Source organism: Eucalyptus grandis, chromosome 6 (assembly GCF_016545825.1).
Source record: "Eucalyptus grandis isolate ANBG69807.140 chromosome 6, ASM1654582v1, whole genome shotgun sequence".
Lineage (NCBI taxonomy): Eukaryota > Viridiplantae > Streptophyta > Magnoliopsida > Myrtales > Myrtaceae > Eucalyptus > Eucalyptus grandis.
The window spans coordinates 56044385-56114895 of record NC_052617.1 but is presented as its reverse complement, the minus strand read 5'-3'; the positions used below and the strand labels follow the sequence as shown (position 1 = coordinate 56114895).

At 39.9% G+C, this 70511-nt stretch overlaps 8 protein-coding genes and 1 pseudogene across 17 annotated transcripts; 4 read left to right on the top strand and 5 right to left on the bottom strand.

Moving 5' to 3' along the window:
• The first annotated feature begins 6016 nt into the window (after positions 1-6016).
• Positions 6017-8112, top strand: LOC104431927 (protein NODULATION SIGNALING PATHWAY 2). Its single transcript, XM_010044448.3, has 2 exons — positions 6017-6660; positions 6900-8112. The coding sequence occupies exons 1-2, from the start codon at positions 6209-6211 to the stop codon at positions 7936-7938; spliced, it is 1491 nt and encodes a 496-aa protein (XP_010042750.2). The 5' UTR covers positions 6017-6208; the 3' UTR covers positions 7939-8112.
• A 6973-nt stretch (positions 8113-15085) lies between these two features.
• On the bottom strand, positions 15086-17139 carry LOC104452375 (annotated as a pseudogene).
• A 3738-nt stretch (positions 17140-20877) lies between these two features.
• Positions 20878-26676, top strand: LOC104450956. Of its 10 annotated transcripts, none has more exons than XM_039315059.1 (7): positions 20878-21563; positions 22187-22616; positions 22940-23061; positions 23253-23364; positions 23687-23808; positions 24432-24537; positions 25640-26676. In XM_039315059.1, exons 2-7 carry the CDS (start codon positions 22496-22498, stop codon positions 25642-25644), a joined length of 588 nt encoding a protein of 195 aa, XP_039170993.1. In that variant the 5' UTR covers positions 20878-21563; positions 22187-22495; the 3' UTR covers positions 25645-26676. The 10 variants fall into 10 exon arrangements, 5 of the variants coding, with proteins under 5 accessions (XP_039170993.1, XP_039170990.1, XP_039170994.1 ...); XM_039315056.1 differs by having other exon boundaries at positions 24432-24553; XM_039315057.1 differs by lacking the exon at positions 20878-21563 and adding an exon at positions 21811-21864 and having other exon boundaries at positions 24432-24553.
• A 763-nt stretch (positions 26677-27439) lies between these two features.
• Positions 27440-29304, bottom strand: LOC104450955 (organic cation/carnitine transporter 3). Its single transcript, XM_010065691.3, has one exon. The coding sequence runs from the start codon at positions 29156-29158 to the stop codon at positions 27584-27586; it is 1575 nt and encodes a 524-aa protein (XP_010063993.1). The 5' UTR covers positions 29159-29304; the 3' UTR covers positions 27440-27583.
• A 7225-nt stretch (positions 29305-36529) lies between these two features.
• On the bottom strand, positions 36530-38321 carry LOC104450952 (organic cation/carnitine transporter 3). Its single transcript, XM_010065690.3, has one exon. It carries the CDS (start codon positions 38255-38257, stop codon positions 36683-36685), a length of 1575 nt encoding a protein of 524 aa, XP_010063992.1. The 5' UTR covers positions 38258-38321; the 3' UTR covers positions 36530-36682.
• Positions 38322-41046: 2725 nt separating this feature from the next.
• LOC104450951 (E3 ubiquitin-protein ligase RING1) lies at positions 41047-42624 on the top strand. Its single transcript, XM_010065689.3, has 2 exons — positions 41047-42095; positions 42483-42624. Exons 1-2 carry the CDS (start codon positions 41084-41086, stop codon positions 42515-42517), a joined length of 1047 nt encoding a protein of 348 aa, XP_010063991.3. The 5' UTR covers positions 41047-41083; the 3' UTR covers positions 42518-42624.
• Positions 42625-48800: 6176 nt separating this feature from the next.
• On the bottom strand, positions 48801-49918 carry LOC104450950 (ethylene-responsive transcription factor ERF014). Its single transcript, XM_010065688.3, has one exon. The coding sequence runs from the start codon at positions 49752-49754 to the stop codon at positions 49101-49103; it is 654 nt and encodes a 217-aa protein (XP_010063990.1). The 5' UTR covers positions 49755-49918; the 3' UTR covers positions 48801-49100.
• A 9019-nt stretch (positions 49919-58937) lies between these two features.
• Positions 58938-63539, bottom strand: LOC104450949 (aminoacylase-1). The gene is made up of 5 exons (XM_010065686.3): positions 63386-63539; positions 62027-63059; positions 61791-61928; positions 59538-59777; positions 58938-59448 (listed from the first exon to the last, which is right to left on the bottom strand). The coding sequence occupies exons 2-5, from the start codon at positions 62897-62899 to the stop codon at positions 59347-59349; spliced, it is 1353 nt and encodes a 450-aa protein (XP_010063988.2). The 5' UTR covers positions 62900-63059; positions 63386-63539; the 3' UTR covers positions 58938-59346.
• Positions 63540-63672: 133 nt separating this feature from the next.
• LOC104450948 (transmembrane emp24 domain-containing protein p24delta5) lies at positions 63673-67444 on the top strand. Its single transcript, XM_010065682.3, has 4 exons — positions 63673-64040; positions 66264-66476; positions 66572-66648; positions 66900-67444. Exons 1-4 carry the CDS (start codon positions 63816-63818, stop codon positions 67042-67044), a joined length of 660 nt encoding a protein of 219 aa, XP_010063984.1. The 5' UTR covers positions 63673-63815; the 3' UTR covers positions 67045-67444.
• The last annotated feature ends 3067 nt before the right edge of the window (positions 67445-70511 follow it).

Sequence of the window (70511 nt, the reverse complement as noted above, 5' to 3'; positions counted from 1 at the left end):
TATGATTTTCTTTTTCTTTCAAGAACTTCAGCCATTCGTTTCTTTACATATGAAACTGGTCATCTTCATTAACAACTAAACTGGGTGGCCAGTATTGCACCGTTACTCATTAGGAGTAACAGTACCGTCACGCTAGTACTGCCCATATTTATATATCAACCATCGCCAGAGAAGTCCAATAGAATTGGTCAAAGGAGTAACAAAGTCAGAACCTGAAACAAAGTGGGATTTTCCTTCTGTACATTCCTTCGCCGACCCCAATTCCGAATAGAAAGTTAACGTTTCTTTTTTACTTCGCTCAATTTCAGACATCCACAGGAAATCCAAATTTTTTGACTTTCCTTTTAATCAATCCCGGTTTTCTTATAATTTATCTTGGACCGGTTTTTGTTCGTGGGCTTAAACTCTAAATATATTTTAACAGTTTGGACTTATAGATGAGACCACTAACAAAGTTTGGTGTTGTGATGTAATAGAGCATCCTTACTTTGGCATGTGATCACTAGTCGATTCAAGAGGGCGTATATGTTTGGAAGCTGGAGATTCCAGATGATTTATGTGGGTACGTTGACATACATCCGGCGGGTTTTAGGTTATTTTCAACAGATTAAACTTTAACACAAAAGTGGATCCGACCGGATACATTAACGCGTGCAATCTCGACAATCACTTCTGACAGTATTTGGACTTTTCTGGCGGGACCTGACGCTCGATAGAAAAGAATAAGATGAAGGAGGGTGGAAAAGAACAACTTGTCACTATTTTACCGTTCTTGGCTTCTAGAGTTACCGTCCTCGTCGACAGGCTGTTACGTTTGTTTTTGACCGAGTAGCAGTGCGACCTCTTCCGCTGCCGACCGGATTAGGATTTTGATCTGATTAACCCATCGAGTTGACTTTCTCCCTTTTTCATCCCCGTCTTTCGTGGACTTTCCTAAGAACGAAGAATAAGAAATTACCAAGACAATCTCAGTTTCCCCTCTATTTTTCTATTATTTTTTGGGCCGTCGTCCCGCCACACGCGCAAGGCACGACTGATCAACCCAGTAGGAATTAGGATGTACCGTGAGACCTGATCAACATCGGAAGGTCAACAGAATCAAAATTCATCCTTAACAAACACGACTTAGTACTTTCGTCCTCTCCTATAGCTAGTCCCACGCACCGTGGAATCGGAAACCAAGACTACTGCAGCGAATGTGTATGTAGTGGCGATTGAGTAAGCCAATTTCCCCAACACTTAACTAAAGAATCATTCGGGGAACTTATGTTTGCGATGTTTTCATTGTATCAATATAGCGTCAAAGATTGACGCGAGTGGTGTTTTTGCATGTGAAACCATCGAACCTGTTACGTTAGACTCGCATGAACCGAGTGGGCGCAAGAAGTGGTGACATTGGTTATGGAAACCCCGTTTGGGCGAACATACCATCTCCTGGGGCATGCCATTTGCTTAACTTGTGAAATATATATTTAAGTATGTTTCGTCGCGGACTCGATTCCTATGAAAATTGGGTCATGTTTAGAGAAATTAACAACAAAGTCTTAAACTTATTATATTTGTGCTATTTGAGTCATAAACCTTTTAATTTCATCAATTTAATATTAAACCTTTTGAAAATTTGCCAATATAGTCTATTCATCAAATTTTGACTGGAAAATTACTGACATAAACACTGATTATCATATGTGGCATGGTGGCATTGATGTTGACAATTTTTGTTATTTTGTTAATTTTCTTATTTTTATATTCATATATATATATTTCATTCTTCCTCAATCAATCACTTGGCCTTAGCGATGGCTGGCCAAAGGCAATGACCGGTGAGGAGCAATTTTGCCGAATTGGGTGAGGACGAGCTGAATCTAGTTGTTGTCAATCGTCGGCCATTGCTAAGGCTCGGCGATCGGTGGAGGAAGAATGAAATGAAAGAAAAATAAATAAAAAATTGCAATTTTTTTTCTTTTTATCTTTTTTTTTTTCATTCTTCCTCCACCAATCACCTGACCTTGGCGATGGCCGGCCAAAAGCAATGACCGATGAAGGGTGATTTTGCCAGATTTGGCAAGAGTAAGCCAAATTCAGTCATTGTCAGTCATTGGCCATTGTTGAGGCTTGGTAACTAGTGGAGGAAGAATGAAAAGAAAGAAAGAAAGAAAACACAATAAAAATAAAGAAAAATTGCAAAAATTGTCCACATTAATGCTAATCATACCATGTAGGACGGTCAGTGACCACATCAACAATTTCCGATTAAAATTGATTGGATGTACCATATTAAATATCGTCAAAAATTTTACAACTAATTTGATCAAATTGAAAGGTTTAGGACTTGTTTGCTAATTTGTCCGGTCATGTTTTGTAGGCCATGTGGATAAGAATATTCAATCTTCGTAGGCAACTAATGAAGCTGTCAAGAACATTGTCTAACCATCATATTTTCCGACACTTTTCCTTTCATATAAGCTAGACTCTCCGTATGTAACACAGATCAAGGACATAACCCCACAAAGCAGACAAACTCCGTACAGCGATACAATGACAAGAGGACAATTCAACTCTAGATGATTCCGAATTCATACAATGAAAGTTGCACATTGGCGTAGTGGACAGACAAGAAAAACCTCTAATGAATTTCCGGCTCACTAAAAGAGGCATATTTTACATGTTTGATGATAACTATGTATGACCTAAAGGAACAAACATATCAGTTTTAAATCATAAATAAATTTGGCTCCACTAATGAATATGATGAGGAAAAATCAGAAAAAGTGGCATGAAACAAGAAGAAATTATGACTTTTATTAGGGTGGAAATTATCTGAAGCGATTTGTCGACTGAGGATATTGTTGGGCTCAAAATGAGATCGCCAACGGCATAATATAGACCTGTTAACTTCAACCAAGATAAAAACTAGCAGGTAAACGTAATTTTTAATTATGTCTATTCTCCTTTTTGTCATCGTTGTCAATAATTTTTACATGTATAGTATCCGGGTTCTTTATCCATTGATAGTAGAAAAAAACGAAGTAAAAACAGTAGTCAAATCGAACATGTAAAATATGGCCTGAAAATTTCAACTTGAAATTAACTGAAACCGATGTACTATTGATAGTTTAGAAAAGATTAGCTTGAATATTATTTGTTTCTTCACAAATTCGACTCTTTTTTCATTTCAGAGCATGTGGATTGCAGTATTATATTCTCTAAATGACATTTTAATTCAATCTCAAATGTTAAGTTAAAACTTAAGATTATTTGTCCTCATCCATTATTTAAATTCTCTCATATACCCATTTATTTATGAAGCATTTTATATAATTCTCTTTGTGATGATGCATTTTTGTTATTTATTTATTTATTTATTGATCCACCAATATTGTTGTTTTGTCAAATATGAGATTGATCCTTTAATGTCATTATTTGTGAAACACGAATTCAAAATTCTTTATTTGTAAAAAATAAGCACAATATGAGATTGATCTTTTAATATTATTATTTTATAAATATGAATCAAATAAGAGATAGGTAACCCTAAATTGTATTTTCTTAAATCTCGTCAGAAACAATTACTTTTAACCATATAATATATAGGTATTTTAAAATAGAATCATACAAAAAAAAAACAATTATTTTGGAATATTTATTACCAAAATATGCATGATTCTGTTATTTCATGTACATTAATTAGAGATTTATTACCAAATTATGTACAAAAATTAGAGATGCATAAGTATGGATTTGCAAAGATTAGAGATTTACTAAAGAAACCATCAAAAGCAAATTACTTCATAAATCTTGTTTGTTATCAAAATATTTGTGAAAATTAGATATGCAAATTAGATACGGAATTATGTATAAGAATTATAGATGTTGAATTATAGATCTGACGATCAAAAGCATATTCATGGGTAAGTTCGCACATGAGCATGCCAAGTGGCTCAGCCTACATTTATAAGGCATGTTCCATAATTTTTCTATGACGGCGATCTTTAAATTTTATTTATTAATCAAATATGAGATTGATCTTTTAACATCACTATTTATGAAATATCAGTTTAGTATAATTTACTTGTTAAGTGTGAGTACAATACGAGATTCATCGTTTAATGTTGTTATTTGTCGAATATGAGTTAAATATGAGATGGGTATCCCTAAAATGTTTAATAATTTAAAGCCTCATCATACACGGTTATTTTAGACATGGAATATATAAGTATTTCAAAGTAAAATCTTTTTTTTTAGATGTTTATTACCAAAATATGCATAATTCTATTACTTCTTATACCCATTAGAGAATTATGTATAAGAATTAACGATTCCTAATTAGATACCAAAAGATATATGAGAATTAGAGATGCAAAACTAGATATGCGAGAAGTAAAGAGTTATTAAAATGACTATCAAAAGCAAATTACTGAAAATAGCTCGCACGAAAGCGTGTCTCGTTACTCAATATCGCATAAACTTTATGAAAAATTAGGGTGACATAGGCCAAGATGTAATCTAGAGTTGACCGCCCAAGGTTGACGTAGATGATCGGGGGTGTTGGAGAATTTCTAATTTGGGAATTGGAGTTTACTCGTTCACGTACCGCCAATTTTGTGCTAATACTTCTAGGCACAACCATCTATGCCCATAGGACAAAATTTTGGACTTAATCAATTCGTGGGATTGTAGGGTGTTCGATGATTTCTAAGAAATCGAGCTTCTACAATGTGCCACTAAATTATCAAATATGTATTGTTTTCTCAAATCTAAGTTTTGATATGATGACTCCAGCCTAGGAGAGCCGTGGTGCAGATGTTTGAAATGACTAGATTCACAATTGCACAACCCCATTGTCGCAAATCTAACGTTATTCAAAATGTGAATGGAGATTTAGGCTAACTGATTATATAATTTGTGGTAGGGCCCCTGATGTGATGATATCTCTACAGGAGCAGACATTCTTGTGTAATCCGAAAGGGAAAGAAAGCGAACTTAGTGGGTGGTGACTAATGAAGAGGTCGAGGTGAGCCGGTTGGGCCGGCCAGATCGAAGAAGTGGTCGTAAGATCGAAGTTGGAGGTGAGCGAGCCAATTTTGGGGGCTTTTCTTCAACTCTTTGTGAAGCTGGATCGTATGTGACATGGAGGTCGAGCTCATTCTCATGGGAAGTGAGGTTAAAAAGCTTGCCTTTTTCCCCCGACTGAGCTTTCGTTTTGATGATTTCTACGCGAGATGATTGGCTGGTCGCTCTCGTTCTTTAATCCCACTGAAGTTTTTACGTTGATACTCTGCGATGATAGGTCCATCTGCGATTGATTTAGTTTGATCATTCGTTTCTAATCGTTTGCCATTTAGAACATCAATGGTAGGTCGACCCAGTCATTAGCTTTACAAGTAATTCTTTCAGGATCTGCCGTTCCTTTGATGTTGTGAAACTCCACGCGTTTGTCGTATACTTTATCCTTGAGAATTTGCCTCTTGTAATATCTAGTGTCTAATTCTTTTAAACCACTTGAATAATTTCAGGGAAGTTCTTGAGAAAATCACAAGCGGATAGTTAGTACACAAGAGGTTTGGCTTAAGGAAAGTTGCTTTCACGCACTAATGAGTAGGTTAAGAGTGCCTGGTGAATGATCATATTAGGTTTGAATTGAGGCAATATTCCAAAGCATTTCTTTTGGTAAATAAAATTCGAAAACTATTCATTTTCCTTATTTTTTAGAAAGTTACAATTTTTACAAAACTCTCATCCCGTGGGAAACATATGATAAAGCTAAAACATAGTATGAATAAAAAGGACACATTCGTGCACTTGGTCTTAGTTCTAATTTTCCTCTCTCAACGCGTCTCGGACCCAAGAAAAGATTTTCGCCTTTGCCTCCTTACGTAAGACAGAGGGAATATGAATTTGACCCAAATAACCCAAAATGCAAGGGCATAACTGCAAAAGCACGGTCAGGGCATTATTGAGAGGAATGATTAAGACCCTTCTCGAGTGGCTATAAATATACAGCCAAAGCCCATCTTATGGTCCAGCGTTACATCGTAGCTCCTTAATTATAACATCTAACCTCGAGCCCTTCCAACAAACACTGTCCCATGCTTTATCTCCATCCTCTCTCCACACCCTTTTGTGTCTATTAATACACTGCCACAAGCACACCACCACAAGCACCTGACAACCCTTTTATCAGCAACGTCTCCCATAAATTTCCTTAATGGCGATGGCTATGGCCATTGATGATGCCACCGAGCTCGACTTCTCGGCTTATAGCACCTCCACCACCACCACCACCACCACTGCCACCACAGATGATGAATATGGCTGCAACTGGAATGATTGGTCGCCGGTGGTTGATTGGAACACTCTCTCCGGTGGCCAAGATGATTTTCAGGACCTAATTGAGTCCATGATAGATGAGAGTGGGCTTCAACCAGCTCTATCTGCGGTGAATTACCAGGAGGGATGCAACTCTCCATCCACTGACACGACCATGTTCACCGACGAGGAACCCAGCGGAGATGACTTGAAAGGGTTGAGGCTGGTTCACCTGTTGATGGCTGCTGCGGAGGCCCTGACTGGAGTGAACAAATGCCATGAACTGGCTCGGGTGATATTGGTTCGGCTCAAGGAGTTGGTGTCCCCAACTGATGGAACTAACATGGAGAGGTAAACAGTTTAACTAGCTAAAATGAGTATCTGATTCAGATTGATATGTAATTATGTACAGTCGTCTTCCAAGCAATCACCCTCCCATGAGATTTATTCTCTGTTTCTAATCTGCGGTGGTCCAGTTAATTTTTTAAGAAAAAAAAAAAACATTATACTTGTCAGAGATGAAATAATGTGGCTTTATAATAATAAAAGACCATAGAATTGACGTAAAGGCCTTGTTGTTTAATCAACAGATTGGCAGCTTATTTCACGGAGGCCCTACAAGGATTGCTAGAAGGTGCCGGTGGCGGTCACGGCAAGCACCTAATAAGCGGTGGTCCCCAACGCGACGACCACCACCACCACCAAACGGATGTTCTAGCTGCTTTTCAGCTAATGCAAGACATGTCGCCGTACGTCAAGTTCGGGCACTTCACTGCGAATCAGGCCATCTTAGAAGCCGTCACTCAGCACCGGCGAGTTCATATCGTGGACTATGATATCATGGAGGGGATCCAATGGGCGTCGCTCATGCAAGCTCTGGTCTCTAGGAAGAATGGCCCACCGGCCCCGCATCTCAGGATCACGGCCTTGTCAAGAGGCGGAAACGGTCGCCGCTCAATTGGCACCATCCAAGAGATGGGCCGACGCCTGACCGCATTTGCCACATCAATTGGTCAGCCATTTTCGTTTCACCAATGTAGGTTGGACTCGGACGAAACATTTCGTCCGTCCTCCCTGAAGTTAGTGAGAGGTGAGGCATTGATATTCAACTGCATGCTGCACCTCCCTCACTTCAGTTACCGGGCACCCGAGTCCGTGGCTTCCTTCTTATCCGGAGCCAAGACACTGAACCCTAGACTCGTGACTCTGGTGGAGGAAGAATTGGGGCCTATTGGAGACCAAGGGTTCGTGAGTCGATTCATAGACTCCCTGCATCACTACTCCGCCCTGTACGACTCCCTTGAGGCGGGTTTCCCGATGCAGCGCCGGGCTCGAGCGCTGGTGGAGAGGGTTTTCCTGGGGCCCCGGATAGTTGGGTCGTTGGGTCGGATATACCGGACGCGTGGCGACGAGGAGGGCGGTTCGTGGCGGGAGTGGTTGGGTGCAACGGGGTTTAGGCCTGTGGACATAAGCTTTGCCAATCATTGCCAAGCCAAGCTCTTGTTGGGGCTATTCAATGATGGGTACAGGGTGGAGGAGTTAGCCAGCAATAGGCTCGTCTTGGGATGGAAATCTCGTCGTCTACTCTCGGCCTCCATTTGGAGTTCGCCCTTTGATTCTGATTCGTAGATCTCTTAATTTTACTCAGTTTCAAGTGTTTTTCAGATTAACAATCCCTTGTGAGACCAATTGATGTGATTGACCAAGTTTTTTTTTTAATAATGCGGCTCTACTTTCAGCTTCTTGATTTTCATCCATATATTATTAGTGTTGCCACCGGTTAATTTTGTCAACGATGTGGTTTATTACCATCCATTGTAACTCCATCGACATACAACTTAATATGACCGTACCTCTTACATTGGTTTGGTTCGATTGGTCTTGAACTTCACCAAACTACACTTGAAGATCTTCCAGATTTGGGATTATAAGTACGAGTCGGCCGACTGAATAGTCAAGAGATCCTACAGTCAACGAGGAGAACACATAAATCCGCTCTTATGTCTGAATGCGTGCAAGATTCCGGATTACGGTAATCTCTTATGTTGTAGAGAACAAAACTAGGTTCTCTAGCTCTCAAATCAAGAAGAACTTGAGGTGTATTATATGGAAAAATGGGTTAGGCTTTGTGAACGTTTGTCGTGAAGAGCCACTATATCATTTACCGTACTTGAAGATGAAAGATCAATGTCAGATTTCGTATTACTCATGAATCACGTTCCCCACACACTTCTGACAATGATCTATAGTAAACTAATTTCCTTTCTTTTTTCCTAGGAAAAGAATCATCCGAGAATCGCTTATGAACTTGTTGATACAAATCTTCGAATTCTAAACTAGCCAAATAATATGGATCGGTTCGGATGAGGCTCAATTTGGATATCTTTTTCTTAATGGAGCCAGGTATGCTTCCAACTCTTGTCACAACTAACCCTAACCCAATGAGGTTTTCGATATTTTAAACCGCTCTTCAACTTGAACATATCCTTCGAATTCAATCATAAATGAAAAGAGAGAGAGAGAGAGAACTTGCTGTCGTTGGCAAATCACAGTCGTCTTCCATGTGAAGGTCTTATTTCTTGAAGGGCGAATCACCAAGAACATTGGGAGATTCCTCACAATGTTCTTCCCAATCCTATAAACTAACTCGGGCTTTTCCAAAAAAAATGCCCAAATTGAAACTTGGGTCTTATCAACTTGAGGACCACCCCTTGGTACAATGTATTTGGTCCATCTTTATTTTAAAGCTCGAGATGTCACTGTTTCTAGACGGTCCTCTCCGTAAAGATGCTCTTTCGTTTATTAAACTATATCATGTGTGCAATAAATTACACGAAGCGTGCCTTAATCGCTCCAAAAATGACCATGTTGGTGGACATTTGTTTATGTGTACCTTCAGTAGTATTATATGCACAGGCACGTCATAACTCTTCCGCATGTTGGGCTTACGATTACAGAAATTATCTACGGTAGAGGAAAAAACCTGAAGCACGTCATACACCTGAAGAAACTCGTTAAAAGGATCAAGAGATATCGCTTTTTCTCTGTATTATTTTACGCTGATTTGTGATCAGCTTTTTCAGTATGTCGCTTATTTTATTGGCTCCGGTTTGTATCCCTTCAGATGAGGCCTAGCATTTTGACGAGTCCACAGTTGGAGCAGAAATTGTCTGAGGCTACAGCGATGCTCTCTTCTTGTCATTGGGTAATTTCCGGAATTGGTTAAGTGAATATGAATGGGGAGAACGGGGGAGCACCAAGCAACCGGGTTGGTTTTGGATCTTCAAGACTTGTTCGGTAGGTGTTGGCGCTAAATCGACCCGAGGCAAATTTGAGAGTCGCGCGATTGGAAGAACAAACGAAAATCTGCTTTTGTGGTTATAACTCTTCTTGTATTCATGCATGTCGAAGTTCCTTCTTTTATTCCTCTAATCAAAGCGACTCTTAGTAGGCATCAAGTTGAGCTTGAACCGAATATGACTTGGTACATCTTTACTTTGACCTATCTCTTTGGTGCTCATTTGTGTCAATGTCGATTTTACATCTGGACCATGATTTTATGCCACCAACAGTAAAATAGGGTAAATTTTAGTTCTAATGGAATAAATGAAACAATGGAATGAAAAATGAAATAAAATGAAATGGACATTTTAATTCCTTTGTATGATTGTGGCAAGGAAATAATCTAGGTAAGAGAGATATGACTAGATATGACTAGATATGATTGATTGAGACATGATTTCAATGATGTACTAAAGTGAACTGATTTGATTCCATAGAGATCAAATCTAATGGCATGATTTCATATAATTTTTCAAATCTCATGACATGATTTCACGATGTTTTTGGGTGTACATGCGTGAGGCGCGAACACCAAGTGTCTATTCATCTTGTATTTTGTACTTTTTCCCCTCCTGTTCCTGTAGTTCGATTGTGGAGGATCGTGGCTTGCTGGTTTAAAATCATAGGATTAAACCGCGATAAAATCTGTTCCACCGTTGGCCGGTTGAACTTCTACCTTGGCCGTTCAATCAGATTATGCCGGCCCCTGTTTTATAGGGCTTGCCCTTCTTTTACAATGCAACACGAATCAATTAAACCCTAAGTGCATTCTCTTAGAGGTCACATCCACTCATGCAAAACAGCAATTGACTGATGTGTGCTGCATGGGCGACTAATTGAGTGCTCGAAGAGTCTTATGCTTTCACATTATTTATAAGAAAAAGTTACAAATAGTAAGTCATTTTTATGTGTTCCTATGAGATTGTTGATGATTGAATTTATTTATTTTGAGCATGCTAGGCCACAAGCCCTCTCTGGTCAAACACGCTTAACTTTTTGTTTTACGGATTTCAAACGAAAGTCTATTATAAAGTTTGACAAAAAAAAGTGTAATATATATATTTGAGTCTTGTTAGAGCATGCTCACAAGGCATTTGTTAAGTATGCTAATTAAGATATAAATAATTTTTTCAATAATAATTAGTGAATATTTCAAATAAGGATATAAAATAGAGCCTTTCTCTTAAATGAAGGTTGACAATGGACATCATTTCAAATAAAATCATAAAATGGCCTATTTAATTACATGACTACAGATAAGGCAATTTTTGTCCTGGTCATTTTTCTTTATTTTTTATTTTTGGTCAAAATCCTTTTTCATTATTTTCTTTCTTTCTTTTCTCTCTTTTTTTCTTCTTTCTTTTACACTAACCTCCTTTACGCCCAAACAAGCTAGAATGATGGAGATGGGATGAACTTAGGGAGATTTTGATGGGGGATTTCAATGAAATTTCGAAAAGATGAAGCACGAATGCTATCTTTTCGAGCTGTTCTTAATTATTGTTCTCATTCCACGGGAAGGAAATCCCGCCGAAAATGCAAAGAAAACTGAGAATAATGGAAAGAAAGTGTAGAATCATTTGATGGAAATCTCCCCATCTCAATCGCAAATTTGGAAATGACTCTCTCCTTTGTCGCGATTAGTTCACTTCACTTTTATCACTTTGTGTTTCTTAAAGAGGGCCATCATCGGCACAAATATATTAAGGTGTAATTCATTCGTAATTATATTTCTATATGTGTTCTGATTGTAATCAATCACTCTTATAAGTATCATATAACCCTAATTGGGTTAAGTCACAATAAACATCATATCGTCATTTTCTCTCCGTCTCTAAATATCAACACAATGTGTTGCTAATATCGTTCATTTTCTCTTTTTTGGTGACCCGGGAACCTCTCTAAATACCACCACCCAACACACATGTCAGCCTCCCTGCTTCGCAGGGGCTTCGAACCTGGTTCTCCTCGGTGGATAACACAAGCTCTACCCTCTACGCTGCAACGGTGGGTGGTTGCGTTCATTTACTTTGTTAGCTCAAGATCCCCCTTTTTTCCTCTCATTATTTATTGTGACAACATCTTTGCCACCTAATATGTCAACAAAATTTAAATACTTTCTATGGGCGGAACGAGTATGAAGATAGGCCTAAGCCCAACACCAATATGTCAATGATCAACATTTTTTTTCTTTTATGAACCGGACTCCCGCACCGGCCGCACTACCTTTTTTATGACCTGGACTTCCGCACTAGCCACACTACAAGGGTCCCATCGTTCGGGCACCAATTGAAGGAGAACTAGCCCGATCTCACATACTACCCTCCATGTAAGTCAAGGATGTTGCTAGATGGAGGGCAGAGGGACTTGAACTTGAAATCAATCACCCACAAGTCCAAGCTCTTACCACTCCACCAACCCCAAGGAGGCGTCAAAGATCAACTTTACAAAGGATGGTTTTAAATTTTCATTGGGAGAGGCTCTTTCCATAACCTCACTAATTTGGGGCACTGTCTTTATGGTGGAGACAACAATGCCCCTAAAATTAATCTGTTGATTTCAAGAATATAATTTTACCTTTCCTTGATTCAGAAAATCATTAATTTTAATTTCACTTTCTCCCAGACTTTTAGCAGTCCGTCTCTTTCCAAGGTTCATTCTGAGAAAGACAACAAATTGGGCACTTTTATTGCATAATGTTGTTCCTATGCAATTTGAATATTTTATCCTACACCATTGAGTTTTCCACCATCCACTCATTAATTATTTTATGCGAAAAGTCAAATTGTATTAAGGTTCCGATTCCGTCGTTGTAGGGAAAAGAACAAAGCATAGATGATTGGATCCCCTCATAACAAGAAGGAACATTCTTTAGGAAAAAATTATCACAACGTAATGTGATTCAAAAGAACATATCCAATTGATCGAACCTCTTTCTAATTTATCGGTAATGTGTTTGTACCTACAAATTGAGAAACTATGCCAATCTTTTTGAATGCTCAACTTGGACTTTTCAGTTTTAGAGTTTTAGAGAGAGAAAAACTACAGGAAGTTGAGCAAAAGGAAATCCAAATTGATCATTATAAATAGATCATCTCAAACAAATTTTCTTTTCTGCTCAACCTCTCGCCGATGAGCTCGGATTCGTACAAGGAGATGTTGGTGAGATGGGATTCGAAGTTGCTCAATACTGTAATCGAAAAATGATAATTGACTGGGGATGGAAAACTGATGGGCTGGACGAAGAGTGAGTTAGTAGTGGATATCGAAGGATTTTATTGGAGTACTTATTTGAGGGGTACCTCTGTCCATCTGCCGAAAAGGCTTTGCCGCAGTCGTGGCCGCAAAGTCCGCGGAGAGGACATGGGGAGATACGTTCAAAAACTCTGATGAGACCTGCATACTTTCAAAGGTTGAATGTCGATTCGATCTCCAACTCGGTCAACTTTCCATGCATGTCTCGAGTCTACTTTGATATTCTGCCTCACTGAATTTTTCACTGGGACCTGGCTTGATTTTGTATTAGATGTCCTTTGGTTTCTCTCTCTTTTAGCATGACATTGATGGCATCTAGGATTCCATTTGTTTCGAAAAAACAAAAATTAGCATTTGGAAAATATTTCCAAGATATCATTTTCCAAAAATATAATAATATTTTCCGGTTCTTTGTTGAAATATAAAAATTAATGGAATTATTTTCCATCATTTAGAAAGGAAAACTTGATGCTATCTTCCAAAAGAGACATGCACTATTAATGTGATATAAAGGATATCTAGTAATTAAGACCTCGGTTACAAGAGAAGGGGTTTATTGGGCCCGGCCACTGGCAACCCGAGCCAAACCTTAATAGACTCGAGTGTGAATGCCGATGATATGGGCACTAGAGTCGGATACCTGGGCACGGGCCCTAGGGTCTTCGCTTTGGCCTTGAGGGACTTGGGCCCAATCTTTGTTGACCCGGCTTGATCATCGAAGAACTAGGCCCAACTGCCTGAAAACCAAAACTGGGGTGTGGGAATCTGCTACTTTGTTATGGCTGGGGGACCTATCTACATCTATCAATGACTCTAGCATGGGCACTATGGACTCTGGCTCAAGTGTGGGAGCCGTGTACCCAATCATGCTATCGAGGACTTAAGCACAAGTATTAAGGTCATGAGCCCAACCTCCATGGACCCTAGCCTAAACTTTCTAGACTTAGCCCTAGGCACTAGCCTTGTATGAGAGCTAGGTACTCACACATGGCCACCGAAAACCCAATCAAGGGCACCAAGTTCCCGAGCTCGACTTCCATAGACTTGAGAATAAACCAAGGCTTAGGCGTTGGTGAGTTGGGGCAGAAGTTGGGTGTCTATGCATGGCCATCAGGAACTAAGGCAAAGGCACTAGGGTCTTGAGCCTAGCCCTTTGTAGACGTGGGCCCGACCTTGATGAGCTTGGGCCCGACTTCAATGAGCTTGGGTTTCAGGCCCACACTCTAATGACTTAGGCACAAGAGTCAAGTAGTAGGGCAAAACCACCAAGGTTTGTGCACAAGCATTGGCATCTTGAGCTGGCCTTTGTGGACTTGAGCCCAACCTTGATTGACTTGGGCGTAGGTGCCAATGACTTGGTTGTGGAATCCAAGTATCTTGGCATAGCCATCGAGATCATAGGCATAGGCACTAGGTCCTAACCTCGAGCATTGGTGACTTGGCCACTAAAGCCAAGTACCTAAGCATGGCACCAAGATCCCAAGTCCAGCATGTGTGGACTTAGGGCTTGACTTTGATGGACCCATGTACCAAGGCATGGCCGTTGGCCACCTGGGCAAGAATAGGCCTGGCCTTTGTGGTCCCATGCCATGGCACCAATGACTTAGGGGAGGGAGCCAAGTACTTGGGCATGGCCATCAGGGACTCGGGCACCAAGGTCTCAAGCCTAGGCCTCCATGGGCCTCCTTTAGGCTTGGTGCTGGTGCCTTAGGCATTGGAGCCAAGTACTCGAGCATGGGAATTAAAGTCTTGAGCCCAGTTGTAGGATTCAATCTTGGCCTAGATGGACTCCAAACCGGGCTTTGACTACCTAGGCATGGCTACCAAGCACAAAGGCATGGGGAATGGGGTCTCAAGCACGGGTAGTGGGGTCTCGAGCCCAGGACCTAAGGACTTGAGGACAAGCATGGAGGTTCTTGTGCCTAGTATTATGGAAAATATATTTTGATTTTAAAAAGAACTATATATATATATATATATATATATATATTTAATTTTGATCATTCTCTATTGATTGTAAAAAGATTTTCATTTGACTAATTGTTCTAAACAATCCAAACACTAAAAAATGTGAAACATAATTTTCGCGAAATAAACCGAGTCGGTATCCATTTAAAATACTTTGTAGTTGTGCTAGTTTGTTCTCATGAATATCCCTTGGTTCCACTGTATAACTCCCTTAGTCCAATTTTCAATAGTCTCATTAAAGTATATATATTGTGGTCGACAGTAGGATGGCTCTGTGAGGTCAAATAAGTTATACATCAAATTACAAAGACGGATATCTAAATTGGATTTTCAAACTAACGCTTAACCTAAACAAAGGATAGATACTACACCTTAAGTAAGACTCCCCCAATCGAAAGTCTCTTTTTGGGCCACAACCGTCCAATAGAATTGGCACTCCCGCCGGAGAGTCTCTTTCGTTCTCTTTCCTCTCTTCCTCATCCATTGTATCACAAAGATTCCCACACCTCGCCTCCGGCAAGCACAAGACAAACAGCCCACAACACCCAATGACCAGCCCAAAAACCCCATAAGACAACACCCCATCCCCTCTCCGGCCTGCGGCGGCCACCAACAACGGGCTGAACACAACGCCAAACACCACCGCCTGCCACACCATCGCTATCGCCGAGTTCCGCACACACGTTGGGAACAACTCTAATGTGTATATCAATAACACATCAAGCGCGGTACATCCACCAAAGAAAGACACTAGTTCCAAGCCAATTTGCCACTTTTGCCACACTTGGCCTTCCAAAATGCACATCAGACTACAAAACCCACTAAATGTTGAGAGAATGGATAGAACTCCTCCCATTGAGCTTCCCTATGGGGAAGAAAGTGACCAGGGTCGAAGGCAGCTCGGCAAGGGCGTTGGGCGTGACGCTTGAGTAGAGATTGAAGTCCAAGTTCGTGACCCCGAGCGGCATCCCGTAGTACACCATCCCTGTCCCAAACCCGACGAACATGACTGCACGTAGCCCGCGAAAGGCCCATTTCTTCTCCAACGAGGCCTCGATTGCCGATAAGATGTCCATGTTGTTCAAAGGGTCCTCATCAAGCGAGATCGAGGAGAAGTCCTTGGTGAAGGCACTCGCGCTCGGCGGTGCGATGCTCTTTAGGGTTTCCGAGGCCTCTTCCCTGTGTCCCATCACGAAGAGCCATCTTGGTGACTCGCAAACCAAGAAGTGGGCTAAGACGCATTAGCCAATGGCTGGGACTGACGTCCAAATATACAGAGCTCGCCATGACGAACGTTGGTTCCCGTAGGCGTTCGCCGGCAGTGATAAAAAGCCTAACGTGAGAGTGAAGAAATTCATCAGCCCGACGCTCCCTCGCCACTTCTTGCCCACTAGTTCCGATGCTAGCACCAAAGTACAAGTGCCGATTGTCGTGTCCAAATCCGGTGACAAATCTCAAGCCAGAGTAGATCCACACGTTGGTGGAGAAGACCGTGAATAGGGATGAACAAGACATGACTAACACGAGAGGAAGAGCATGTTTTTGCGGCCGAGGGACAAGTCGGCGAGCGTTGCCAAAAGCAAACCGCCAATCAAGCATCCCATCAAGAAGGATGAAGCCACTAAGCCCCTTATTGCTGAGTTCGCGCATTGAAGGCCCCACTCAGACACTATAGAGGCGTGCTTCGGATAATCCCATTGCCATGAGGAACTGTTCGGTAGTCGACAAACGTCGGACATGGAGTTGCAATACTCGTCATCGAGATTCACGCAGTGCCACGGTGGTTAAACACCAGTGAAAATGCTCAGGAAGGTTTGCTGCGAGTTGAAGAATCCAGCAAGTGACACAAGCGACGGTTGCATGGGCTGAGCCCACCCGAAATCTTTCGTCGACCGCTCGATCATCGAGTCCAATGGGTGGTGCTTCTCGAGCTTTGGAGATTCATGCTTGTCGCTGCTGATGGTGGATTGGGAGAGCAACGGAGTCGGATCGGCCGTTCTTTTATGTGCTTTGCTTCTTGTTGGATTTGGAATTTCTTTCGTATAGTGGGAAAAGAGAGTAAAATGTAGGATTTATATTGGTCTTGCTTGTGTTAAGTGGGTAAAAGATGAACGGTTCAACCGGGTATCAATAACTCCTATCAAGGTTGCAAACTGAGTAGAGACTTTCGCTTTCTATTCCAAGTTGTAGGAGAGCGTTGAGGTGGATACTAATCAGGCACAAAATGCCAAACGAACTGTTGTGAATTTGGAAAAAAGCCGTAACATCCAATACTTATTTAAATTGGCGTGGCATCATCTCCCGATCTTTTGGACTGAAACACACTATTTTACGTTAATTGATGAAACTACCCTTCAATCACAAGATTTAGTTTGATATTTAGAATTGACATTGCTCCTCTCTCTTTCAACAAAATTAACCTCATCATCTCCCCACTTCACCCACCATATATCTTTGCTTAGTTTTCAAAAATAGTAAATTCGCTAACTTATTTCTACTGTCATTTTTGAATCAGCAAAATATGTCTTTCCTCTAAATAAAGTTACGTTCCGAGGTCAAAGATGAATTTTCCATTTTTTCACTACCCTAAATTCATAATTTTTTTGAAAACATGATGTTTTTAATTTGAGTTGTTAGAAAGTCGTCCATTTCTTCTTTTGCCTAACCTTGAAGTGATTTTGGTAGAAGTCCGAATCCGATCACATCTTCTTCACCTTTAAACTTAATTATATTCATAGAAAAAAAATTTGAGGGGTTAGTTGACGAGCAAATGTTAAGAACTTTCTTGATGGTTAAACACTATAAAACACCGTTACTCTCCGGGGGCCTTCATGTAATGTTAGAGTATTGACACTCTCTGATACTCTCTGACACTCTTCGATATTTAGTCAACACATGTCGGAAAATCAAACACTTGGTCAACTCTTCTAACACTTTTCAACACTTGAGTCTAGAATTCTGACACACGATTCGAAATTTCATATCGGAATTTCAATATATAATTTCGATATGCACGGGGTTAATTTTAAAGATTTTCGATAAATGAGGGGTCAAAATGAAATATGTAAAAAGTAATAAAACAATAAAAACAATAAAAACAATAAAGTAGGAAAAAAAGAAAATCTAGTCTTCTCTTTTCTTCCTATTCTCATTTCTTGTGACACACAATTTACTTCTCAAGTTTTTTTTTTCCTCTCCTCTTCCGACACGCTCTATCACATGAGTTTGCTTGCTTTATTTTCCTCCAAATTTTATGGATTATTGGAATTGAATTGAATTTTATCAAATTAAATATTAAATGATTTTAACAAATGGTGGATTAATATTTTTAGTATAAATTCATTTTAGACTCTTTATTATTATTTATTTATTTGTGAATTTAAATCAAATTAATTTGATTTCATAAAAATGATTATTTATCATATATATGAAATATATATATATATATATATATATTTAATATACAACGTGTCCAATGTGTTGGAATTCCTTATTTTTTTAGAAAGGACGAGTCAACGTGTTGTGTCATGTTATTTTGTGTCTCTTGTCATGTTAGTGTCAATCCTACTTAGGTTAAACAACAACAAAAAACTCCATCCTTTTCTTTCCTTTTTTGTCTTTTTTTTAATCTTTTTTTTTGTGGTTTTAAAATTGGAAGGAAGAGGCAAATTAAAATCCTGAATTGAGTTTCCAGCATTCAATACACGCCCGAGTATTGTTTTTCCTATTTTGGATGAAAAAGCAAATAGTCCTCTTTACATCAAGTGCAAGCAAAAATAGGAAAGTAGCCACTAATAGATCATCAATATGCCTAAAAGAATGTGTTTTCAACTCTCAGATTATTCAACCACTGGGTTTTGCCCCAGTGGCTACTATTTCAACATGGAAGGGGGAGGTGGAGGTTCAAATCCCCACATTCTTAGGAGGGTTGAGATTTGGATGATTTAGTTTCAAGTGTACCATGCAATGAGACTTGGCAAAAGTCTGAAAGTAAGAAATAGAGTAGGACCGACAAAAAAAAAAAAAAAAAGCCTCAAATTATTCTTTTACGCTTTTACCTTACATGTCCAGCAATATATATCTTGACCGTTCTTGGGTGGGCGTTTAATTGTCTCTCCCTAATTGTTGACCCCATCGTTGGAATCATAATTGCTGCTATGACGCATAAATGTCCCAACCAAACAAAACTCTACTTTTTCTTTTTCTTTTTTAATTATAAACACCAAGTAATTAAGATCATAGTATTCCACCCAAAATAGCGCTGACCAAGCAAACACGTCATGATCTCTCCAACTTCCGTATATATTCAGATTGACATATCAATGGGAAGAAGTACACCACAAATGCCAAAACTTGGCATAGATGGACACTTAAGTGCCAAAAGTTTGGAAATGTATACTTAAGTGCCAAAATTGGAGCAAAATGGATCACTTAAGTGCTACTTCAGCTAAATTGCTGACGTGACAATTTTCCAGCGAGGTGAGTGCAAAACAGCATCGTTTTGCACACTGACGTAGCGAGAAAACATAAAAAACGATGTCGTTTTGTATATGATGTGGTAAATAATTAATATAAAAATAAATTTATTTAAAATATTCTAAAAATAAAAACTTAAAATTAAAAAGGGGGGTGCGAAGGACGCGGGCGAGGGCTAAGCCCTCGCCGTCACTTGTCGGGAAGGGCCGACGACGAAGGGGGAAGGGTCGGCCGGGGTCGCGGCCCCTAGCCGATTGGCAGCGAGGGCTCGCAAGCCCTCGCTTGGTTGAGCTAAGGGCCACCGCCCACCGAGGGGTCGCCCACAGGCGGTGGCCCTTGGCCCGACCGGGCGAGGGCTGCTAACCTCGCCCGGATCTAGGCGAGGGCTCACGGGCCCTCGCCACCGGCTGGCCGGCGTCGCCGGCCTTAGCGAGGGCTCGACGACCCCAGCCAACGCTCCCCCTTCAACACCTTTTTTTTTTTGTTCAGAATATTTTAAATAAAGTTAATTTTAAATTTAATTTAAGTAATTTTTATATTAATTATATACCATATCATACACAAAATGACGTCGTTTTTTTGCGTTTTCTCGCTACATCAGCGTGCAAAACGACATCATTTTGCACTCATCTCGCCGGAAAATTGCAACGTCAGCAATTTAGTCGGATTTTGGCCGGAGTGGCACTTAAGTAATCCATTTTGCTCCGATTTTGGTACTTAAGGCTGCGTTTGTTATTGTTTCTTTTTTCTGTTTTTGAACACTTTTTCTGTTTTTTTATTCCTGGGAACAAAAAAGGAACAGAAACGCGTTTGTGTGCGTTTTTGTTCCAAAACTATTTTTTTGTTCCCAGAAACACATCCGAAACGTAAACAGAAACAAAAAAGTTGTTTTTGTTTCGAAACAAAATTTTTTAACACTTTTCTCTTTTTTCTTTTTCTTTTTTTCTTCTTTTTTCTTTCTTTTTTCTTTGGCTGGTCGCCGGCCTCGGCCATAGCCGAAAATTTTTCCTGGAACAAGTTTACCAAACACGTGTTTCTGGTAAAAAATTGTTCCTCGGAACAGAAACAATTTTTTTTATTTTTGTTCCCTAAAACAATTTTTGAACAGAAACGTTACCAAACACGCCCTAAGTATTCCTTTGTACCAAGTTTTGGCACTCTAGGTGTTTGTACCTCCATATCAATGAGTGCATGTTGAAGAGTATCTTTAGATATTGCCAATGCCATATAAGCACTAAAAGAAGTTGAATTGCTCGATGTTATTTATTCCAGCTCGAGATCACGTACTATGTTTGGAGTGTTAGAGTAGCCTTCTTCGTGTAACCCTAGCTCGCAATAATTCGTAAGACCCAAAAAAGGTTATTTAGTCTAGCGAAACTACAATACCTCACCTCATCAATTGATAAATCAACATAGGCATACATTTGCTGGCGCTTATCACAATCTTTCTAGGGAGTAATATTATATCAATACATCACAATCCGATTTCCCTCATGTTATATGATTTTAATAATCGACTAAATCATGTTGAGCTTTGGTTCGCACATTTGGGTACAATAATATCAGTGGATTCATACGAGTTTAATTTAATTTTCCTACTTAAAAAAAAAAAAAAATACATGTCCTAGAGTTGTGAGTTGAATTTAGATGGCACAGGTCTCCGTCAAGCTGACTGTTGATAAAACAAAGGGCCAGATTTATGTGAATCGAGACAGTGAAAATGATAAGATAACAGGTGGAAGAAACTTCATGCGACCTTCAACTCGAGGTGATAAACATCATGCAATAATTCATTGCCCATGTTTCTTTATGCACGTCCCTTTCGTATTCATGCGATTGGTTGACCAAAAGAGATGCCATAGTTATGTACATGGAGACGAAATTAGATAATCATGACAAGAGATAGCGACTTCGTCTAGATTCAAAGATTGGACAAGACCTTGTGCGTTTAGATACGATTGATTCTTTTTTCCTTGGTCCCCCTTAATTCTAAGATTGAATGTCGGCCATTAAACAGAGATTTGTTTGTTCATTGATCTCATTATCATGACATCGTTTCTCTTTAATTTTTTCTTCAATTTGATGAGCAAGGGACAATCGGATTTGATGTGCCCACATTTCAAGCCCTCAAAGCAAATAATCCTTACCTTCGTTGTCCCCTTTGCCTTTGGAGAACTTCCTTTCATCGGATTCTCTGGTTTGCTTCTTTCCCTGTAAGTTCTTTCTTTTTATCACAAGGTTCTTAAACGTCTTGGTTCTTATCGACTGAATCATGTTGAGCTTTGGTTCGCGCATTTGGGTACAATAATATCAGTGGATTCATACGAGTTTAATTTAATTTTCCTACTTAAAAAAAAAAAAATACATGTCCTAGAGTTGTGAGTTGAATTTAGATGGCACAGGTCTCCGTTAAGCTGACTGTTGATAAAACAAAGGGCCAGATTTATGTGAATCAAGACAGTGAAAATGATAAGATAACAGGTGGAAGAAACTTCATGCGACCTTCAACTCGAGGTGATAAACATCATGCAATAATTCATTGCCCCTGTTTCTTTATGCACGTCCCTTTCGTATTCATGCGATTGGTTGACCAAAAGAGAGGCCATAGTTATGTACATGGAGACGAAATTAGATAATCATGACAAGAGATAGCGACTTCGTCTAGATTCAAAGATTGGACAAGACCTTGTGCGTTTAGATACGATTGATTCTTTTTTCCTTGGTCCCCCTTAATTCTAAGATTGAATGTCGGCCATTAAACAGAGATTTGTTTGTTCATTGATCTCATTATCAGGACATCGTTTCTCTTTAATTTTTCTTCAATTTGATGAGCAAGGGACAATCGGATTTGATGTGCCCACATTTCAAGCCCTCAAAGCAAATAATCCTTACCTTCGTTGTCCCCTTTGCCTTTGGAGAACTTCCTTTCATCGGATTCTCTGGTTTGCTTCTTTCCCTGTAAGTTCTTTCTTTTTATCACAAGGTTCTTAAACGTCTTGGTTCTTATCGACTGAATCATGTTGAGCTTTGGTTCGCACATTTGGGTACAATAATATCAGTGGATTCATACGAGTTTAATTTAATTTTCCTACTTAAAAAAAAAAAAAAAAAAAATACATGTCCTAGAGTTGTGAGTTGAATTTAGATGGCACAGGTCTCCGTCATGCTGACTATTGATAAAACAAAGGGCCAGATTTATGTGAATCGAGACAGTGAAAATGATAAGATAACAGGTGGAAGAAACTTCATGCGACCTTCAACTCGAGGTGATAAACATCATGCAATAATTCATTGCCCCTGTTTCTTTATGCACGTCCCTTTCGTATTCATGCGATTGGTTGACCAAAAGAGAGGCCATAGTTATGTACATGGAGACGAAATTAGATAATCATGACAAGAGATAGCGACTTCGTCTAGATTCAAAGATTGGACAAGACCTTGTGCGTTTAGATACGATTGATTCTTTTTTCCTTGGTCCCCCTTAATTCTAAGATTGAATGTCGGCCATTAAACAGAGATTTGTTTGTTCATTGATCTCATTATCAGGACATCGTTTATCTTTAATTTTTTCTTCAATTTGATGAGCAAGGGACAATCGGATTTGATGTGCCCACATTTCAAGCCCTCAAAGCAAATAATCCTTACCTTCGTTGCCCCATTTGCCTTTGGAGAACTTCCTTTCATCGGATTCTCTGGTTTGCTTCTTTCCCTGTAAGTTCTTTCTTTTTATCACAAGGTTCTTAAACGTCTTGGTTCTTATCGACTGAATCATGTTGAGCTTTGGTTCGCACATTTGGGTACAATAATATCAGTGGATTCATACGAGTTTAATTTAATTTTCCTACTTAAAAAAAAAAAAAAATACATGTCCTAGAGTTGTGAGTTGAATTTAGATGGCACAGGTCTCCGTCAAGCTGACTGTTGATAAAACAAAGGGCCAGATTTATGTGAATCGAGACAGTGAAAATGATAAGATAACAGGTGGAAGAAACTTCATGCGACCTTCAACTCGAGGTGATAAACATCATGCAATAATTCATTGCCCCTGTTTCTTTATGCACGTCCCTTTCGTATTCATGCGATTGGTTGACCAAAAGAGATGCCATAGTTATGTACATGGAGACGAAATTAGATAATCATGACAAGAGATAGCGACTTCGTCTAGATTCAAAGATTGGACAAGACCTTGTGCGTTTAGATACGATTGATTCTTTTTTCCTTGGTCCCCCTTAATTCTAAGATTGAATGTTGGCCATTAAACAGAGATTTGTTTGTTCATTGATCTTATTATCAGGACATCGTTTCTCTTTAATTTTTCTTCAATTTGATGAGCAAGGGACAATCGGATTTGATGTGCCCACATTTCAAGCCCTCAAAGCAAATAATCCTTACCTTCGTTGTCCCCTTTGCCTTTGGAGAACTTCCTTTCATCGGATTCTCTGGTTTGCTTCTTTCCCTGTAAGTTCTTTCTTTTTATCAGAAGGTTCTTAAACGTCTTGGTTCTTATCGACTGAATCATGTTGAGCTTTGGTTCGCACATTTGGGTGCAATAATATCAGTGGATTCATACGAGTTTAATTTAATTTTCCTACTTAAAAAAAAAAAAATACATGTCCTAGAGTTGTGAGTTGAATTTAGATGGCACAGGTCTCCGTCATGCTGACTGTTGATAAAACAAAGGGCCAGATTTATGTGAATCGAGACAGTGAAAATGATAAGATAACAGGTGGAAGAAACTTCATGCGACCTTCAACTCGAGGTGATAAACATCATGCAATAATTCACTGCCCCTGTTTCTTTATGCACGTCCCTTTCGTATTCATGCGATTGGTTGACCAAAAGAGAGGCCATAGTTATGTACATGGAGACGAAATTAGATAATCATGACAAGAGATAGCGACTTCGTCTAGATTCAAAGATTGGACAAGACCTTGTGCGTTTAGATACGATTGATTCTTTTTTCCTTGGTCCCCCTTAATTCTAAGATTGAATGTCGGCCATTAAACAGAGATTTGTTTGTTCATTGATCTCATTATCATGACATCGTTTCTCTTTAATTTTTCTTCAATTTGATGAGCAAGGGACAATCGGATTTGATGTGCCCACATTTCAAGCCCTCAAAGCAAATAATCCTTACCTTCGTTGCCCCATTTGCCTTTGGAGAACTTCCTTTCATCGGATTCTCTGGTTTGCTTCTTTCCCTATAAGTTCTTTCTTTTTATCACAAGGTTCTTAAACGTCTTGGTTAATATAGGCAATTGTTGCGGCTAAAAGTGCGGCATAGAGGGGGTTGACAGGTTAATTATTGAAATTTGAATCTTTTTTGCGTAATTATCAAAATCAAGCAACCACTCTTCTAAACTAACAGCAACCAACATGGTTAGACTTCTCTTGTAATCCTTGGAGTAGCTACAACAGTAGCTTGTGCTGCTTCTACTCGAAGCTAGTAGATCCTACTACCAAATCACAAGCAATACTGTAACCCTCGTGCACTTCTTAAATGAGATTACAATCAGTGACAAGTACTTTTAGTAAATGAATATATCGGAGTATGAAGTTTTCTATGCTTGTAGTCATTGTATCTTCTTCAGCATGTGTTGATCTATATAGTCTTCAGTCTCCAAACTAGCCATTGAATAGTCTTCAAGAGGATTGATGTAACCGTTGAAGATAAACGACACAATGGCCGAAAATCTGGTTGCCCTTACAATTGAATCTTCTTGGTAATGGTGTAACTTCCACGGATAGAGTTGGCTATATTAGGAAATTATCCTTTTCCTAAGGGATTAACGATTGATTGGATTCTCATTCATAATTCTTTCTAGAGTTCTAGGCCTGAGACTTGCTGTCAAATTGCTAGAAATTTAGATTGATAGTCAAAGGAATATCTAGGACTTCTTTTGAGAAGGTGTGATAACGTGAAATGCATGTTCATCTCAGGTGATATATAGCTACTCATAACAGCTATCCATCGGTCTATTCAAGCTTTCTACTACCAGTTGACTTAGATATTGCTTTCCATTGATGTTCCCGAGAACATTAGTTATTAAGGTCCCGTTTGATTTAGCATTTCCAAGAGACTTTAAGCCCCTAAAGCTCATTGGAAAAAAAAATAGGTGTTTGGCTCAGCATTTAGAGGTCTCGTTGGCTAAATGTTGGCATTTGAAATGCTAAAGAGGGGTTTAATGATTTTTTTCCTCCAATATTGCCCTCACTGATAATTGCGTTTCCTGTTTTACACTAAAAAATTATTATTCATCGTTTTCCTCGTTGGACTTGTTTCTTCTAGAGTGAAGATCAGCCGACAAAGCTTAGCCGGCCAGATCTGGTCGCCCACGCACCGCCGTCGCGTGGGTCGTGGCCTCAAGCAGCATCACCTGGGTCATGCGACCCACGCGGCAGGCTGAGCGGAGCTCAACCGGCCAGATCTGGTCGCCTACGCACCGCTGTCGCGTGGGTCGCACGGGTTGTCACCTGCTGTCTTCTTCCTCTTACCTTGACATTTCTGACCTGGAGTGGATTGATGATGCACTAACTTTGGTCGATCCGAGATGTCTCGACAACAATTCCTAAAGTCAATTCTGGCTTGAAATCTCCTACCGCCCATGAGATCGTGAAAGCTAAATGCGAGGAGTTCTACACACTCACGGCAATCATTTCTGATCTAGGCATAGAGGCTAAAGCCAAAAATTTGATTGTCAAATCGAGCTCTGGCAAAGGCCCCAACACCAGACCCCTGGATTTTAGTGGGGTGTGACGAATTCTCTACCCCTTTTATTGACGGCAGTGTCAAAATTCAAGCAGAGTTATGGTAAGGTTTTCGTGTCGACATTGAAGGAGAGGACGTTCAATGCTTTGGAAATTCAATTGGCAGAGCAGAAAAAAGCAATAAAGCAAGATCCCAACTTTACCAAACTATTGTCAAAGAAGAAGCTGAACTTTTAGATGAGAGGAAACTCTTGTAATGACTGGCTGCAATCCATCGTCTCCTCGACATCAAGAGGTCTGCTATCGAAAAGGCGGGGAGAATCTTGAAGAGATGCTCCGATGAGTTTGATAAGACTTTGAAAGTATATGATCAGCAGTAAGCGGAGATTGACGAGCACTTCGCGATCAAGCAACAATGTATTAGTGAGAACGATGATTTAGATATTCCTCTTACCTCTGGTATTCCCTGCTTCTCTTATCTTTGATACTTCTCGATAAAATGAAAGTACTTCTTCAAACAATTATTGTCCTCATCATCTTGGCATTGTGCCACATGACAGTGATGGGACATTTTCCATAAACGCATCATTTTTTTGGTCAATGGAGCTACCTTCAATCGCGGGAGTGTCCTGGGCTCTCTTCTTGCTCAAGTGGTAAAACATTTTCATTTTTTCTAGCTCAAGATCTGGTTTGAACCACAAGACTTTGTACATTTTCTTGGAATCACATCCACCAACGCAAAGCTATATTCACTGATCTCTGCAGCACAGGGGGACTAATTGAGCGCTCGAAAACTCTCACTCCCTTATTAATACTTTAAAAAAAAAATGCAAAGCGCTACATGTATGTAGGTGTTGTTAAAGCATGCCCATGAGGCATTGGTTAAGTATGCTAATTAAGAAACCAATCGCCATTTTCCAAATTATTATCATATATAACATTAGACAGCCAGTGCACTATAAAGTTTAATATTTTCCTTAACCAGTATCTTAACAAGTGTCTTTTAAGGCATTCGCCAACAAAGTTACAAATACTTTGGTTGATGGATGGACCGAGCATAAAGTTAGGCATGACTTCACAGCCCGTGAACCCGCACCAATCTGGTCGATGATCAACTTTACCAAGAGTGATTCTGAAATTTTAATAAGGAGGGGCTATTTCCACCATCTCACTGGTTTGGGGAAAAAAATATCTATTTTAGAGACAAAAATTGCCCCTAAAATATAATATTATGTGTATAACTTATTCTTGAGAATTCTAGAAGACTAGATTAATTTTATCTTTTTTGGTCCAAAAAGTCATTATAATTTTTATAAGTGATATAAGTGATTGTTTTTAGTTTGGAGAAAATATTTTTCTAATCATTCATTTTTCATGAAATAAACAAAGCATAAGAAGTTGCTTATCATTTTTGCTAGAAATACAAAGAAGGTTATCCAAATTGGATTTGCAATTAGACATCCCTTTTAGGCCACAGCGATAAGACAGAACTGACACTCCCACCATCGACTACCTTTATCTCTATCTAGCACAAAACACGGTGGTCCCTTTTGTCCTCTTTCCGCTCTTCCTCATCCATGGTATCACAAAGATTCCCACCTCTTGTCTCCGGCAAGCACATGACAAACAGCCCACAACACCCGATGACCAGCCCAAAAACCCCAAAAGACACCACACTGTCGCCTGTCCGGCCGGCCACTGCCACCAGCAATGGGCTGAACACACCGCCAAACACCACTGCCTGCCTCACCATCGACATCGCCGTGTTCCGCACGGACGTAGGGAACAACTCTAATGTGAATATCAACAGCACATCAAGCGCGGTGCACCCACTGAAGAAAGAGACTAGCTCCAAGACAATTTGCAACTTTTGCCACACCTGGCCCTCCAAAATGCACATCACGCTAAAAACCCCACTGAGTGTTGTGAAGAATAGTAGAGAACTCCTCCTATTGAGCTTTCCTATGAGGAGGAAAGTGACCAGGGTCGAAGGCAGTTCGGCGAGGGCGTTGAGCGTGATAATCGAGTAGAGGTTGAAGTCCAAGTTCCCGACCCCGAGCGGCATTCCGTAGTACACCATCCCCACCCCGAACCCAATCAACATGACTGCACATAGCCGGCGAAAGGCCCATCTCTTTTCTAATAAGGCCTTGATTGCCGAAAAGATGTCCATGTTGTTGATAGGGTACTCGTTGAGCGAGACTGAGGAGAAGCCGTTGGTGAGGGCGCTCGCACCCGGCGGCGCTATTCTCTTTAAGGATTCCATGGCCTCTTCCCTGCGTCCCATCCCGAAGAGCCATCTCGGTGACTCGCAAACCAAGAAATGGACTAAGACACAGTAGCCAATGGCCGGGGCTGCTGTCCAAATGTATAGAATTCTCCATGATGAACCTTGGTTCAAGTAGGCAATCGCCGGCAATGATAAAAAACCTAATGTGAAAATGAAGAATCCAATCATCCCGACACTCCCTCGGCACTTCTTGCCAACTAATTCCGCTGACAGCACGAGAGCACACGTGCCAATTGTCGCGCGTCCAAATCCAGTGACGAATCTCAAGCAGGAGTAGATCCACACGTTGGTGGAGAAGACCGTGAGTAGGGATGAGCAAGACATGACTAAACAAGAGAGGAAGAGCATGTTTTTGCGGCCGAGCAATGAATCGGCAAGCGTCGCCAAAAGCAAACCGCCAATCAAGCATCCCATGAAGAAGGACGAAGCCGGTAAGCCCTTTATTGCTGAGTTTGCGCATTGAAGGCCCCACTCAGAGACTATAGAGGCGTGCTTGGGATATTCCCATTGCCATGAGGAACTATTCGCAAGTAGACAAACGTCGGAAATGGAGTTGCAATATTGGTCGTCAAGATTCACGCAGTGCCACGGTGGTAGAGCGTCAGTGAAAATGCTTATGAACGTTTGCTGCGCGTCGAAGAACCAAGCAAGCGACACAAGCAAGGCTTGCATGAGCTGAGCCCACCCGAAATCTTTCATGGACTGCTCGATCATCGAGTCCAACGACGGGTAGTGCTTCTTAAGCTTCAGAGGTTCCTGGTCGCTGCTGGCGGTGGCAGATTGTGAGAGCAACGGAGTCGGATCGGCCATTCTTTTTTGTGCTTTGCTTCTTGTTGGATTTGGAATTTCTTCTGCGTTGTGGAAAAGGAGAGTAAAGCAGCTGATTTTAGAGATGAGTGTGACGGAGCAGAATGTGTAGGATTTTATATTGATCTTGCTTGGTGTAAAGCATAGTGAATGATGAGTTGTCTGGGTGATAACTATTAAATAGTTCCTAGCCTCCAATAGCGAGGTTGCAAATAGCGTTGAGACTTCTTACAAGTTGTTGGAGAGTGTTGAGCTGGATACTAATTATGCACGAAATGCCAAATGGAGTGTTGCGAGTTTGATAAAAAGGCTTTAACATCCGATATGTAATTATTAAACCACATCCTTTGTATGTTAACTAGCCAAAATTACCCTTCAACCACAAAAATTTAGTTCAATATTTACCATTCACATTACTCCTCTCGTTCGACCAAAGTAACCTCAACATCTCTCTCCTTCGCATACCATATTTGCGCTAAGTTTCCAATGAAATCAATTAAGTAACTTATTTTCATTGTCATCTTGAATCGGTAAAAAATAATCGACGTCTTTCCTCTAAGTAAAGTTATGTTTCAAAATCAAATGCATTTTTTTTCCTTCTCACGATCATGAGTTCATAATTTGTTAAAATTTGAGTTGTTAGAAATTCGTTCATTTCTTCTTCACTAAAACTATTAAGTGATATTGATGGAAGTCCAGATCTACTCACAACTTCTTCCTGTCCAAACTTAATTTTATTCAGGGAAAGAAAATTTGACGGCTTAGTTCACAAGCAATGTTAAGAACTTTCTTAATTGTTGAAAAATTAAAAATTAGTCTCGGTCGTCCTCTTTCCTTTTCTTTTGCATTTTAAAGTTCTTTTGTTGTTTATGGTTTCAAGATCGAATGAACAAACAAATAAAAATCTCAAATTGAGTTTCTAGCTTTGAATACAAACTCAAACTTTTTTTTTTTTTATACTAAGGATCCAGCCTAGCTCACTAGCCTAGCTCACCTTTGGAAGCACAGCACCGACTATATCTCGGCGGAGACTGGCCCAGTAACCCACCGCCAAAGCCCCCGTTTAAATCACTGAACTACTCTAAGAGTCGTGACGACTCAGAGAGTTAAATCCCTGACCTGATGACAAATCAGGGGGTACGCCTCAACTAGTGCAACTATGCATGAGTGGATCGCACTCGAACTTTGATTTTACTATTTTGGAGATACGAAAGTAGCAACGGATATATCATTCATTTTCCTGGAAAAAAAATTTGTATTATTAGCTTACGTGTTAAGCAACCATGTGGTCACAACCATGTGGTAACTCGATCGTTCGTGGGCTGGTGTTTAATTGCTGCTGTGGACCCCGACTCCGGAATCATAATTGCTGCTGTGGTCACAACCATGTAGGACTCTATTTTTCCATAAGCAAAAAGTAATCAAGATCACAAGATATTACCCTTCTGGAAGCTTACCAAGCAAGCACGTCACGATCTCTATCATTGATTGCATTTTGAAGAGTATATCTGAGCACAGCCAATACCACACAAGCACAAAAAGAAGTTGAATTGCTCAATGATACTTGTTCTAGATTATGTACTGAGTTTGGAGTTTTGAGTCGACTTCTTCTTGGTACCCTAGCTCGCAATAATACGTAAGACCCAGGGAAAAGAAAAAAAAAAGAGTTATTTAACCTAATGAAATCACGATATTCACCTTATCAATTCTTTAAATTCTTATAAGGGAATACTATTAGATTAATACACTACAATCCAATCTTCCTCAGGTTAGATGACTTCAATAATGGACTGAATCATGTCGTGCCTTGGTTCGCAGGTTTAAATACAATATTTGTGGATCAACATGTGTATAATTTAATGTTCCTAACTTAAAAAAAGCCATCCCAAAGGTTTAAGTATGGACCGAATCATGTCTTGCCTTGGTTCGCAGGTTTAAGTACAATATTTGTGGATCAGCATGTGTATAATTTAGTGTTCCTAACTTAAAAAAAGTCATCCGAGAGGGTTGTAAGCTGGATCTAAATGACACAAATCCACGTCAAGCTGACTTAATTGTTGATATTTTTTATTAGTAGGACAAGAGCTCATGTGAATTGAGACGGTGACAATACAGTAAATAAGATGGATGGACCCTCGCGCAACCTTTCCCTCTTGGTGATAAAGATCATGCCATTTCCTCGTGTAATTTTCAATCCATGTCCCTTTTGGATTCATGCGCTTGTTTTATACAGAGGGCACACAATGATTATGTAGATTTAGACAAACAAAGATGATCTTGACGAGAGATGGGGACTTGGTCTAGATTCGAAGTTTGGACAGAACCCTGTGCTCGCTATCGGTTTCACATTTTGGAGTTTGGACAGAAGGGTCTCGGGTTTACAGCCGCCATCGTGACCCCTTTTGATTGATGAATAGTATGCGGGTCAAATTAGGTCAGCACTGGTTTAAACAAAAAAGAACCGACCCGAGAACTAGACCGGAAATATAGCGATGCACTGACTGATCTGGTGCGATATTCAACATGCGCCAAGTTTCAGAAGTCCGAGAAAAGATCATCTGCTCATTTACATGCGATGCTGGAGAAAGTAAGACATACATAAGTCTAATAGTTCGAGTATCATTTGACAAATAAATTTCTGAAATTTATAGATAGCCCAAATGTTTATTTGGTAAAATAATCTTTTCGGGATATTCATATGTGTCAAATGAAGATTCAACTATAATATGATTAAAGAATTTTCTATATAGGAATAATATGCAAGTCACCCGATCCATAAAAAGAATGCGATTATCTTTAAAGTACAAGTTTTAGTATTATTCTCTAGAAAAGACCAAGAAATACACGTAAGATATAATAATACTCTTCTAGTGACAATAAACACAAAACAAAAATGCACCTTACAATTTGAATAATTCTTAAATTCATTTTCAAAGTAAAAACGAATTCATACAATCATGTGCAACTAAGGGGGAATATGTGTAGCTAAATTGACATGTAACTAAATTCTCTCACTCGTCATCAACTACATGCAATCTGAAAGTGACTTGGTTGAACAAGAAAAATTATGTTTTCTAAGGCACCTAAAAATTTCCTCGCATGGTGGAAGTTACGGGGCGCTCGCCCACCAACCACTTTGGTGGCGAAGCAACTTGTGCCAATGGTCCATGCAAGCACCCGCTCAATATGATCATTGGTTGTATTTTTATTCGCTCGCCACTTTGGTGGCGAAGCAACATGTGCCAATGGTCCATGCAAGCACCCGCTCAATATGATCATTGGTTGTATTTTTATTCGCTCGCCAGACGAATCTAGTCTCAAAACCACAACATATCCACACATTGTTTATACAAAAACGTCATCATCGTTCCTAATCGGTGGTCCCACTGTCGACATTTTTCAAATGCTAGGGGTCCCGACTCTTGATGGAATCTAGAGTTTGAGATGCTGCCGAGGAGCATGTGCGTGCCCATCAGCAAATGCGTCGAGTCGTTTTAGTCACAATAGAATGCATTGTTGAATCCAAACCGGGCCTGATGGGTAAAAGGAGCTCACCCATTTCATATTGATGGTACCGTAAGGCCGAAAAGGTCTAAGGACGTGAATAAAGCCCATTGAGTTTAGGCTGATATATAATAATCATTTTCCAAACTATTACTTGATTTTAAATGGGCCGAAGCCTACTAGTGACCCAATTAAAAATCGGACCAAGGGTGCGTTTGGAAAGCCTTAAAGGCCTTTAGTCTAAGGATTTTGATGAAATGCAAAAACTATTTAGTAAACTATAATTAAAAAGTGCCTTAAGAAGCAACTTTGAGGGAATGTTGTTTAGTAAACACATGTTTTGGAAGTCCTTTGGCATGACCAATTTAAGCTTTTTCAATTTTTCTTTTTTTTTTAAATTGAAAATAAAAACAATGACTTTTTTATATTATCACACTAAAGTGTAATGTAAAAAGATATATTACTAAATTCATAAGGAAAAAAATACATCAATGTTGACTTTTTCTCAAATTTAAAAAAAAAAAAATAAGTAATTTCATAATAATAAACATGGTTACATAGACATCGAAGAAATAAATAGATTTTCATTGAAAATTACAAGCATCCTTAAGTGTTTACTAAACTCATTTCTATTTTATCACGTAAAAACGCCATGTTTGAAAATAAATTATCATTTGAAGTATTAGCTCATTCATTTGTATTATCAAGATCAATTGAATATCCATAATTGGAATCCAAATCTACTCTTACAAAATGTCTATCATTGATAGCGTTTCCAAATCTACTCTTGCAAAATGTCTATCATTGATAGCGTTTTGACGTATATAATTATGTAAAGCCATCGCTGTTACAACAATTTTTACTTGCTTTTCAAATGGAAAACTTGGCATATACTTTAGAATCTTCAACTTCTTCTTCAATACACCAAAGGCTCGCTCAATTTCCGATCGTAACGAGAAATGAGCACGATTGAATACATTTCGATAACCTGTAGAAGCAGGATCTTGTTGAAATTCTAACAAATGATAATTAACTTCTTTGTATGGTCCCAAATAACTCGTTGGATTTGGATATCCGACATCTACTAAATAATATTTACCTACACAAAGATAATGTAAATTTAATCAACATAGACCATATTAATACATATTAATATACAAAAATCATTAATTAACAAATCTGGAGTAGGATGAGGAAATTGCACATCATGTCTCCCTAGGGCCGTAATGACAACCTTGATTTTCAGCAATAAATATGTACGAGCGTCTTTTCAAGCAGACAAAGACATGTGCAGACATTATTTCTTTATCAATCTATAATGCTTGAAACAGCGACTCCAGGAAATTTGAAGGCAACACCACCAGACCATAATAGCAGAGGCAAATTACAAAGAAGAACAGATAAATGCCATGTGGAAAAATCGAATCAACTCACATGGCTCATTTGGGGCCTAGCTCGAGGCGCACATCGGACACAAAGTGTGGCGGCTAAAACCATTCGCTCCAACTGCTGATGATCATAATTTTCACCCAAGGTCGGATCTAATAGTTCGGATATTTTCCCACCATGAAGAATAGGTCTTGCCTGGAGAAACATAGGTATCTTCTTTTAGTATCTAACGAGTAAAATATAAGAGCCAAAGTCAATATTTACATAAAGCAAATGACAGAAGACATACCCACATAGCCAGGCTCTCTCGGCCATTTGGAAAGTCATTGCTTATGGGCTTTCTACCAGAAAGAAGCTCAAGCAGTACAACGCCGGATGAATAGACATCAACCTTGTCATTGACTCTGCCATACGTGAAATATTCAGGAGCCAGATAACTGCAGCAGCTCAAGAAGAGGGGGGCTGGGCTTCACGCCCAACCCCGTAGGCCTTTATTTAAAAAAAAAATATATATATATATATATATATATATTTATCAGAAATAAGGTAAGAAAAAAAGGAAAATAAAATAGAAAATAAAACCTAATGGATGCAAATAAAAACTAAGACCTAGGTGATGCGAAAATTATTTTTGTTATGGTCAAATCAATCCCCAATTTTTTATACAATTTTATTTCAAATATTTAGTCAAAATTTAGGTGTCAATGGTAACAATCCAAAAGACTTGCTCCAATGGTAAATCTATTCATTTTCCTTGCTCAAAGCCTAAGTATTAAATCACCAAACTTATACATTCTCTTGGAGATCACATCAACAACGTAAAGTAATAATTAACTGATATGTGTAGCATGCTCAAAGAGTTTCATGGTCCCACATTAATTTAAAGGAAAAGTTTCCGTTGCTAAGATTTCGTTTATTTTGTGGAAAACAAATGATTTACAAAATATTTTCTTAAATGATCGTTGGATCTTAAAATAATTAGTCAATGGAAAATATTTTATTATAATAACAACTTATGTCTACATATTTTTGTGGACGATGAAATTTTTTTGTACATTCATCTTTATAAGCTATATAAACGATTAATTTAGAAAAAAAAAAAAAAGACTTTTCAATTATTCATTTTTTGCAAAACAAACATGCCATTAGTCACATTTTATATGTTTCAATAAGACGGTTGGCAATTAGATTTACATAGTTTGGGCATGATGGGCCACTAGCCCACTAAGGTCAAACGCACCTGAAAACTTTTTGTGGATTTTGAGTTGAGAATTAGCCATAAACTTAACATAAACAGTTTATATATATAGTATGTATTTGAGTCTTGTTAAAGGATGCTCATAAGGCATCTGTTAAGTATGCTAATTAAGAAATGAATCACTTTTCGAAATAATGGTGAGTGATAATTTCAAATAAAGATGTAAAGTAAAGTTATTCTCTTAAAAAAAAAAAAAGGTTCATAGTGAAAGTTGTCTCCTAAATTCTCCCACTTTTATTTTGTGAATAAAGTCCACGAAGAGAGCATGGTGGGGGCACCGTTGAGGAGTTCAGATAGGATCTACAAACATTCGACTGCGTTAATTTGAATGTTGATTCAAATTCAAGTCTTTCCATGTATATTTCCAGTCAATTTTAAGATTGCGCCTCATTAAATTTTTCAAACCGGACCTGGTTTGATATTTGTATCTAGATATCCTTTCATTTATCTCTCTTTTGGCATAATTTTGTTGTCTTTCGTGTCACACCTCGCATCCTATTTGAATAGGGGAATTACACAATCGTCTTTCCATTGGAAGAATGTAGCTCGGGTGAGGCCCAAGCCCTGCCCAGCTCGCTGGATTTGGCAAGAATTGAGCTCGCCAACCTCAATTGAGCTCAAGCCTCACCAGCCTAGGGTGAGACTAGAGCTTGCCAACAACCGGTCGATAGCCATTGCCATAGTCGAGGATCGGATAAGGCCAAGGAAGAAGAAGAAGAAAAAAGGAAAGGAAAAAAATTAAAAATTAAAAAATCGAATTAAAAAAATTATTCAAAATGAGTGAATGTAGGAAAAGATTGCAGAAATTTTTTTCTAGTTTATTTTCAAATTTCAACCGAACACAAGAAAATATAGTTATTTTCTTGGAAAATGACTTCCTGGAAAATAATTTCCGCAAACTCCACATTTTTTGAAACTAACACACCTTAAGTAAGGTGTCCGTTTTACCTCCATGTAAGATAACTTTTGTCTCATTCCAAGTCATGGAAAGATTGAGTTTTTCTTTTGCTTTCTAGCTGTGCAAGTATGGTCTCGTGAATTTCCCCTGTTTCCACTGCATAATAACCTCTGTTCAATTTTCAATGACCTCATCAAAATATTTCTTTCACTTATATATGACCTGAGGTAAAGCTATCTTAAAAAAGATAATGCTGGGAATACGGAACGATATCTAAATTGAATTTGCAAAGTGATGCAAGTAAACAAATTCTGCGAATCCATCTTCTCTTTTATAGCATTAACATTCGACCTAAATCAAAGGATAAATAAAAGTTAAAACACCATAAGACAGACCCCAACAAAGATCTCTCTTACAACCACAACCATACAATAGAATAATCGGCACGCTCATCAATGACGACATGGATTAGTGGTGTTTAGCACAAAACACGAGAGTCCCTTTTGTTTTCTTTCCTCTCTTCCTCATCCATGGTATCACAAAGATTCCCACCTCTTGTCTCCGGCAAGCACATGACAAACAGCCCACAACACCCAATTACCAGCCCAAAAACCCCATAAGACAACATCCCATCCCCTCTCCGGGCGGCCGCCGCCACCAGCAATGGGCTGAAGACGCCGCCGAGCACCAATGCCTGCCGAACCATCGATGTTGCCGAGTTCCGCACGCACGTCGGGAACAACTCTAATGTGTATATCAACAACACACTCACAGCGGTGCATCCACTAAAGAAAGAGACTAGTTCCAAGCCAATTCGCAACTTTTGCCACACTCGACCCTCTAAAATGCACATCACACTACAAATCCCGCTGAGTGTCGTGAAGAATAGTACAGAACTCCTCCTATTGAGCTTCCCTATGAGGACGAAAGTGAGCAGGGTCGAGGGCAGTTCGGCGAGGGCATTGAGCGTGACGCTCGAGTAGAGGTCAAAGTGCAAGTTACCAACCCCAAGCGGCATCCCGTAGTACACCATCCCTATCCCGAACCCGACCAACATGACTGCACATAGCCGGCAAAAGGCCCATCTCTTCTCCAACAAGGCCTTGATTGCTGAGAAGATGTCCATGTTATTCAATGGGTCCTCTTCGAGTGAGATCGCAAAGAAGCCCTTGGTCAGGATGCTTGCGCCCGGTGATGCTATGCTCTTTAGGGTTTCCACTGCCTTTTCCCGGCGTCCCATCAGGAAGAGCCATCTCGGTGACTCGCAAACCAAGAAATGAACTAAGACACAGTAGCCAATAGCCGGGACAGACGTCCAAATGTATAGAACTCTCCATGACGAACCTCGGTTCACATAGGCAATCGCGGGCAATGATAAAAACCCTAATGAAAAACCGAAGAATACGATCATACTAACACTCCCTCGCCACTTTTTGCCCACGAGTTCCGATGATAGCACAAGAGCACATGTGCCGATTGTCGCACGTCCAAATCCGGTGATGAACCTCAAGCAGGAGTAGATCCACACGTTGGTGGAAAAGACCGTGAGTAGGGATGAGCAAGACATGACTAAACACGAGAGGAAAAGCATGTTTTTGCGGCCAAGCGATGAGTCGGCAAGTGTCGCCAAAAGCAGACCACCAATGAAGCATCCCATGAAGAAGGATGAAGCCGGTAAGCCCTTTATTGCTGAGTTTGCGCATTGAAGGCCCCACTCGGATACTATAGAAGCGTGCTTGGGATATTCCCATTGCCATGAGGAACTACTCGGAAGTCGACAAACGTCAGAAGTGGAGTTGCAATACTCGTCGTCTAGATTTGCGCAGTGCCACGGTGGTAGAGTGTCAGTGAAAATGCTTATGAACGTTTGCTGCGCGTCAAAGAACCAAGCAAGCGACACAAGCAAGGCTTGCATGAGCTGAGCCCATCCCAAATCTTTCATCGACTGCTCGATCATCGAGTCGAACGATGGGTGGCTCTTCTCAAGCTTTGGAGGTTCCTCCTCGCTGCTGCCGGTGGCAGATTGTGAGAGCAACGGAGTCGGATCGGCCATTCTTTTATGTGCTTTGCTTCTTGTCGGATTTGGAATTTCTTCTGCGTTGTGGAAAAGGAGAGTAAAGCAGCTGATTTTAGAGATGAGGGTGACGGAGCAGAATGTGTAGGATTTTATATTGATATTGCTTGGTGTAAAGCATAGTGAATGATGAGCTGTCTGGGTGATAACTATTAAATAGTTCCTAGCCTCCAATAGCGAGGTTGCAAATTGCGTTAAGACTTCTTACAAGTTGTTGGAGAGTGTTGAGCTGGATACTAATTATGCACGAAATGCCAAATGAAGTGTTGCGAGTTTGATAAAAAGGCTTTAACATCCGATGTGTAATTATTAAACCACATCCTTTGTATGTTAACTAGCCAAAATTACCCTTCAACCACAAAATTTAGTTCAATATTTACCATTCACATTACTCCTCTCGTTTGACCAAAGTAACCTCAACATGTCTCTCCTTCGCATACCATATTTGCGTTAAGTTTCCAATGAAATCAATTAAGTAACTTATTTTCATTGTCATCTTGAATCGGTAAAAAATAATTGACGTCTTTCCTCTAAGTAAAGTTATGTTTCAAAATCAAATACATTTTTTTTTCCTTCTCACGATCATGAGTTCATAATTTGTTAGAATTTGAGTTGTTAGAAATTCGTTCATTTCTTCTTCACTAAAACTATTAAGTGATATTGATGGAAGTCCAGATCTAGTCACAACTTCTTCCTATCCAAACTTAATTTTATTCAGAGAAAGAAAATTTGACGGCTTAGTTCACAAGCAATGTTAAGAACTTTCTTAATTGTTGAAAAATTAAAAATTAGTCTCGGTCGTCCTCTTTCTTTTTCTTTTGCATTTTAAAGTTCTTTTGTTGTTTATGGTTTCAAGATCGGAACGAACGAACAAATAAAAATCTCAAATTGAGTTTCTGCTTTTTCCTTCCTTTTTTTCCTTCTGCTCTCACGTCATTTTCTCTCGTGCAGCTGTCTTCTTTTGCTGACCTCCCCTTTTCTCAAGAACTTTTCCTTCCATAACCAGTTCGGTTCCGATTCTGGAACCAAAGCTCCCAGTTCCCAGAAAAAAGGAACCAGGAACTGAACAGAACCCTCTGGTGCGGTTCTTTGATTCCCAGTTCTACCCGAGAACCGCGCTCACCCCTACATGCAACTAAGGGGAATATGTGTAGCTAAATTGACATGTGCTGAATTCTCTCACTCGTCATCAGCCATGTGCAATCTGAAAACAACTTGGTTGGACAAGAAAAATTATGTTTTCAAAGGCACATAAAAATTTCCTCACAAGGTAGAAGTAACGGGGCGCTCACCCGCCAACCACTTTGGTGGCGAAGCAACTTGCGCCGATGGTCCATGCAAGCGCCCACTCAATAGCTTCTCTAGCCATATCGCTTTGATCATTGGTTGCATTTTCATTCGCTCGTCAGACGAATCTTAGTCTCAAAACCACAACATATCCACGCATTGTTTATACAAAAACGTGATTATCGTTCCTGATCGGTGGCCCGACTTTCAATATTTTTCAAATGCTAGGGGGTCCCGACTCTAGATTCCATCTAGAGTTTGATATGCTGCCGAGGAGCATGGGCGTGCCCATCAGCAAATGCGTCGAGTCGTTTTAGTCACAATAGAATGCATTGTCAAATCCAAACCGGGCCTGATGGGTAAAAGGAGCTCACCCATTTCATATTGATGGTACCGTAAGGCCGAAAAGGTCTAAGGACGTGAATAAAGCCCATTGAGTTTAGGCTGATATATAATAATCATTTTCCAAACTATACTTGATTTTAAATGGGCCGAAGCCCACTAGTGACCCAATTAGAAATAGGACCAAATTCATCCTAAAACGAGAATTATAGTTATATTTATAGTCATTGAATTGATCTAGTGGAGCCTCAGGTACGATTCCTACTCGTCCCAATTACTTGCGCTCGGGTCATAAAGAAACAATTCGTTGTAAATTCCTTGGCTCGGATATAGCTGACCTGCTTTTGACCAGATCAGGAGGTGGGGTTAATTCGATGCACAAGAGCTAATTCAAGATGCAACCGGATTGCTAAACTAAAAAGGAGATATCATGCATTATTATCATTTAACTTCAACGTGACTATTATGTTCGCATACGTAGGCACCTTACCATTTAAAGATGGAGATGCAATGGGAGAAGTGCTCATTTGCGAGTGAAAGTTCCCACTCAATTTAGGCTTTATACGAAACCATGACCCAGAAACGAACATTGGTTTTTTTATTTTTATTTTCCCTTATGAGGAAGTCCACCTTAAGTAACTTAATTTCAGGCAAAATGACATCTCACCGTTTCAAGAACAAGATGAGATGTGAGTCTAAAGTTGGGTAGTTTATCCAATCGTGGAATTATTTACATAAGTAATGTGGAGAATTGAACTTGTGTCGTGCACCTGATCAAAATATGGAAATTTAATCTGTACCTATTAAGTCAATCTCCTATGATTAACACCACGGTACAAGAAGAATGAAAGTTACCAAAATCCTGTAGCTGGGGAAACCTTTTTGTACCGTGAATGGAGATATCCTTTACTTCTTTGAGGAGGAACCTATACCAATATGGTCCTAAACACATTCATGCAAAAACTTTGTCTTGCAAGAGAAGTAGCAGCAGAAAGTAACCCACAGGAAAAGCATATCTTCCCAACACACCCAAAAGCCATTCTTTTCTTTCCCAAATATTCATGCAGAAGAATGCAATGCATCACTGCATATATAAGCGTGAGCTCTCTTCCTTCTTCTTTTCTTCACCAACTGATTCTCTTTCCCAATACACGACTTCTAATCACAAGCCTCATTATGTCCTCGAATCCAGCCGAAGATGGCCCCAGCACGACTCCAAACTACCAGCTCTATTGGTGCTACCAATGCCACCGCACGGTCAGGGTGGCAGCCGCCAATCCGTCCGAGGTCATTTGCCCGCGATGCTTCGGCCAATTCCTTGGGGAAATCAACAATCCTAGCCCGAGATACGTGATTGACTTCACCCAGTTTGATCCTTCTCCAGAAGCCCGGCTGCTCGAAGCCCTTTCCCTCATCCTTGATCCTCCGATTCGGCTATTCAACAACCTTGCTGTCGATGCTCTGGGATCCGACCTTCGAGGCCGATCGCAACATAGACAGCGAGGTGATGTCCATGTGGAAAGAGATTTCACACATCCTGAGGGTAATTTTATAGAGCTGAGACCAACGCCGAGGCCGAGGCCGAGGTCGATGCCAAGGCGATGGCCGAGGAATCGAAGTCTTGACAGTAGAGAGAACCTGGACCTGGATGGGAACGACATCTCTGACAGGCCCATCACTTGGATCTTTCGCACGCCAGTCGATCCTTCTCGTCCGATCATACTGCCTCCTGGGAGAGCGGGCCCAGGAGCGAGAGGAGCCGATCCTAGGGATTACTTTCCAGGGCGGGGGCTTGAACAGCTGATAGAAGAACTGACGCAGAACGACCGTCCCGGCCCACCGCCAGCCCCTGACTCTGCCATCAATGCGATACCGACCGTGACAATCGAACCAAGCCACTTAAACAACGACACGCAGAGTTGTCCCGTGTGCAAAGAGGAGTTCAAGGTCGGCGGGGAAGCGAGGGAACTGCCTTGCCATCACTTGTACCATTCGGATTGTATCGTCCCGTGGCTGCGGCTCCACAACTCCTGCCCAGTCTGCAGGCAGGAAGTGCCAATTGTTTCTGATCCCGAGGTTCCAGGAGACGACTCGGAGACGCACGAAGGAGAAGGAAGGTGCGCCAGATGGCTGCGACGGAGGCAGCTGTGGCCGTTTCGAGCCAGGCACGGGCAAAGTCCCCCACCAGGTAACGCTCCTCGTGCTTCCTCACCCATGTAATCGACACGATAATTAAAACCGCAGATCAAAGCGCCATGCTTTTGATCCTTCTCGAATCCTTTCAATGTCTGTCCAACTACTATTTTTTTTTTTTTTCTGCCTGTCCAACTACTAATTAGATGCGAAATTACTTTAAAGCTTCTCAATGTATGATACTCTGTATCGATGCAATAGCCAATAAATTCTTTAGCCGATTCCAACGTTACTTCTCGATGAAATAACTGTTATTTCTGCCGGGCTTTCGGATGGCCATGCTTCGATACTTCATAATCTTTGCAGCTGCATGCGCATATCGTAATCTTTATACTGTAGCTCTTTCCTTTTCATTTCACCGTCCTCTTTTTCCTTTCGGCAGCTAACTCGTGGTGGAATTCCTGCAGCATTCTGTAGCTCGTTAGATTTCGCCATTGCCGCCATCGGGGAGTGTTCTAAATCGATTTGTATGATAGAAAACAATGGGTAGGATTAAAAGCACAAAATGTATGTCGGTATTTCTATACAGGGTGTGCTACGTTACAGGATGATCATCATCAAATCCTAGTACGGTATGGATGGACAGATCGACTCGGTACGTGACGTCTTGCTTCAACGATTAACATCTCGTCATATTAGAAAGATCATTCGAATCTGTGATCATAGCAAAGCCGTTGCAAAGTTTGATCACACGCAAACTTAAATCTACAACCGACCCTGAGAACCATCATACTCTGAAAGCTGCATCGCTCCTTGGGGCTTCGACATGCTTGTTCATCATGAATTGATAATCGCAAAGGCAGCAGTTTCTTTGAAGTTCACTTGAGCTCTGTTTGTTTCACAAAAAATATTTTTCGGCATTTGCTTTGTTTAAGATAATGAGTCAAGTAAATATGTTTTTCAAGTCAACGGAAAACTTATGCTTAAATTCAAGATAATGATTTCCACATAAAATTTCGGGCTCAAGCACTAATACTAAATCATATTTTAAAAATTGGGAAATCGTTTTCTAAAATATGACTAAGTAGCAACGCTTGAACTTGAAATTCTACACTTGGGCACGGAAGTTCCCTGTGTCCAGGATTAGGTCTTCTGTGCTTAAACCCTAGTCCATCAATGTTGGGCGCCCATGTTCCTATCCATCAAGGTCAAGCCTAGGAGCCCATTGTCAATGTCTGGGCCTTACCGCCTACCCAAGTCTATAGAGGTCAAGCCCAAAGCCCCAGTGCCCTTGCCCAATGCCTCGGCACTCATGCCACAATCCATAAAGGCTGAGCACGAGATCTCGACACTCAAGCTCAAATCCCCTAACACTCAAGCCTAGGACCCTAACACTCAAACTCTGGTCCTCGACACGGCTTAGATCCACAAAAGTCATGCCTGAGTCCTTGGTGCTCAAGCTTGGTGCCCAAGCCAAGGTCTATCGAGGCCAAGGCCTCAGACCTTGAGTCCATCAAGCCCAACCCAAAACACAATGCCTGCATAGATCCATCAATGCTAGACCTAGTGCCTCAGTGCTTGCACCTCGATCCATCAAGGCTAAGCCTAGGACTCAAGTGCTCGATTCTCAATCCATCAAGCCTGCGCAAATCCATCAATGCTAGACCTAGTATTCGAAGAAGCATTGACACTTTCCGGAAGCCTTCGTGTCGTGTTCGACACTCCAACACGTTCCGACGCGCGGTCAACGAGTGTCGAGAAATCCGACATATGGTCAACTCTTCTCAACACACTCCGACACGCGAGTCCGAAATTTCGACACGCACGAGGTCAATTTTAAAATTTCAATACTTGAGGAGTCAAAATATAAATATATGAAAAAATAATAAAAATAAAGGGAAATAAGAAATTTTCACTATTAAGTTTTTCACTTATAAGTTTGACATTCCTGTGAGTGACGATGGAACGCCCCTCTTCTTGCCGGCATTGCTCTGTTGCCCCCTTAAAGTTGTGTTTTTTTTTTTTTTTTTTGCTTCTTTCCGCCTCTCGCAGTGTCGCATGTGAGTTATCTTTTTTGGTCACATTTTCCATGGCAAATCTAGTTGTTTCATTCTCGAACCTTGTTTTGCAAAGGAGCTCCGAGCCAATCTATATCATGAACTCCGAACTCGGTCTGGAACTATAAGAAATCTCATTAATTTCCAACAAGTGTAAGAAAAATGATATGTTCCTTCAAATTTACTCTTTTGTGTTTGCAATTTTTGAATTTCTCATTCAATCTCTGTCAAATTAAAACAATAAATGATATTAACAAATGTTTGATTAATATGTTTAGTATAAATTAATTATATACTCTTTTTATTATTATTTATTTATTTATGCATTTATATAAAAATATATATATTTAATATATAACATGTCAAAATGTGCCGGAATTCTCTATTTTTTTTAGAAATAACGTGTCAGCGTGTCGTGTCGTGTCGTGTCGCATATCCGTGTCAGTGCTACATAGCTAATACCTCGGTGCTTGCACCTCGATCCATCAAGGCTGAGCCTAGGACTCAAGTGCTTGATTCTCAATCCCGGCACCCCGATTGAGGTCCAATGAGGGCTACCCCAGGACTCTAGTGCCCGTATCCAATTCTCTAGTTGTCCATGCACAAGTTATTAACATCCATACACAAGTTACTATTGCTTAAATAGTATGTTTATTGAGGAAAATCTCCATAGAGGCCAAACTCGAGACGATAATGCATATACTTGGTTCTTTGATAGCCCGCGCACAAGTTACCAGGGTTCAAACAATATGTCTATTGAGGAAAATCAGAACGGATTTTTTATACCAAACAATGCAAGATATTTTCTAGCTCATTTTCAAGTTTCAACCAAATACCGAAAAATATTATCATATTCCTAGAAAATGACTTCTTGGAAAATATTTATCTAAAATGTTACACTTTTCAAAACAAATTGTTAGCGCCTTGAGATTTTCATCGTTTGGAAACCTTTGGCTCCTAATAGGAACCAGATTGGAGCTATTTTGGCAAAATCACTAAAAATGAAAAGGAAATAATGCTAACAATTCTTAAACTTTGGTCCAACATTCTTTGAATTTTAATTCGTTTGATAGGATTCTTAAACAATTCCCAAAACATTTTGGTTTGGCGGTGGAATAACTATTAGGTGGAAGAATCGACGATCCTAAACTAGTGAATAAGGATTGCTGTGACGGCCCAAGCGCGTGGGTGCATCTACTGTCTCACATCGCTTAGAGGGGAGTTCTGAGACTAATTTATAAGGCTTAGATCCCTCTAATCTTTCTTTCTTTTTTTTTGATAGGGAAGTCCCTCTAATCTGTGTGACGCGTTTTAAAGCCGTAAAGACTCAGGGTGCGCATGACAAAATTTCTAAAACAGAAATTGATTTCTCAATTTCTATTTCAGAAACTGAGAAGCTAAAAATTTTAGCTTCTAATTTCTTCTTTAAATCTATTTCTGGAATAGAAATCTGTTTCAGAAATAGAGAAATCAAATTGCGTTACCAAACGGATTTCTGTTTCAAATCTGTTCCGGGGAATAGAGAAACAGAGAAATCAAAAAATATAAATTTTATCATGCGCAGCCTCAGTGTCCAAAGCGGATAATATTACACAGTGATGCCTGGGTCGTTATAAATGGTATCAGAGTCAACTCCCGACCGCTTGTGGGACCACAGCGAGGATGCTATGCTCCCAAGGGAGGGAGAATGTGACGGCCCAAGCACAGGGGTGCATCTCCTGTCACGCATCGCTTAGGGGAGAGTACTGAGGTTAGTTTATAAGGCTTAGGTCCCTCTAATCTATGTGACACGTTTTAAAGTCATGAGGACTCAATATCCAAAGCGAACAATATTACACAGTGGGGCCCGAGTCGTTACAATTGCTAAATTGCATGAAGCACATATAACTAATTTAATGTCTCAGTAACTGTTTAACATCGGTAAATTATGTATATAAATAGTTGAATTGTAGTTTGTACAACTGCCAATCAATCAATAAACACTAGTTGTTCAAATTTATCAACTTGTTTATTATGATATTCCCAATATCTTTACATAGCCAGCAACAATTTTACCCAATCTCAAAGAGCTTTAATTTTCTTATCATTTATATTTCCTATCCTAGAATCAACGAAAGGGCCATTCAAAACCTTTATCAATTTACTCATCGATCCACATTTCAAAAGATGATTCATCAAGCACTTCCCGATGAAACAATCCATAATTATCTTAGCCAAAGTGATGCGAAGTGTAAATCAGGGATGTTGCCTCATCTTTTGATTTTTGATGAAAATACTTCTCTAGCCAAGGGAGGGAGTTTGGTACTAACGTGAACATCTTTAATAATTTTTTAATAGTTTTTTCTCTTTTTTTGTTTAGACTAAGGCCAGGTGAGGGCTCACGAGCCCTCACTATGATCTAGCAAGGGCCACAACACACTTGCCAAATTTGGACCAAGCAAGGGCACTATGGCCCTCACCTAAAACCAATAAGAGCATCCTAGCCTTTGCCAGCCTTTTATCCAACAAAAAAGAAAAGAAAAGAGAAAACCAAAAAATTATTAAAGAAAATTTCACGTCAGTATTGATCATGCCACATAAGACAATCAAATTCTCCATCAACCATTTATGGCCTAAATTGATCAAATTGACTCAACTGGCAAAATATAAAAAGGTTTATGACTAACTTAACATAAATAAAATGCTTATGAATGAATTGATATAAACATAATAAGTTTAGAACTTTTTAGGGTATATTTCACCATAGGCCCCTTCCCCCTCCGTGTGCTCCAATAATACAACCACGCCTATTATACTTTGATGGGTAACGGGGCTGGGCTTTTGACTTAGCCTCTTATTATTAGAGTTATTCAAGGTACGGGCTAAGCCTCGTTTCAGAATTTTTAGACTTAGGGGCGTTCAAAATTGTTTTAATAGCTCCATCTTGTCTTAGAGCTCCACTTACCAAAAAAAAAAATCCTGAGTAATTTCTGTTTAAAAAATTCAAGGGAAATCAAAAGGGCGCTAATCTGATTGTCATCTCAATTTACAATAAATGTTTTTTCCTGAGAAAACAGCATCGTCTTGCTGGTTTGCTCATGTGATGACGAATTTCATGAGAAATGGTGTCTCCCTCGAACTCTGGGAGTGGATATGTAATTGTAGTTGGATAAAAGGAAGCTGAAATGGTCAAATATCGGGGCACTAATTCAAGTTTAAGAGATGAATGTTGATCTAAATATTTGCTCACTCAATGGAACTATTTAAACGTGACTCAAAAACTGAGTAGCTTGGTGGCCCAAAACACGGATGGTACACTATTGTTAGGGTGAGCAACCGAGTCAGCTCAACTTGAGAGTCATTCTTACTCAACTGGTTTACAAGGGAACCACTTCAATTCCAAGGTCCAAAAAGCTTTGATTGGTTTGGTCCCAAATTCTATACCTTCAATCAACCGATTGCTCTCAGAAACTTGAAACCCGTGACGCTAGCTCCATAGTAAAACCTGAAATCGGACCGGTCTACCATTAGCCCTATATTTTTTACTAAAACATAAAAAAAATTGATGAAATTGAATATATTTGACATATTATCATTAAGCAGAGAGAATTGTATTCATGTTTAATTCATGCATATTGTATATATAGTAAAATGAAAGGAAATGACAGGAATAAAAAAAATGCCTCAGCTGCTTACCGAGTAGGCCTTAAAACCGACTTGGAGCCAGTCAGCACAATTCCAAAGTCAACAAGATGGTTGGTTCCCAATTTCAAGAACTAAGATAAGGTTAGTTCCAAATTCCAAATCTGAAATCTACTCACTTTGCAATCGATCATCCACACCCAAATGAATATACGGATGACTCCATCTATCTGTATCCACAATAATGAAGACGACATCCCATTAAATTCTACGTTTGAGATGAAAGTTACATAACCCAATCCATTTCCACTATGGGTATGTAGTCTGTCTTTGTGTTCTGAACATCTCATCCTTATGATACGTCAATGTCGGAAGAGCGTGACCAAGTTCAATGTAGGGAACAAACAATAATGGGGGCCCATCCTTAATTAGAAGTCCGCATACGGGCATGCCTTGTGCCGTCATTTGCCTAATCCAAACTATGGGACACGCGATTAGAAAGCCCGTTGAAAGGGATTCTTTAGCGTCAAATAATTGCAAAGAAAAGTGCAATTTTACCCACAAAAAAAAAAAAAAAAATCCTTTTGTAAGTCCTTTTGGTGACGACCGATGCCCGAAAAGCATTCCGAGAACAATTATAATGTCAGATAAATTGACTGCTTATTTTGTCACTTCCGACCCAACATTTTTCTAAAATGTCCGATCCGGCGATCCCTAGTAGTGCTGAGCTAGGGTTGACCTTAAAGATCCCTTGTTCCATACATCCTAGGTATTCTAACATTAAAGTTATTAGTAGAATATTTCGTATTGCCATATGGTGCGATAATACGATATTAATAGAGAGTTCATCCAAAGTTGAGTAGGCCCGATCACGCTTTTGGCCAACTAAACATAGTGAGGAAGTTAGAAAGAGCTTAAGGGGAAGCGAATCCACAAAGTTAACCAGAGGCAAGAATATATACTAAGATATCGCCTTCAATTGCAACGAGATTGGTATTAAGAATTGATCGTATTTTGAATCTTCTATGATTGTACTTGATGTTTTGAAGAAGCATCTACGAACGAACCATGACAAATGAAGACAACATAAGCAACGATACATTACATTTTCCACTTCCGTATTACATTCTCGCATGATGAATTTATATAGCATAGCGTAAGACACACTCCTGACAGAAAATGATACCTTAAAAAATTAATACAATCTAGAAGTACTCATATGAGGGAGTCCAAAAAGATGTCTCTCCCCATGTGGGTTTCTCCGCCTAGCTAGTTAAACCCTCAATAACCCTTATATAACATATTATTTTGGTCAATATCATCAGGAATTTCCCCTTTGAATTGATGAATAAGTTTACTATGAATGGTTAAAAAAAAATATATCAACAGAAGCTCCATAGCTGGATTTCTTCAGCTTCTTCTAAAAGCTCCTCAACCGTGGGAGGACCAAATGATGCCGCGGCGATGTTGTTATACATTACTTGATCCACGTACTTCGGCGATTGGAAGGCATCGTAATTGCACCAATAATCCATCATATCCATCGGTTCGCTGGGAGTGTACGCCCCGACGCATTGCACAAGCGACACTTCGTCGTCCAGTTGATCCGACGGCGAGGAACACATAGATGGGGATGAGACAAATGAGGGAGCGGGGGCAGCAAAGGTAGCAGCAGCGGTGGTGGCGGCGACATTGCTATCAGCACCACCGCCATTTGTGGCAGCGGCGGCCGCAGCGGCCGCTCGCTGGATGGACTTGGGGGACATGGAGGCATTGGGAGGGACATGGTGTTGGGAGGAGGAGAGAGGGAAGTTGAAAGTGGCTGAAGAGCCCTTGATGCAGAGGAGTGCAGCGTCATAGGCTCTAGCTGCAGCCTCGGCAGTGGAATAAGAGCCCAACCAAATCCTTGTCTTCTGGTTCGGTGCTCTTATCTCTGAGACCCAAGAGCCCCAGCTTCTCATCCTCACTCCCTTATACTTCTTTCTCAATGCACTGGATGATGGCATGGATGATGACTCTGGCTCACTCTTCACCATTGGCGAAACAACGCCGGGAGAGCGAGATCAGCGAGAATGTTTCAAAGAGAGAAAATATGGGTGATGAGATGGAAAGAGTTGGCTCAATATGGTGGATTTTCAGTCGAGTGTTTTCTCTTCTTGCTTTTGGCTGTTGTTCTTGCGAAACGGAAACGAGTGATGGAGGGTCAGGACACAAATGGAGTACAAAGAGGATGCTGATTTATAGATTCATAAAATTGTAGTCCAAGAAACAAGCAGGCAGCTTCCTCCATACTTATTTTAAAGTGTGGGGTTTTGGATATATGGATGACAGGTGTTTTTCCTCATCTGTTTTTACATATTATGTGAGAAATATATGTTATTGGATTTATGTTCCTGTAGTTCATTCCAAATATGTTCTTACTGACCCATAATTGATAGTGAAAGTGAAGGGGCAGGTTTTTGAATGAGTCAAGGACCTTTTATTGCTTTCTGCAAAATCATCCAAGATGTCAAAGACGACACAGAGTTGGCAATTGGCCATGATAATATATCATGGGCCATACACAAGATTTATTCATAAAATAATGTGTTGAACTTTTATCGGCTGCTTAAAGATGAACCAAATTTGCTTTACCGTTCTTCTTGCAATTTACCAACCGTGTATGGAACGAGTTTAGTATCTCTGAATTTTACTGCCTGGAAGGCAGTTTGTCAAAGCAGTTACATGTCTGACCACCATGACCACATTGACCAGCAACCCCTTTTTAAAATTCCTTAAGTGCAATGTTTTCAAAGGCCAACATCAAGCCCTGTGGTCTGTGGAGAAAGTGAAGGCAGACCAGCTTGGACACACACACCCCCCCCATATAGAATAATGAATGTTTTCTGGCCCCTTGTGATTCTTGACTTTCTCAGCAAGTCACACCCCCACATGTCATCTGCATCATGCCCCCGGTTAAAAGTCAAGGAAGGCAAAACCAACATGAAAAGAGAACCAAAAACAAATTAATTAAACACTGTTTTATATATGATTACTAAATTATACAAAGAGCAATGCAGCTCAGGAAGAGAGAGAGAGATGAGAAAGAGAGACATAGGATGCTGCGATAGGCAGCTTCCGCGGAGCTGCGCATGATGCTCCAGAGCTTCAAATTGGCTGTTTTACACACAAAATATTTTTAAAAAAGAGACACTAGGGTTTACAGTCATTTAATAGAATTATATAATGATATATTCATGTCCAAAGGGAAATAAGCAACCCAAGTACTCACCACGCGCATTGCCAAAGAGGGGAAGAGCCCCCGCTCGACGAAAGCACGGGACACTCCAGCTGTGTCTGGCCTGTCCCGCAGACCAAAAAACGCGTCCTTGGGGTGCTGTCTTATCTCATTCTGATGTTGATGCTTCGCACCTTGAGCGTCCGAATCAGTACGAGAGAGATTTGAGGATGGGCGTGCCAATAATTTAATCGGCCAAAGAGGAGGCAATACGTCAACGCATCGCCCTCAACTGTTCGGAAGGCATTGCTTAATTGCTTACGCCATGCACGGCTTGACTTTCAGGGATGTAGCCCCGGGTTCTCGTCAGAGGAACAGGTTGCCTTGGAATCGGACTTTTCAAGGGGCGATGAGATTCGCCTTGGTACGGCGGAACGCAAAGCCTAGTGAACGAACGTACCTCGTCGCATCGTGGCGCTGTCCAGGGGCGCTCTTTTCAAGACAAGCGAATCCTTGGGGCGGGGTCTCCGGTCGTGCAACGTGCCCGGCACCGTTGATTATCGGAGACTGGCTCATTTGAACACCATGTTCACACTGCAAGTAATCATAGAAAGTGCAATTTTTCTTTTCTCTAATTTGCAATGGTATCTGTCTGGGGAAGGTAAAAGTGCTCTGTCTAGTGCCATGGGGAACTTTTCTGAGATAAATCTTAATGAAAAAATAATTGAAAAGTTTTCAACTACCTCCACCAGATGCACCTTCGATTTTATATTTTTTTTTTTTTAACTTCTGAACTTCAATTGAAAACTTCCGAAAGTAAATCCACAGTTAAAATCACTTCAAAAGTAAAATAACTCATATTCAAAAGGGATATATTAACGAGTATCTTTGTGGCACTTATTTATCATACTAAACATACTAAATAAGGAGTTGTCCAATTTTCAACTATTAATTACACATAAACACGAGAACAATTGGTATATTGTAAACACCAAGCTTTCTTTATTCGATTACTTAACGAGTGCCCTTATTAGGGTCACTCATTAACAAAAAGCCTATTCAAAATATAAAAAAAGGTCTCCCAATGACACTTTTGCATTTATCCTCGGCACGTGGAAAGTGTATCTCCATAATAAGTAAGTTTTGAATATGCGAACCGCGTGATGCGAAATTGCAGCCACACAGATATTATCGAAAATCAATTACAAATCGCGGTTCTTGTGGATGAAATTCAAGCACAATCAACTCCTTTAAATAAGTTTTTCATACTAAAGCAAAAATGAGAAAAGGGGTGCTGAGTCAAAGCAGAACCCTAGACCATAATAGTCCTAAGCTGCACGTGATGATGATGGGGATTTCCTATCTCATTAACTTTGCCAGTTGTGGCACCATCAATGTTTCACTGTTGTCTATCTACTCTAAACGTGTAACAGAGTGTGGAAGCAGTCAAAGTGGCTGCTTTTCAAAATCAAGAAGCCCCGAAAGCTCCATCTTAATTTTCCTAATCGTGACGTATTAGATGACTCTCGTTGTTTCATAGGTAATGCCTGTTCTACCTGGGAAGGAAAGTATTTAAGCAAGATGATCTGTATATCATACATTGTGAGCCCTTGTATTAATCACCTAAAGCTCTTGAAATGGCGATTGACTAGTGCTTACTAAAGGGTTGTCTATTTCCTCAAGAACTCTTTTAATGCTTGAGATATACAATACTTCATACTCTCCGTAATACGATATGAGTTATACTTTCACCCACGATTTCAAACTTTAAAACTTCTGTAATCTATAATTTACATCATGGCCTCTCGATTATTGTTTCTTGACTAGTAAACAAATTAATTAAGTAAAATTAAGTTTGATACAGCAAATTCACATCCGTATGGCTGCCGTCATATGACCGAAGCCTTACTCAGCACATGCGGATGGAAGTAACTTAATATGCCTTTGCGAGGACTAGTCGTACAAATATGTTCAAACAACTCATGCTAAAAAGAATCATCAAGAGAAGTTTTTCATTGTTTTTTACTGTATTTTAGTTAACGAGTACTCGTGAAGCGATTGCGGAGCAATTGAATTGCTTTTGTGCCAATGACAAGCTTTGCATTGAAAGAAGAAAAAGGAGAAGACGCATAATTTTATTTTAGACGACATGATACTGCATCATTGAATTTGCTCTATCTAATCATAAGATTTGCATAAAAAGAAGGATTAGTGTCGTGGATCCGTACTAGCACCCTCCCCCTCCTCTCTCCTTCCTCGTTCACACCCTCTCAAAACATGAGGCGCCCCTCTGTCATCATTATTTCGGGCTCGTTCGATTCTCAGAAAAAAAAAAAAAAAAAAAACTGTACTCGTATTACTTCATGTCTAAAATATCAAATGCTGCTTAAAATTTTTGAAAAAATCAAATAATTATGGTTAGCATAATTTTATCTATCAGGTGACCGATAGTGAGATTCCATATATATTATTCAGACAAACCACGTGTCTCTTTTTCATTTTCCTTTTGTTTTTCGCATGTTCAGGCCACACTTCTAGCCTTGAATCAAAGAAATGAAACAAGGGTCTTGGCCCCACTTTCGAAGATGGCACGAAAGTTCATGTTCCACTTAAGGTTTCTTTCCTTTTCACAACAGCTGTGCTTTCCCTTTTTCCAATTTCTGGAAGAAAGGGGATTGACAAAGTGGGCATGCAATGAAATTGACCCTGTTATCTCGAGCTTGATTTGACCGTTAGTTTGCGCTTTTCACGAGTTTACATTTACATTACTATGTTGAGCTGGTTTAAGCTACTAGAAACATCATAGGCTTAGCCCTAAAAATACAAATGAAAAGACGACAGTAACAACTGCTAGAAGCATAGATCGGTCCAAGGTCTTTGGGTTTGCTTGCTATTGCCGCTTAGTCCTAGTCGAGATGTGCCCACCTAGACGTGCCCACATGGAATGCAAAATATTGATTTTCTAAGGATATTAGTTGAAACATTCAGGTTTTCACGATTTCATGACCCTAAAGTATGTTAGTGTTCGATTACTCCACGTTATGAACCAGCTTTGGGCCATTTTGACTTTAAGGACTTGTTTCATGGGAAATCACTATTTTGAGATTTGGATTTCCACTTTACTTCGAAAAGCAACTGTAGTACTGTTTAATTGCAATATTATATCATGGTGTGATTTCTGTCAGGCACAAATAAGCAACAGCGAGGGGGAGTAAAGAATTGCTTTTTCAAAAAATAATACGAAACTAATTTTGTAGAATCAACTCCCACAAATGTTTTGCTTCTACGTGCAGAATGAACTAATGACGGAAAATAAAGAATTCTAGGAAAAGAGAAATTACAAAGGAGCTTTATAGAGTTCCAGCTTGAATGTGCCTACTCCTTCCCTCCAACTCTAGTAGCCAAAGTTGACCGAGCTGGACTAATCAGGCCAAGATTACAAACACCATCTTACTATAATTGTAGAACCTGCTTTTACGCAGAATCTAACTTCCTTTTGAAACAGCCCCGCTATAGATTATGTAACTTTTGGATCCTCCAGAAGTCGTTCGCACACCTTGTATACACGGCAAGATTGATCCCCCTCCCCAATTATAACTACAATTGTAAGTGTTTCTAAAGAATTTCTGGCGTACTATATCTTTCACCTAGATAAATACTTTAACTTGGTACCACCACTTCTCTCGTGTGTTCATAAATGGGTTTGTCACTCTTACTAACTCTTAAGAACAATACTCAAATGGTTATTAGAAGCTTAAAAAAAAAAAAAACCGAACTCAATAATGCTCATATTCCCTTTTTCTTTCCCTTCAACTATATGGCCGAATTTTCTCCAAATTATAGAGCTCTAAATTCGTACGTTGCACTTGCATCATGTACTCATTATGTCAAAATTCATTCGTTGTAAGGGATCTCGGCAAAACTCATTGAAAACACATAGGGAACCTTTTTTCCAATATAAGGTTCTCTATTGGAATTTCTATTAATGGTATGTTTTGATCATGCCATGTCACCAATCTAATGAGTGAATTAGTCCGTGATCTTAGGCGTAACTAATCTTGGAATTTCATACTTTATTGCGATGAGATGTGTCTTCAATTGAGGAACTCCAACGGTCATTAAATCTACATTTTACTTGCTAGGTCCTATTTTTTTCTTCCCACAACATCGTGTTGTTGTGGTGGGTAAGGCCCCGGGAAAAAAAAGCTCAACGTCATACGCATCATAAAATGATTCGAAGTCATGATTATCTAACTTATCTCTGTGATCACTTCTAATACAAGAAATGCTAAGCCCATTTTCATTTGGATATCTCTTAGCAAGTTCAGCAAATGCATGCAAGGCATCATTCTTATAAGCTAGAGAAGGAATTCAAATAAAACTAGAATATTCATCAATAATAATAAGTCCATGCCCTTTTTTCTCTCCGAGACTTAGTATCCTAGTGGGTCCATGTAAGTCCATGTGCAATAATTCCGAGGAATGACTGGTAGGGACAGTATCCCTAGATTTAAAAGAGACCTTCGCCTGCCAAAAGATCATGCATCACAAGAGTCCTTTTTGTAAAATTGTCTTTGGTAGGCTTGTCTTAAGTATGACATTAAATTGTTTCGTCCAAAATTTGGTGTGAACCTTGACATCTCTTGGACAAACACCTAGAGAGTAGAGTCGAAATAGGGCTTGAAAAATATATTGTACTAACGAGAAGAGATGGGGCATGCCGACACTAACATGTTAAAATAAGGAACGCAGTCTCACAACCCACCATATAAATGGACAAAAAGAGACAGCTCCCATTGAAGGAAACTCCTAGTTCATGGGGAGGTTACTCCGTAACCAGACACCTAGGATTCAAGAATTACCCCCAGTATTCAAGTCTAGCAAATGCAAACAAAGCGTCATTCTTATGAGCTAGAGAAGGAGTTCAAGTAAATCTAGAGTATTCATCAATAATGACAAGTCCGTACCTTTTTTTCTCCAAGACTTAATGTCCTAGTGGGTCCATATTAGTCAATATGCAATAAGTGCGAGGAGTGACTGGTAGGGACAGTATCCATAGATTTAGAAGAGACCTTCACTTGCTAAAGAACATGCATAACATAAGTCCTTTTTCCTCAAATCTGATCTTTGGTAGGCCATAGACTAAATCCTTTCTTGAAAGGATAGTTTCGAACACGCCTGACCTATTTTTTTTTATGCCAAAGACAATTTTCGGTAGCTATGAAAAGAAAACGAGTTTTCAAAGGATCAAAAGCTTATGAAGGGTTTATGCAAACATTTTTGTGCCGTTTCACAACAAATTTTTCAAAATTAGTTGGTAATTTCATCACAAAAAAGTTGGTAAGCCAAATGAGAATTGATAATCCAAAACTAGTTGGTAAATTAATTTGAAAAAAATTGGTAAGTCACTCAAATAAAAATTGATAAATTCATATGAGAAATTGGTAAATTTAAAGCATTAGTAACATAGATAAATAAATAAAAAATCATAAAAGATAAGAAAGTTGATAATATGTGAATTGCCGAAAAGAACTAATAAAAGTATCAGTAAATTACCAATAAATTATTTAGAAATTATATAACATGGAATTTTTTTTACCATTGGTATTTTGACACTTACCAACTCTTTCGGCGATCTATCATCACTGAAAGTATTTCATTTTTTGAAAATGGAACAACAGTATGTTATTCCTACTGATAATGGATACATTTCATTTTGAGATAAAGGCAAGATAAAATCATGACAAGCTAGCCATCTATCAAGTTCTCTTGGATTGTACTGAGTTTTAATAGAAAAAACACCAACTTTCATATGACCTCCGTTTTATATTTGATTCTATGCAACATTTCATTCATTTATGAAATGCTTGCCGGTACCATGAGGGAAGATTCATGCATGCTTCTTCGATTCTGGCGTCGACAAGCATTATCTGCAGAAATAATTCATTCCACGCATGAGCTGGCTCCGTACTGTAAGTTCCGTACCAATCATATGGACGGAAAGTGGGGACTGACACTTTCCATTATATATCTCTCCCGAAATTCAATTGAAATCACAATATGGGCAAGTATAAGGGGTTCGGGTTGAAAGAATGGGCAACATGAGCATGTGCCCGAGATGGATGGGTAGGTGAGATCCACAGCATGAACTTTTAAATCCGCGATGCAGAAACTTCGTAGAAGTTCATGCGAGGAGTCATCGACAGACCATATCCTCGAGGATCCGAGCGTGCCCTTTGCTTCCTCCATTAAAACTAGTTTAGGAACAATGACAAGGCGATGACCTCAGCTAGCTTCCGATGGAGACGGTGGTTTGTTGTTGGCGATGGAGTCGGAGGACGGTGGTGGCGGGTCCACTATAGGTTGACCGGCCGAGAGGGAGGAGGAAAGAGGAGATGTGTGTCTAGTAACACGATTCTGTTTGGTTTTGATTGGTTTTGATGCAATTCAAATAGAAAAGGACATATGTTGCGATCTTATGTGTGGGACGGTAAATGAATCCATATTCATATTCAGGAGTAGCCTATTTGCATCCACTTAAGCGTTGTCTTGAATTTTAACCGTGACAGCCTAATATGAGCTAAGGAAGTAATGATGTTACACTTGAATAATACTATCACTTTGGCTACTTATAAACGCATTATAGATGAAATTGAATTCGCGCACATAGCTTGCCTAGAAAGTTTATTACATGAGTCAAGTGCATCTTTTGAATATCGGACTAAGACTAAAGATGTACATCAATTGATGCATGATAATATTACCCCAAGCTAAGGTCCATGGGACAATGATATGATGATAATATTGTGCTCAAAATCATGATGTTAAATAAACTGAAAAGTTGTATGCAAAAGGGGTAAAATGTCATTCTATTCCGATACTTGCTGTGTCAATTAAATGAGCCGCGACCCAAATTAGGATCTAAGCCATGTGGTGAACCAATATCAGAAGCTTCAAAATTTAGTATCATACTAACACTTTTGATCGTGACAGATGGTATCGGAGCTCATTACATTATTGAAGCGATGCAATGGATTCTGTGGATGGCCGACTATAATTAGTATGGTTAAATCTCGATGTCTAATCTTCGGTCAGTCACTTCCTAGCCCGGGCGAGTGGGTGGTGGTATCCTTTCAGCTTTATGAAAGCCCAACATTTTCATAACTGGAAAGCAATTGGATTGAATTAAGAGACTGGGTTGGAACGATCTGGGTTGGAACGATCCTCTTCGCTTAAGACTTTCCACCTTTGACTCTTCCTAATCTTATGCTTGGATGGAAGCTTAATCCTATGAAGACAGAGACGTTGCTATTTGCAACTGGAGTTTCTTCTGATTTTTAGCACCAAATAGCAGCAATTAGTGGATTTGAATCGGGGTCTCTTCCTCATTACATAGTCTGACTTGCCACTTATTAGTAGCTTACTCTCTGAGGATTGCAACCCACTGACCGATCTGATATGGAGTGAGATCAGAACCTGGGCTGCTGAAAGAGGTTGCATTTGCTAATAAGCTCCAACTTGCTAGTCCTTTGTTGCACAACATTTGGAGATTAAGAAGTTGGAAACCTGTTGTAGCTCTGATTTCTGGTGGGGTGTTGATGGTGGTGCTAATAAGGTTATGTTTTCAGAAGAGAGTAACTCATGAGGATTGCCCAAGCAACCAATCAATCAGTTCGGATACGGTAGATCCCGTGTTTGAATCGGCATCTCCAGCTCAATATCATCTTAAAGTCGCACCAGCCACCCTTAAGGATAGGGCCCTACCTGATACATATGAATGGGATGATTTATTGCATCCTCAACAATTAATTCTCCAACTAATTCTTCTTGTGCATCTGAGGAAAATTCTTAATGACTAACTTTCAACTTGACCAAAATGTCCTCTTTTTTTAAGTGATATGTCATTATCACAAGGTAAATCGACGCTCTCATTCACTCTTGGAGGACCACATTTATTACAGAAAAGCGCTGAAGTAAATAGAAATCATCTTACGAATGAACAAAGCTAGGAAAATACCACATTCTTGCAGATGCAATTTCAGAAACAGAAAGAGACTATGGCAAACTCATCAAAGAGATGTCCCTCTTCAACATCTTAGACACTCATATACAATTTATTCAGAGTCAGTAACCTCACAGATGGAAATATGGTCCATACTGGAGCTCAGAACCAAAACGGTTATTCATGTCTACACTATGGCCGAGACCCTCTTATTGCTATGTTGTAATACAAGGAGAAGCTCACAACTTGAGCTTCACTTCAACATGAATTGGTGAATGCCAGTAACATGTGTGGGAGAGCTTTTTAGAGGACAACAACAACAAGAAGCAGCCTTATCAAATTATCCAGATTTATCATATAGATACTGCAATTACAAGCAGCATTAATTTGCTACTCAATCAGGAGTTAGCTAAATCATGTTCCTCTGTGATTCTTCAACAAAGGAACTCAAAGAACTAATTATGGATTCATATACCTTTATCCCCCTCAAGAAGACTTTATCCTCCAAAAACTGCAACAACCAAAAAGTTATGGTAAATATTAGTAGTACTGAATGACCAATACAGTCTACATATATGGTTTTCCTAAAAAATCTCGCACCTCATTATGATCATGAAGCAGTATTGGAGTATTGATCATTGGAGAGAACCCAAGAGCAGGAATCCCCAGCTGTCGAATGAATCTTGCATCAGTAGTTGAAGATAAGATTTCAGGCTTTGCAAGCTTTCCTCCAGCTGCCGCAACAGCTTGATTAAAGGCAGACCACCAAAGGTTGGAATCATCTGTTCTAGTCATTAATGGGCGCCCCTCGTAGTCTCGAATAGGTCCTGTCTGAGTTATCTAACATACGAGAGGATAAATATCTTAAATCAGCCATTCAATTCTAGTTTCATCCTTATGAGTATGAAATCTATGGATGACGCAAAAACTGTGTTTTATGAGTGTCTTTAAGCCATATGACAAGTATCGTGCATTAGCTGATGAGAGTATGACAGTGGCTGTTACAAGAAGGGGAAGGAGGATCAGTTGTCCAAAAAGAAAATCCATTCTTAAACCCCCACAGAATCAAAGTAGAGTAAAACAGGAAACATGCAAAACAGGAAACATGCTACACAACTTGACTGTGCCAAGCAGGATGAAATTACCAGAATCAATACCAGCAAAGAGAATCCCTATTAGAAAGCATCATGATCAGATTCTAAAAGCAATATGGTGTCCCTTACCTTTGTGGATTCTAAAGTACATTTAGACATTATCATTCACTCATTAATTAGCAACATAACCCTACTAGGTGAGAACGATTGGTTATAGAGGTAGATCAACTGCAAATTATACAAGTAAGAAACTATAGGATCCAAAGCAGGCAACTAGGAAAAGCATAACCTCACTTCTTAAGCCACTAATGTATCAATAACTACATGTACACTAATTTTTCCAGCTGTTGCCCATTGATAATTATTTGATAACAAGTGAGCAGAAGATCTGCTGAAATTAGCTTGTTCCTGGTCTCACATCGTAATCATGTGCATGCCTCAACTTAAGCAGAAAGCATGAAACGTTGTATAACATAAAATTTTGCAAATCTATACACAATATCTTAAACTTGTGGCTTATTATCATTGATCTCCATTAATGAGCCTTTTTCAAGGATAAAAAGTTGAAAGCCACAAATACCAAAGGATGATTTTCCCCTTGCAAAGACTCATCGGTGCACTTCATTATCCTTTTACTGAAGTTTGATTTTGGCTCCAGATCGGATGGTATCACCATTTCTCCCTCAAGAGCTTGGCTGCAATTATTGATTGATTGGCTAAAATATCTACTTGACTGCAAGTCTGCAACCATCACTCAACACCTTTTGTAACTATTCTTCCCTAGATTTGACCGCAACAACTGTTCATGCTATTTTTTATCCTTGCAGTTAATTTGATTTCAACCAAATTTTGTGAGTCGACCTCGATGCTTCTCGACTCAACTGACATTGACTTGACTGACATTGACTTGGCTATCAGTCAATAGATAAAATTTGTTCCTGTCCTGTCGATTCAATTCTGTTGGCTTCTTACAGTTAATGTTGGCATTTTACCATCAATTGTATTCACAGTCAATATCAGATCAACAAAAGCCAGTCAACAAACTGTTTCTGCTTCCTTGTTCACATCCAACATTTTCTATAAATTAGTCAATACTCATAATCGGCTTTCACTTTCAGTTAATGAATCCACTCTATCATTACGGCCCAACTTAAGAGATTCCCCTTTGTCTCAATGGTTTTAGCACTTTCTCATTAACACTGACCTAAGTTATTATCATATTCAAGGCCATAATCAATAACTTTAGCTCTTTGACATCAAAGTTGACTATTTTAGGATGCAAACAGAAACATCTAAAAACCTAACTTGTCTACTTTTATATGCACTGGGAATGAAATAGTTGCATAGAAAACTGAAAAGAAAGGAATCCTGAGCAAAATAGGGGCAAGAAAGCTATTTTCACATATAGAGAAATAACTTTTGTTCTTTTAAAGTTAAGCAAATAAAGAAGCTCATCAATCTAGCAGAACTACCGTGAAAAGCATTTAACAGTCTACCAGATTCCATTGGAGATTTTGAACATGCACATTAGACTTCACCATGCTGCAGGTGTGAAGACTATACCAATAAGCGAGGCTTCCATCAAGCAGAAGCAGTATAATTGACAGATTCAGAGGAACATATACGATACAGCATTTTATGGAAAAATATGGCATCCTGGGCAATTGTCCAAGCACCTGATCTTTACTCTCATCTGCTTCCAGTTCTGAAAATTGAACAAACGACCCTTGTGCAGGTGAAAATATAGATGAGTGTTTACCTGGTATGTCATATTCCTGATAGCCGGGGCCCATTCTTCAGCAATTCTTTTCTTTACAAGATCAGGGTCTGCAGTCGGAGGCAGACGGACATCAAAGCCAGCCTCGGCATCTGAAGGCTGCACATTCATGACAAAACCCTGCACCCACGATCAGCCAGTCCATATCAGAGCATGTGCATGAGAAAATGAATTAAGGTGAAGTGTGCCATTAACAAAAGAATGCACATGAAGCTCACAGTTGGCGAAGGAATTCCAGCTTTCATGTAGACAGGATTGATTGAAATGACTTCGGAAATTGCTGCAATTCCAGCCTTGACCTTATCAAATTGGCTCTCCCTGAACTTGCTTATGGCTTCCATGCTCTTCATCAAATTCTCCATAGCGCTGTTGTCATACATCCTCGATCCATGTCCAGGTGCTCCCTTAGCCTTAATCATTAGCCCCCAAGGTGACCGGTCAGCATAGAAAACCCGAAACTCATCGGTAACGGATGCCTGCCCCTCATCCAAGACAAACCCCACGTTCAGTTCCTTGAACTCTTCGGATCCCACAAACTTAGCCGCCCCATCAAATCCACCGATCTCCTCATCCGGCACATACGAGACATGAATTGTGCGAAGTGGTACAAAATTCTTCTCCTTAAGGTTCCTAATGGCCTCAATATACTGAACGGCAATGCACTTGTCATCTTGCGCCCCCCGAGCGAAGATCTTTCCATTGGAATCTTTGAAGGCAGAAAAGGGAGGATGAATCCACTTGGATGGCTCGGTGGGGACAGAGTCCATATGGGAGTTGAAAAGGACGGAAGGAAGAGAAGGGTCGGATCCTAACCAAGTCAAAACCAAAACGGGCTTTTTTGGGACGAACTCTAGGATACAGGTTTGGAGGGAAATGGCCTGAGCTTGGTCCTTAAGAAAGGAGACAGCTCCAGCATAGTCAGGGTTAGGGTGGGCCGTATTGATCCTGAGGTACTGCTGGAACCGCGCAATCGGCACATCGGTTTCTACTTCTCGAGGCTCGGTCGGGGTAGAGAAAAGAAGAGGCAATGCAAAGAGTGCCAATAAGAAGATCGAGTGCAGATGGTTAACGGCCATTGGGACCAACAACATGGATTGACCAGAGACTTTAGTCGGAGAAAAAGATTTTTCAAATCCTAAAAGAATTCACCGAAGTCCAGGTCCAGAGAGAACTGAATATATTCGCGCCTAACGGAACAGGGATTTCACCTGCTATGAACCAGAAACAGCGCTGGATTCAGACAGCCGAAACCTGCACAAGTTGCAGCTTCTTAGCATGTAAAGAAAAAGAAGTTAATGCCACACCGTCGACTAATGTAAGCACGCCAACATAACAATCACAGACAGCGGCAGACTACAAAGCGTCAAACCATTTCCAACCGCAGCAATAGAGAAACTGACCAAAACCCATCAAGCACCACGATTGTGAAGTACCAGGTGACCCGGATGAGCACCCGCTCGAACTTCTTTTCGCGCAGGCAGCGACGGGAAGAACCAATCGGATAAAAATCCAGTCTTGACGAATCAAAGACGGGGGGGCAAACGCAGGCAGAGAGAGAGAGAGAGAGAGAGGGGAACCTGCTAAGCGACGACGTCGGATCGGCCGGTTCGGACAGAGGGAAGAACCTCCGTTGTCGGAGGGGAGGTCGGAGTCGACTTCGGTGTCCAGCTTGCTTCAGCGTCAGCGGCGGCCGAGCGAGCGCTTCATCTTCTTTTTTTTTTTTAAATTCGCATGTCCGCCGAAATCGTGTCGTACGCGCCGGACCGACCAGTTAAGGGACGACACGTGTGAACGAGTTCCGGGGCGCGTGCGGGCGACGCGCCCTCTCTCCTCTCTCTCGCTTTTAATTACCGACGCAACTAAAAACCGAACCTTGGCGAAGAAGCAGAGGAAGCAACCTGGGAGCGGTGCTGAGCTCCGTAGATCTGCTTCGCCTGCTCCAGCATCGACCCTCGATTCTTCTCCTTCTCCTGCTTCTTCTTCTTCGTTGACTGCGTCTCTCGGGCGATGGCGGAGAGGCGCGCCGGAGCGATTCTTCTCTTAGCAGCTTGCTTGCTGTTGAGCTGGAGCGGGCGTCTGGTGCCGGTCGCGGAAGCTGTGTGGTTGACGATCCCGAGCTCGGGGACCAAGTGCGTCTCCGAGGAGATCCAGAGCAACGTCGTCGTCCTGGCCGATTACTACATCGTCGACGACGAGCACGCCCACCTCCACACTGCCACTATTTCTTCTCGGGTCATTCTCTTTCTCTCTCTCTCTCACACACACACTCACATTGCATTCAGATAGAAAGAGAAGTTTTTGAGTGACTTGGAAGTCAAATTATGCAAGTGACCGTTTTGTTTGCGAACTTCTCAATTTGATACATGGATGGATAGATTGTATGTTGAATTTGATTTACGAGAAGAGGACGCATCTGGGTTCTGAGTTCTGATTGACTCGACATTTGCAGCTTCTTGCCATTCTATCTGGTCGCTTGTGTAGAACTGTGATCCTCTGCTAGCTTCGAATTGAACTAAGCTTGCTTTCTTGTTTTTGTACACTGGAGTCTTGACGTGAATCTATACCTATGCGTGAGCCAATTCAATGTTATTTTTGACATTATTAAATGGAAACTTCATAGACAGTCTTTGACATCTTCCCTGCTGTCTTCTTTGACTGTCTCACTCTGATGCCTCTTAGTTCACTATACTGTTTGATAGCGGATAATTCATCTAATTTGTGTTCTTTTTCCACATCTCCTGGGATGAATCTTGCTCATTGAGTAGGTCCAGGAGGGATCACTTATGTACTGTCATACTGGGGCATTTGACTTGGCATGTCAGTTCTTATTTTGGTGCTCCCAACTTTTCACTAGTGGCACTTACCTGAATCAATACTTTTAGGATTTTAGTTTGCCTACACTTAATTACAAACGTAAGTCCCCCACCATTTAATTGTGAAAATGCCATTAGATATGGGAGGTTTTGTAGTTAGATCTTGTGTCCATTTTAATATGGTCTTTTTTATGGGATAATTGTGGAGACTATTAGAGGAAACAAAAAATAAAATTCTATGGGGCATGTCATAGCTTCAAGGTATGCTACAAGGGACAGAATTCGAACTGGGAGGGGGGTCCTACTAGAGTGGAAGTTCAGAGATGGATCTACTAGGCTTGGGATCCTTTCATGAGAAAGATTCTTTTGATCCATGGTTGGGGGCAATTCAGATAGTGCCCGTCAGTCAAACTCTAAAAGTTCAATTTTTGGAGCTATCTGTATTTGCTACTGATAACTGATAAGTAGGCGACGGACACGCACTGTTTCTCCATGGCTGAGCCTGAGGGGTATGATAAGTTAGGTTGTTGAGTTGGTTTTAATCTTTGATGATTGGGAATTGCAGTTGGCAGCAGAATATCAAACGATAGAAGACTAGTTGTGCTTGTGCAAAACTGACTACAGTTTTCCCGTGAGAAAATTGATGTAGTGTTTCCTTTTGGGTGCCAAATAAATTAATCAAATTAGCATTTCTTGAGTAAGATCTACCCAAAAAAAGTATGATTTGTAAGGACTCGGGGTGTGCCGCTGAGCAAAATGATTTCCCACAGATGTAACTTGCTTGTTTAAGTTATATACTAGAAAATTATTGTCCCATTTCCTGTGCGTGCAGGATACAACTGTAATTTAAGGTGTTAGAGATCTCAGTTGAGTTTCAGTGAGATTGTTTCTGTAGCATTAGAATATTACACATACCCTGCTAAAGTTGTTGCAGGAGCATACTGCAGAATCAGAAACACTTGATCCAAAAAACCATGATAAAATGGGGAACTGTTTGTCCTCTCCCTTATTATATATAGGCAGGCAAGCAAGCTCCGCTATGCTGCTTTGTAAAGTCATCATATCCTTTTTCAGTGGCACTAACGATCACATCCTACCTCAAGACCAAGGATATTCAGGCTTTGCAACCACTTTTTGGTTCATACAGCGCTTGATGGATATGACAATATAATCTGTTTTTTGAAAACTATCTTGTGGTCTGATATAAGCATGTTGACGTATTTTACATGCGAGAAATTATCAGACCATTTGTTTCTTCAGGAGTTCCATGTCAACATCACTAAAATAAAACTACTCAATATTGTGTTTCAAATAACTAACTTGTTTAACCAAGCCTGCTGATTTCCAGTTCTCGAATAAGCAAAGCTGGTGCAAAAGCACCTATTTAAGTCTGTTAGGAATAGGAAGTAGAAGTGTATATTAATACTATAATATGTTGTAATCTTGGGTTTCCTATTCTGTAACATGTGAATATAGTTTTAAAAAAAAAAAAAAACATGTGTGTTTCTACATAATACACATGGTCTTTCTCTCCAATCCGATCTCTAGTTCTCGCAAAGTATATATATTTGCATTTTCTCCAATAGACACAGTTTTTCTGGAGCTGATGTCAACCGATTCCTCTCTTTTGCCCATCTTCCAGGTGACATCTCCTTATGGAAACAATCTTCACCACAATGAAAATGTGACCCACGGCCAGTTTGCATTTACAACCTCTGAGGCCGGGAACTACTTGGCATGTTTCTGGATTGGTGGAGAACATCAAGAAGGTGCTGGATTGACTATTGGCCTTGACTGGAAAATTGGAATCGCAGCTAAGGATTGGGAGTCAGTTGCGAAAAAGGAAAAGATTCAGGTCAAATATGGGAAATATTATACTTATCTCTGTGTCTTGGAGATTAGATTAATCCTTTATTTTCTTTCATAACGTGTTCAACCTATAACCCGTAGGGCGTAGAACTGGAGTTGCTGAAACTTGAAGGAGCCGTGCAAGCCATACGTGACAATCTGATTTATTTGAAAAACAGGTAATCTGCTTTCTCTACAGGATAATAATGAGATAAATAAGTGATTTTATTTCTTGCTTGGATGCATTTCTGTTGTACTACCCTCGAGTCCTTAAAGCTCAACTTTATGAAGAACATAATATCAGAAGAGGTTGGAGCATCTATAACAAGAATATGATCATATCGTTAACAATTGAGTTTCTTCTTTCCTTGTTGTGTGAGAATATGCAAGTTTTAACTTATTTTTTTTTTGGGAATGGCTATATGTCTAGGGAAGCAGAAATGAGGGAAGTAAGTGAAAAAACCAACGCCAGAGTTGCATGGTTCAGTATGATGTCCCTTGGCATCTGTATTGTGGTTTCAGTTTTGCAGTTGTTGCACTTGAAGCGTTTCTTCGAGAGGAAGAAGCTTATCTAGATCCTGCATTTCGTCTTGTATGGTTCACAAATGTTGTAAAGTGAACACAAACTGAAGGGTTCCTCTGCCTTTTGCCTCGAGTTTTACGTTGAATATTAGGATTCTTTTTTACAACAAATCTGGCTTTGGGTAGGATGGGCTACAATAGAAGATATCATATTCCGTGCTAGTTTTAGAATGCACAGCAAATTACGTGGATAGGGTAACAGAATTATCAACACTCACGGCAGATAGTATCAGTGCATCAGAATCTGTAAACTTGTTTATCATACGTGATGAAGCTTTATTTGCTTCCTCATTCCGCAATTGTAAGCTCAACAAAATCCCAAACAGCTGCCTCATCCCCAGATAGGAATTGGTGGTTACGGCATTATGAATGTTCTGCTTTCTTTCTTTCAAATTCTAAATGTTTCATTAAATGTAAATTCTTCCACTGACTCTCGCTTTGCAATCAGTTGTACGTACATTTTAACTAAGAACAACCTTATAATAAGTGGGAAGTGTCATTAGCAGCAACAATTCACTTCGGGGTTGTCCTTTTCTTCTGGGATTTCTATGTCTTCCAGAAGTTGTTTCTGGTTGAAAAAATTGATGTGATCTAATCCTGTGCATAACGTCACATTTACAGAACCTATTATGTTGTTGCACTGTTCCAAATCGCTTTTCATTAAAAGTTTCACATGTTGTAACTATCTCAAGTTACAGAGAAATCTAGATGGAAAAAAGCGAAATATTACTGAATATAACTAGCTGTGTTAGTCGAGTTTTCTGATGATGTGAGGGGATGTACATGCCTTATTAATAGTTTCTTGGATAAGAATATTAATGCCTTCCCATGTCAACATCAGTCATTTGGAATCACAGATGAGTATTTACTTGGGAGGAACATGTGAAATTGTCATTGGGCTCGGTCCCACGAGTTCCCAAGATCACCCGAGGCAGATCAACATGAGCTACTGACCTTGTATCTGGTGCACCAAACAAGAACATCAGAAGGATGGGTTCCAAGGGGTAGGAGAGGAAGGATTTGGCGATTCGTCCTCTCACTCTGGGCCATGAAATGACAGAATATCTTTGAGACTGTAGATTGATGCCACATCCATTTAGAGTAAATTTTACACTTAGTAAGCCTTAAGGCAGCGGGACAAGCTTGAGAGTCCGTGCTTGCTAACTTAACATGCAAATAGGTCAAGGGATGGTGACAGTTTCTATCGCCAAGATGAAATTCTCCCTTAACTTTTGAAAGAAATCTGTTGACTATCTAGGCATGTGGCGAGGACCTAAGCTCAAGTTAGATCTCAAGTGTCCAAGCTCTACATTAAAGAAACTCTTAGATGATAAAACCAAACAAGAAGAAAATTGGCATGCACTTTCCCCTAGAAATCTAAGCATCCATAAGTAAGAACTAAGGCCACAATAAAAGTTGTAATGCTGTTTAAGTGATCTTAGAATTGTCTTCCTAGCCTGTTGTTATTTTGCTCATCATTGAAATGAGAACTGAATTTTGAACTTCTGGGCTCTGAGGTCTAGAGTTTATTGTTTTAAATTTCTAGTGGGGTGAACCCACAACATAACTCCCCAGTGATTAAAGGGGTTTGGATCGAGCAGATCTTGTATTGAAATCATAGTATCATCCACTCATATTAAATCTCTGAGATCACTTACGTCACCATGTGGGTGGAGCCTGACTAGAGGCATGCGAACAGCAACATAGTTTACGTGTATATGTGCATGTGTGTATTTGATACGCAAATTGAACATTTTGAGTGGGTCAAGCAACCTCAGCCGCTTGACACGTCAATTGAAGAGGTAGATTAGACATGCCAATATATTTGGAGAGATCCTTATCGTGATAAAATACTTTCGACGTGATCCTATGCACTATCCTCCTCGATTCCATCTCCCAAAAGCATAAACGTCAGATGAAAAGAGAATGCCTAATAAAAAAGGAAGAAATCTTCTTATCTTGGTCCTCTTCCAGGAAAAGAAGCTGCTTTTGGCAGCTTGGTTCCGGCTTAATTATCGCACAACTCTTCGTCCTACACCACTCGACATAATGCGCATTCTTTTCCTTTCTTTTTTGGGCCGAGACAAAGGGCATCGTGCATTCGAAACAACAGCAGCACGTCGTTTCAAGCCGCCGGCAACTCCCGGAATGGTTGGCACAGTCCTTCAAGATTCTTGCGCCATCGCCTCGACCCGAAAAAGAAACAAGAACAGGATCGTTTTTTTGTCTAAAGCAGATGTTGCGCAAGTACGCACTTCGCTTCTTTTGCGTGGGGCTCGCACTCCATTCCGTCTTCGTTCGGATATTGGAAGACGGGCAGATAATTGCAGTTGCAGCGTTGATCGTCGATCTCCATCAGGAGAGAAGACAAGATTGCGTTCAACCCAAAAACCCCCCCACTCTCCTCTTATTCGTTAATGGACGTCATTCTAGAAGCTAGAGGCTACCCCTCCCCAAAAAAAAAGGAATCACGACCTTATTACTGGCATTATCATAACAGAAAAATTACCAAAAATGTCTTAAACTTATTGCACTTATATCAATTTAGCTTTAAACATTTTGGTTTGATTAATTCAACTCTAAATCTTTTGACGACTAACTTAAATAAGTTGTATATTTTTTTAATAATGTTAGGATTTTTTCGTCTTTTTTTTCTTTATTCATTATTTCCCTTTTCTTTTCATAAATGGCTGGTTGTCCGCCTCGCTTGGGTGAGGGTCATCCTTGCCGGCCACAAGCAAGGCATTAGGCAACACTTGGGCAAGGGACATCCTCACTGACCCTCACCCTCACCTAGGTGAGGCCAATGACTAGACACTAGCAAAAGGAAAAGGGAAAAAAACAAAAGAAAAAAATTAGAAAAATTTTCACAAATTATCCACATCGGTCTTGATCATATCACGTAAGATGGCGAGTATTCATGTCAAAGATTTTCAGCCAAAACTAATCCAATAAACTACATTAGCAAAAAATTGGAAGATTTAGAATTGAATAGGTACAACTACAATATGTTTAAAACTTTCTTTGTAAATTGCCTTTGTAATCACCATCTCATAAAGAAGGTTATAATTTACCTTTATTATCACTATTTCTTAAAGAAGGTAAATCTTATGACCACAAAAAATTTTAAAAAATTATAAAAAAAAAAAAAAAATTTGGCTAAACCTATATATGTTGTGCTTGACATGAAAGGAAGTCATTTAGTCAAGCACGACGCTAGGCTTGTACTTCATATTGCGGTAATATTGCTTTTGATAGGATGTCGTGCGCATACACTATGGTAGCATCTTACGTTAATCACCACGAATTATTTTAGTGAAAGGAGAATAGAGCAATCACTTATGGATAAATTATTACCGTGCAATGACAACAATTTATTAAACAAACAAGGGGTAACGTCACGCCACCTCTGTCGAGGTCGTGCTTGCTGAATGAGAGGCAATAAAACCATGGACTCCGA

Excerpts from the sequence above, each read along its gene's own strand:
- LOC104431927 (XM_010044448.3), top strand. The coding sequence starts at position 6,209 with ATGGCGATGGCTATGGCCATTGATGATGCCACCGAGCTCGACTTCTCG. Across the intron at positions 6,661-6,899 it reads GATGGAACTAACATGGAGAG|ATTGGCAGCTTATTTCACGG; the intron begins GTAAACAGTTTA and ends TTTAATCAACAG.
- LOC104450956 (XM_039315056.1), top strand. The coding sequence starts at position 22,496 with ATGGCACAGGTCTCCGTCATGCTGACTATTGATAAAACAAAGGGCCAG. Across the intron at positions 23,809-24,431 it reads TCTGGTTTGCTTCTTTCCCT|GGACAATCGGATTTGATGTG; the intron begins GTAAGTTCTTTC and ends TTGATGAGCAAG. Across the intron at positions 24,554-25,639 it reads TCTGGTTTGCTTCTTTCCCT|AGTGAAGATCAGCCGACAAA; the intron begins ATAAGTTCTTTC and ends TGTTTCTTCTAG.
- LOC104450955 (XM_010065691.3), bottom strand. The coding sequence starts at position 29,158 with ATGGCCGATCCGACTCCGTTGCTCTCACAATCTGCCACCGCCAGCAGC.
- LOC104450952 (XM_010065690.3), bottom strand. The coding sequence starts at position 38,257 with ATGGCCGATCCGACTCCGTTGCTCTCACAATCTGCCACCGGCAGCAGC.
- LOC104450951 (XM_010065689.3), top strand. The coding sequence starts at position 41,084 with ATGTCCTCGAATCCAGCCGAAGATGGCCCCAGCACGACTCCAAACTAC. Across the intron at positions 42,096-42,482 it reads CGGGCAAAGTCCCCCACCAG|CTAACTCGTGGTGGAATTCC; the intron begins GTAACGCTCCTC and ends TCCTTTCGGCAG.
- LOC104450950 (XM_010065688.3), bottom strand. The coding sequence starts at position 49,754 with ATGGTGAAGAGTGAGCCAGAGTCATCATCCATGCCATCATCCAGTGCA.
- LOC104450949 (XM_010065686.3), bottom strand. The coding sequence starts at position 62,899 with ATGTTGTTGGTCCCAATGGCCGTTAACCATCTGCACTCGATCTTCTTA. Across the intron at positions 61,929-62,026 it reads CTGGAATTCCTTCGCCAACT|GGTTTTGTCATGAATGTGCA; the intron begins GTGAGCTTCATG and ends TCGTGGGTGCAG. Across the intron at positions 59,778-61,790 it reads TCAGGAATATGACATACCAG|ATAACTCAGACAGGACCTAT; the intron begins GTAAACACTCAT and ends CTCGTATGTTAG.
- LOC104450948 (XM_010065682.3), top strand. The coding sequence starts at position 63,816 with ATGGCGGAGAGGCGCGCCGGAGCGATTCTTCTCTTAGCAGCTTGCTTG. Across the intron at positions 66,477-66,571 it reads CGAAAAAGGAAAAGATTCAG|GGCGTAGAACTGGAGTTGCT; the intron begins GTCAAATATGGG and ends TATAACCCGTAG. Across the intron at positions 66,649-66,899 it reads CTGATTTATTTGAAAAACAG|GGAAGCAGAAATGAGGGAAG; the intron begins GTAATCTGCTTT and ends CTATATGTCTAG.